The sequence below is a fragment of the Oncorhynchus mykiss genome, chromosome 9 (genome assembly GCF_013265735.2).
Source record: "Oncorhynchus mykiss isolate Arlee chromosome 9, USDA_OmykA_1.1, whole genome shotgun sequence".
Taxonomy (NCBI): domain Eukaryota; kingdom Metazoa; phylum Chordata; class Actinopteri; order Salmoniformes; family Salmonidae; genus Oncorhynchus; species Oncorhynchus mykiss.
Genome location: NC_048573.1, coordinates 15,518,025 through 15,578,972, shown reverse-complemented (window position 1 = coordinate 15,578,972; position 60,948 = coordinate 15,518,025). Strand labels below are relative to the sequence as shown.

Below are 60,948 nucleotides of genomic sequence, written 5' to 3'. Positions count from 1 at the left end.
GAAATGGATTTCGCCCGGCCTGCAGGTTATGCAGATCAGACCAATTAAATATCCTTGTTGTTAGCTTACCAATCAGCCTGACAGTCAGTGTATCCCTCGACTAAGCCAAACAATCTGATCAGGCTGCCCCCCCCCCCCCCCCCCCCACACACACACACACCACCCCCTAAGTGGCTAATGACCTCCGAGGCGCATAATCCGTCTCAAAACAACTACAACGATGCTAATTGCATCTAGCTATAAATACCGGTTGATTCTTGGCGTTCATTCTTTAGCCTACTAGAACGGCCTGAACTCCTGGAAGCGCATGACCCCGCCACGAATCTTCTCACATATAGCATAGCTCGCCAATACCGGGAAAAGAGGAGACACAACTTATATAAGCAACTCGCTACCAATCAGATTTAGTTTGGTGTCTTTTTCCACTGCAAAACTAGGCCTATATTTGACTCAACTGAACTTTCACATCACTCTGTAGGCGCACGGTGACCGTGGTGCGTAAAAGGACACTTCCAGCGCGTTTTGCTTCATCGGTCTACGGTCTCTTTTCTACGGTCTCTTTATTTGAACACGCCCCAGGCAGCTGGAATGATATGACCATTGGCCATGTCCATTTAGCAAATTTAGACTATTTTGTTTGTTGACAAAGTCTGAGAACAACGAAATATGTTTCCTCTGCCTATGTTCACCCCGGAGCAAGTGGCTCGGGTGTGCGAGAACCTCGAGGAGACCGGCGACATCGAGCGCCTTGGGCGGTTCTTATGGTCCCTGCCTGCCGCTGTCCCTGGCTCCGCGGGGGAGGCTCTCAACCGCCACGAGTCAGTGATGCGCGCCAGGGCGCTGGTTGCCTTCCACGGAGGAAACTTCGAGGCGCTTTACCAGATCCTCCAGAGCCACCGCTTTACGCGAGATTCTCACGCCAAGCTCCAAGATCTGTGGCTGGATGCGCACTACCGCGAGGCGGAGCGGCTCCGAGGCCGTGCCCTGGGACCCGTGGAGAAGTACCGCATCCGAAAGAAGTTCCCCCTGCCTCGCACCATTTGGGACGGCGAGCAGAAGACGCACTGCTTTAAGGTGAGACACCAAGCTGTAAGTAATATTCTTTCGCACCAATAGTAGTTAGGCACTTTACCTTCCATAACTATAGTGACGCACCTTTCCATGATCCATTTTACGCACCACCTGGCTATATATTAGAGAATAATATATATATGTAGCTACTTATATTGAACTCATATCTGTAACCATGCATTTCAATACTTGGGTATACTGGGCTGACTCACTGAATGCTAATTTGTAAAAAAACAAAAACATTCTTACAATGAACCATTTGAAATGAATTCAGGAGGTCCCATTATGGCACGTTGGCATATTAAGTCTAAATGACATGGACCAGGGTTATCTATTATTTTTTCCAGCCCTGATCGCTCTTAACGCAAACTATAGGGTCAATGCCACCCTGCAGGGTTAGAAATAGGAAATCACTTAATCTCGGTTAACCCAGAACTAAAATGGGGCGTAATTTGGTCAGCTGTTATCTTTAGGTAGTCTGTTCACGAAAGATTATGCATCACGTAGGCTATTTATAAATAGAAACGAATTTGTTTTATTATGTTTTACGTCTTTACTTAAAATAACAACGGTGTAGTTGATATTTGCATGAAAAACACTTCATTTATCTGTGTTGTGCTGATATAGAATAATTTTGTTTTTGCAAATTATGAATACTCAATAGTGAACATGGCTCTGTTTTTACAGGATTGTGGGTAATTCAAATACTGTGGACTTTTACACAATGTTTTATGCATGTTTAAAGAAAAAAAGTAGATTTCTTTCTAAAACATTATGAAGCAGTTTGTTGTTCTGAGGTGCAATTGATCATGATGAACGGATATCAAAACAGTCAGACAAATTGACGTTCAATAATGACAGATGCCATTTCCACCATCAACAAGTTAATGTGCGCCACTCTTAATGACAGAGGCTAATGCAGCGTCTTGTAATGCTTACAACTCTTCCCGTTTACTGCTAGAGGAATGAGCACTGTGATCGACAATGCCTGCTAAGGCAGGTTAAAATGACAAGTCATCAAATACATGAAACAATATTAAACATTAAGACACAACCACTGGAAATTACTAATCAGAACTACTTACCAATTACACTTGAAAACAATTTGTAAGGAAGGTTAATCATTTAAGTAGAAGGGATCCCACATTGTTATGTTCAGTACAACAAATATTCCATTCAATTAACTACAATCGTTATAGTTCAGAATATAAAATGCAATTTAGTGTCAAAAAGTTCATAAAACAAAAGTATTTACAACTTTAAAAAATAACCATATGGGTGGTGATGTCACTTTATTAATGAAGTTTTGAACACTGCAATACTTTGAGTTGGGTTACTTCAATGGTTCTAGGCAACGGGTTTCAGAAGTAATGACTTTGTACAGTGCAGGGAAGCAAGAGATGACTGTCTATACAATCTCATTGCTCAACCATCTCTGGCTTTGCCACTGATCAAAATGCATCAGCATCTATGTGTGGAATCACAAAACGAATGTGATGAAAGTGAACCTGAATAGGCTACACAAAGATTATATATTTAATTTAAAAGTATTCTCAAACTTAATTTTGATCTAAATCTCAACATGTAAAGGACATAGGCGGGAAGTCATGCCTCTGCTTTTCAACCTCAGCCTGGGTACCAGTCTCTTTGTGCTAACAATCCACTCCTCATATGACACAGAGTAAAAGGAGTTGAATTTTAGCATGTAGCAAGTAGTCTGGATGTCAGGCTACTTCAACCTGCAGGTAGTAATCCAGGGGTTAAAGAGCACCAGGCAAGCCTGTTAAACAGGGACTGTGCTGCCATATGCTAGGGCTGTAGTTCATGGCCTGTGTCTCAAATGGCACCATATTCCCTATAGAGTGCACTGCTTCTTACCCAAACTCTATGGACCCTGGTCAAAAGGGTTCCATTTGGGACAAAGCCGTGGAGAGAGTCAGTCTGCTTAAGCCGTGTGTGTCAGAGACCACCTGCGGCAGTATTTTACTCTGGGGTTTCCATCCCTCACAGCAGTGAGCAATCACCTAGGCTCTGTTCCAAAATGGCACCCTATTCCTTCTATAGTGCACTACTTTTGGTCAGCGGCAATAGGGAACATCCCTGGAAATGATAGGGGAGCAGACACCACTTCAACCAACTAAAACCAATGAAATGCAAATGAAAGCACTTGCTTCAGGGCAGGGAATAGGCATTTCAGAACATACAGCGTAAAGATCCATGACTGATTGAGTAGCCCTAGACTTAACCCTGGACAGATACACACTTTGAGCAGGTCACATTTCCACAGACGGTCCATGGACGTTAAACAATATAATCCCCGTGTGTCAGTCTCTGGCCCAGGTTGTTGTCTACAAGATTGAAGGGATAAAGTCTGTGCCTGAGCATTAGGTGAAAGGGCAAAGGCTGAGCGCTCACTGTTGCTGTAGACAGTATATAGGTCAGGGGGGCTTAGGGGATATCCCCACTCCCCAGGTTACATCAGTACTAAGCTTTTCATCCTGAGCCAATATACAGTGCAACATATTCATGTTGATAATGTGGATTATAATTATTATCCCTTAAATCCAATTATTTCATCCAATTATACGATTATTTGGTTGTAATGTCTTAGGACTAGGAGATCTTCTCTAACTGATATCAATGAAGTAGCCTAGTAAAGACACTACACCAACATACTGTATACATTACCGGTCAAAAGTTTTAGAACACCTACTCTTTCAAGGATTTTTCTTTATTTGTACTATTTTCTACATTGTAGAATAATAGTGAAGACATAAAAATGATGTAGTAATACATATGGAATCATGTTGTAACCATAAAAGGGTTAAACAAATAAAAATACATATTATATTTGAGATTCTTCGAATAGCGACCCTTTTCCTTGATGACAGCTTTGCACACTCTTGGCATTCTCTCAACCAGCTTCACCTGGAATGCTTTTCCAACAGTCTTGAAGGAGTTCCCACATAACCACCTCAATTTGGTTAAGTTCGGGGGATTGTGGAGGCCAGGTCAACTGATGCAGCACTCCATCACTCTCCTTCTTGGTAAAATAGCCCTTACATAGCCTGGAGGTGTGTTGGGTCATTGTCCTGTTGAAAAACAAATGATAGTCCCACTAAGCCCAAACCAGATGGGGTGGCACATCACTGCAGAATGCTGTGGTAGCCATGCTGGTTAAGTGTGCCTTGAATTCTAAATAAATCACAGACAGTGTCACCAGCAAAGCCCCCCCACACCATAACACCTCCTCCTCCATGCTTTAAGGTGGGAAATACTCATGTGGAAATCATCTGTTCACCCACATCGCGTCTCACAAAGATACGGCGGTTGGAAGCAAAAATGTCCAATTTGGACTCCAGACCAAAGGACAAACTTCCAATGGTCTAATGTCCATTGCTCATGTTTCTTGGCCCAAGCAAGTCTCTTCTTCTTATTGGTGTCCTTTAGTAGTGGTTTCCTTGCCGCAATTCGACCATGAAGGCCTGATTCACACAGTCTCCTCTGAACAGTTGATGTTGAGATGTATCCTTTACTTGAACTCTGTGAAGCATTTATTTGGGCTGCAATTTCTTAGGCTGGTAACTAATGAGCTTATCCTCTGCAGCGGAGGTAACTCTGGGTCTTCCATTCCTGTGGAGGTCCTCATGAAAGCCAGCTTCATCATAGCGCTTGATGGTTTTTACGACTGCTCTTGAAGAAACTTCCAAAGTTCTTGAAATTTTCCGTATTGATTGACCTTCATGTCTTAAAGTAATGATGGACTGTCATTTTTCTTTGCTTAATTGAGCTGTTCATGTCATAATATGGACTTGGTGTTTTACCAAATAGGGCTATCTTCTGGGCTATCCCCCCCCCCCCCCCCCCCCACACACACACACACACATACACCTTGTCACAACACAACACAACTGATTGGCTCAAATGCATTAAGGAAAGAGATTCTACAAATTCACTTTTAAGAACGCACACCTGCATTCCAGGTGACTACCTCATTAAGCTGGTTGAGAAAATGCCAAGAGTGTGCAAAGCTGTCATCAAGGCAAAGGGTGGCTACTTTGAAGAATCTCAAATATAAAACACTTTTTGGTTACTACATGATTCCATATGTGTTATTTCATAGTTTTGATGTCTTCACTATTATTCTACAATGTAAAAAATTGTGAAAATAAAGAAAAAACGTTGAATGAGTAGGTGTTCTAAAACTTTGGACTGGTAGTGTATGTCATATCTCATTGTGATATATATAGTTATTAGGAACACTGTTGGTTACATGAAGCAGGGAACTGACCGTTATTGTGTCCTTTACGTATCACAGGAGAGAACTCGCAGCCTGCTCAGAGAGTGGTACCTCCAGGACCCGTACCCAAACCCGTCCAGGAAACGGCACCTGGCCCAGGCCACGGGACTCACACCCACACAGGTCGGCAACTGGTTCAAGAATCGACGCCAGAGAGACAGGGCTGCATCGGCAAAGAACATGTATGTTAAGACAGACAGGAACTCTACTCAGCCAAAACCTTTTGACTTCTTGTGTCTTGTTGAACATTTTAGAAATTAAATTAAATGAAGAAGAAAAAAAAAATATATATAAGTCATTTAAAAAAAATATATATAGGACTGTGGACATCTTAATTTTTGTTTTACATCAAATACATAACCAATGCTGCACCCTGGACTCAGGGGTACACGTAGCATAGTAAACAGATATCCAGGACACTCCAATTAGTATCATACCTTATGTTTCGTATGCTATGTATTAATTTGTGGATGTCAATCATACATTTTGTATGATATGTTACGAATTACAATTCTTAGGACATGTTACGAATTTGCCAAACATGTGATATGTTACAAATTCCAATTTGTTGTGGCTACTGTTAACCGGGTGGTTAAGGGTTAGGAGTTAGGTTAAAGGGTTAAGGTTAGGGTTAGGGGAAGGGTTAGTTACATGGTGAGTAGCTGAAAAGTAGTCGCTAAAAAGAAGTAAGTAGTTGAATAGTTTCTAATTAGCTAAAATGCTAAAGTTATCCGTCATGATATTCAATCACGCAGGTTTTGGGTTGCTAGACGTTTGCGTTATATGCCCGACCAACCACCATACTTTTTTTGTTACCTTAAATAGCCTTCTATCTTATGTAACCATACCAAATGTAACATAACATGTTAATTTTAGTGTCCCGGATTTACAATTACTATGTTACGTCTAGCCTATGAGACCAGGCTGAATGCTCTCGTTGAGAGAGAGTACCAGTTAGGTACCACTTAAACCAACCATGTATCTCTAAAAACTAAAACATACTCCTTTCTCTTTCTTCTCTCTTCTCTCAGACTGCAGCAGGACCCCACCCACCTGCCTTCCGAAAGCTCCCCTGAGGGTTCTGCCCAGGAGCATCACGCCCACCACCCCCGCCTGCTGGCCGCCTCTCCGCGTCACCCGGGCAGCCCAGAGGCCAGCGACTGCAGCACGAGCACCGACCCCCGGGGCACTGGCACCTCCACCCCAGACCACTCCGTTAGCAGCGACAGCGAGTTCGAATCCTGAGGGTCGGGTCACTGACCACAGCAGGAGAGAGGCTCTCATTGGTTAATTAAATCCTGAAGAGAGAGGCTGTCATCAGTTCTCAGCCAGGAAGGACCGACCCCACAGATATATAGAGACAATAGACACTGTAGAACTACTATGTCTGTAGCTTGAGATTGGACACTTGGACAGGAAGTTCTCTATGAGAGACTTGATATGGACACTTGATATGGTTGCTAGTGGACGAATGGGGAGGGGTGGGGGATTGGGAATTAGACCATCTACAAACACATGCACTTAAAATGCACCATCGCACATGACTGTAAGGTAAACTGTTACTAAGTACCGTATGACTGTACTGCTGACTGCTATAAAAACCCACTACAATTCTGTGTTCTGTAGATTTGGACTGGAACGTGGGTCAGCAGCGATAACATATTCTAGGACAGCAATAACTATTCTCAGGCACGTTATTTATAGAAAGAATATAAACATACAAAGTCGTAGAGTAATTACTGAGCTTGAATTATAATATTATATGTTTTGATACTTAATGGTTTCAACTCATCGGGGGTCTATTTTTGAGTAGTCGATCATTGAGCGTTAGCTTTAATCCCATTTCTTAATTAGCCCCTTACAATGACCACTGCCTTCTGTAGGCTGTTGGTTTCCTACATGATCTGTCGTTGGTGGACGCAAAACTGCTTGATTGGATTGGACAGGTCTGCATTTCTCTTCATACACGTCACTGCCTTAAGAAGGAAGTATATTGGCATCAGGGCCCCAATCTTCTAGTTTGGCTAACATTAGGCACCGTTGCAGACCATAACTGTCTCTAAAGCTAACACAGCCTAAAAAAATGGTCTCTAGACAATCTTGTAATGCATGGATAAAGACATTACATGGTGGTTTAAATGTTTTCCTGTATTATGATAATGCGACTACTGTATAACAATGTTGATGTGTATCCAAAACATCCTCATTCTAACATTATCCAGTTCAAACCTGTTATATCCTTTTAGACTGTGGTTTGAGGCATCTTTCAGTGTGGAATCCTCTGTGCAGATTTCACTAGAGATGTCCTTGCAGGAATTGCCTGTCAGAGCAAAACAAAGTAAGTGGGATAAAAATGAAAGCAAGGTTGATAAAGTGAAGCACAACTTGGTCTTAACTCATTGATGTGCCTATAAACGTTTATGGACTGAATGACCTGTTTAACATGATCGTTTCAACTTTATATATTTTTAATTTAACCAGGAAAATCAGCTAAGAACAAATTCTTATTTACAATGACGGCCTACCGGGGAACAGTAGGTTAACTGCCTTGTTCAGGGGCAGAACCACAGATTTTTACCTTGTCAGCTCGGGGATTCGATCCTGCAACCACTCGGTTACTAGTCCAACGCTCTAACCCAGGAGTGGGAAATTCCAGTCTCCGAGGACTTGATTGGTGTCACAGTTTTGCACCAGCCCCAGCTAACACAACTAACTCCAATAATCACTTAATCACGATCTTCATTGATTCATCAGCTGTGTTTACTAGGGATGGAGAAAAAGTGTGACACCAATCAAGCCCTGGAGGACTGGAGTTGCCCACCCCTGGTCTAACCACTAGGCTACCTGCCACCCCATATAGGCCTACCCATATAAATATCACCATACAATACATCGTCATGGGATTCATTCTTAGAAAAATAAGTATTTTGTAAAAATGTGTCTGATGTATGCATTTGGAATAAATGAAAGTATTTTTATCCAAACCTGCTGAAGTCTGTGAACAACGAGTCCACAAGTGTTTCCAGGATTGAACCATATTGTTTGTTTGTTCGGGAGGGGGGCTCATATGCATTGTGTTTTCTGACAAATAATTTGCTGAACTCTAAACCTTATCTAAATCTTAGAATTAATAATGTTACAAATGAGGAGACTAAACTGCATATTGATGCAACGGTTGCCAAGATGGGGAGAGGTCTGTCCCTGACCAAGCACAACTCTGCTTTCTTGACATCACAATCAACCAATCAAGTCCTAGTTTTATCACACCTGGACTACAGCCCAGTTATTTGATCAAGTACTGCAAAGAAGGACATAGAGAAATTACAGTTGGCCCAGAACAGAGCAGCCCAGCTGGCCCTTCAATGTACACAGAGGGCTAATAACAACAACATGCATGTCAATCTCTCCTGACTCAAAGTACTGTAGAGGAGAGGTTGACTGCATCACTACATGTCTTTGTGAGAGGTATTGATGTGTTGTCAGCACTGAGCTGTCTGTCCAAACGACTAGCACACAGCTCATACCCCACAAGACTTCTTCACAGCCCCCAAATCCAGAACACAGGCTAGGAGACGCACAGTACTATATAGAGCCATGACTACATGGAACTCTCTTCTGCATCAAGTAACTCAAGCGACCAGTAAAATGTTACTTAAAAACAGATATAAACAAAATACACCTCATGGAACAGCATGGACTGTGAAGACACACACGCACGCACACACACACACACAGATATACTCTACAATCAGACACACATTGTGATATTGTACATTTTAAATTGTAAATGTGTAATATAGGAGCAATATACATTTGTATAAAGCACAGGGTCTTGAATGATGTATTGTTTTATTATGATGTATTGTTATAACTCTGGTTGGACTCCAGGAAGTGTAGCTGCTGCTGCTAATTGGGATCCTAATAAAATACTAAATATGTGCTGGTTTCTAAAGGCTTACGACAACTACATAATTCTCAGAATTTTTTTTATTGAAGAAAGAAAGTGAAGTGTGAATCAGACAGTGTATAATTGAACTAATAAGAGTTTTTTGACAACACCGATTTAACTAGCCTTCCTGTACGCAAGGTCGGCGTCGCCCCCCTCTCCCTGTTATTTTGACCCCGCCCACATTTCAAATTACTGAAGGAAGAAGAATACAGTTGCTGTAGCTCCTATATGCATTTTGCATTAATATTTTCCGCATGTTTTCAAAGTAATCAAAACGTGTTGCTTAATTGGATTATCCCACCTGAGAGCCCCGGCTGGAGGGAACAGATTGAGATCCTCTCCTCTCCAGCAGCATCAGTGGACCATGGATAGTGAGGGCAGAAAGGTTGTCGTCTGTGACAATGGCACAGGGGTGAGTGAGTGTCGATTTAACGTTATTAAAAAATATCACTACCCCATGGAGTTAAAAAAATGATAATACTGAAAGTTTATTTAGGATTTGGGAATGAATTATGAGAGTAGTAATATGCATTGGAATTTAACAATTTGCAATAAGCAATATACTATATCTTAATCACGTGTATTTGTGTTGATAACAACAGCACAAATTAAGTTGTTTTCTAAGCACCCTGCTACAAAGCTGCAACATTTTATTCGTAAAGGAGATAACAGTGTCTGTCACAGTAAACGGTATGGTGTCGTAGAAGCCTATGAAGCAAGCTGCTCTCTTTGCGCGCTAGGTAAGGGTGTGGGTCTAATATGGGTGCGCGTCTGTCTGGACTTGTCACAGACTCCTTCTCTTATCCACACACACTGCCATACATGGTGTTGATGTCGTGGAGTGAGAGAGCTGTTATTGAACGGGAAGAAGGAACACAAGCAAAGAATTGAAACAATTCTCCATTCCCCATGCTTCTTGAGTTCACTCGCACCATATCAATGGCTATTGGAAGCCCCTTTAAACTTCCTGTCCCGCAAAAGCACACTAGAATCATGAGCTACATGTTAACTGATGACTGTAGGCTAGCTTACCCCACCTCCACTTGTGGCTGGTGCTTGGAATGTATTGTACACCTTCAGGCTATGGAATGTGTCTTGGCTACATAGACAAGTTAGGGCATTTCAATAAATGGTGTTGTAAGCACACAGGTAAACAGACAGAAATGTCCCAATAAAATGTATAATTTACTATTTCAAGATGCATTTTTACAGTGTTGTTGCTGACTTGATACAGTTTGACACATCCACTATTAATGTTGAACTGAAAATATTTTGCAGAAGTTCATCACAAGAGAAGTGACATTATCTGTGGTTCAATTTTGGTTTCCACTCAATGCACAAAAGCAAGGACTTTTTCAGTAGCTCGAACTGTCCCTCACCCCTCATATTGAAAGTGTGTTGAATGTGTATTTAAGGACTACAGAAAGTGTATTGAAATACTATTGAAAGACTGTTGAAAGTATACAATAGCATCATGTTTCTTTCATATTGGTTCCCATGCAGTTTGTCAAGTGTGGCTTCGCTGGCTCCAACTTCCCAGAGCATATCTTCCCTGCCTTGGTGGGTCGGCCCATCATCCGGTCAAACACCAAAGTTGGAAACATCGAGATTAAGGTGAGGTCAACGGAGCAATGACAGTTGATCTCTAGCCTAAACACTGACAGAGCCACAGAGCCCTCTACTCTTTGCTGTGCTGTGTATGATTGTGAAAGCATCAGTTGAATATTAGCCATCTCCAAATACTGTCAATCCCCTCTCTGACAATCATGTTTGAGAGCTAGCCTAATATCTTTAAAATTGCCATGTCTGTACTCTGTATGCATATTTCAGTATGATCAAATGTATCCAAACCAACTCCCTTTTTGACCCCCCAACCCTGGGCCTGACCTCCAACCTCTAACCCCTAACCTATAGGACCTGATGGTGGGTGACGAGGCCAGTGAGTGTCGCTCCATGCTGGAGGTGTCCTACCCCATGGACAACGGCATGGTGCGCTCCTGGGAAGACATGCTTCACCTGTGGGACTACACCTTCGGCCCCGAGCGCCTGGACATCAGCCCCCCAGACTGCAAGGTCACCATTCTTTTATTTGTCCTTTTTCCTTTAATAAACTTTCTAGGCAGGTTACTGGGATTGAGATAAAATCACATTTCTGAAGGAGAGACATGGGTATGAAATCCATTTAGTCTGTTAAACTTCCAGTGTTTTAGTGGACTATTAGGAAAATGGTTCGTTTAGAAAACACTTTTTACAGTCCACCTGTCTTCTGTATGTGTTGTAATGTTACGGATCAATGAAGTTTCATTTGATTCAAGGTGCTTCTGACGGAACCGCCCATGAACCCCACTAAGAACCGTGAGAAGATCGCTGAGGTCATGTTTGAGACCTACCAGTTCCACGGCATCTACGTCGCCATCCAGGCCGTGCTCACTCTCTATGCCCAGGGTAAGGGGAGACTAGACCCACAGACATGGCTCTCCCTGTAATATATAATGATATACTGTAGTATAAATGCCTAGACTGTACCTCAGCGGGCTAACAGAGTCTTGTAAGGAGCTGATTCAAACCCACAGTCACTTTCATACGGTCTGTTATGTGACCCTGTGTGTCCTGCCTTGTCCTGTCTCTAGGTTTGTTGACAGGCGTGGTTGTGGATTCGGGGGACGGGGTGACCCATATATGTCCTGTGTACGAGGGCTACTCTCTACCCCACCTCACACGCAGGCTGGACATCGCTGGACGTGACATCACACGCTACCTCATCAAGGTGTGTTTCTACATATATTACCACCCCGTCACATTATGAACCAAACTATGCCTTTATATCCCTTGTGTCAATCATAATCAATGCAAACTTCTTAAAAATGGACAGTTCGTTTTTAGTTATTTATGGCCCTAGAGAAGCTGTTTCTTCACATATGATCCCTCTCAGTTGCTGTTGCTGCGTGGCTATGCCTTTAACCACTCGGCTGACTTTGAGACGGTCCGCATGCTGAAGGAGAAGCTGTGCTATGTGGGATACAACATCGAGCAGGAGCAGAGACTGTCTACAGAGACCACCGTGCTGGTGGAGTCATATATGGTACTGTAGAAAACGCCTCTCCTCTCATGTCAATCAGAGAGAATGTTCATTATTATTTATGAATGGTCTCTTAGCCTGGGTGGCAGTCTGTTTATAGCAATGTAGCAATGTTGCAAAACTCCCAGGCTAACCTATATGAATCTCCTACCTATAGCTTCTGCACTGTATATCAATCATGACATAAAACGAAACCCATCAGAGAATAGAGGTGTGAATTTGTAAGTAATATAATAATAGATCATTAAGCAGACACTTTATCCAAAGCAACGTACAGTCATGCACATTTTCAATATATTAGTGGTCCTGGGAATTGAACCCAATATACTGACGTTGCAAGCACCATGCTCTACCAACTGAGCTACCCGAGAACCACATTATTTATTTATTTAACTCGCTCTATGCTACAGCTGCCTGACGGTCGTCAGGTGATGGTGGGAGGGGAGCGGTTCGGAGCACCAGAGGCCCTCTTCCAGCCCCACCTCATCAACGTAGAGGGTGCAGGCGTGGCTGAGCTGCTGTTCAACACCATCCAGGCTGCTGACATAGATCTCAGGTCAGATATACACCCTCCTGTTGTTGGTCTCCACATGGTTTAACTGGTACTGTAGCTTCATCCTGTACTGTGTGGTGCTGTAGCCAACTTCTCTATTGTTTGTTTTTAATGCCATACAAGTGGAGGAGGCCAGCCTATAGCGCCAGGTCCTACAGAACATTACATAGTGGGCTGTGCTAGAGTTCGAGATCTGTGCAAGTGTTACATAGTTGTTCTATATATGTGGATATTACCAATAGAGCCCAAGCTATTTTGTTTGGTAGCTGTACTAAATATATGAAGCTATGGTATTATAAACCTATAGTTGACTTATTAAATTACAATTAAAACTGTATGCAAACATACAGTTGAAGTTGGAAGTTTACATACACTTCGGTTGGAGTCATTAAAAATCGTTTTTCAACCACTCCACAAATGTCTTGTTAACAAACTATAATTTTGACAAGTCGGTTAGGACATCTACTTTGTGCATGACAAGTAATTTTTCCAACAATTGTTTACAGACAGATTATTTCACTTATAATTCACTGTATCACAATTCCAGTGGGTCAGAAGTTTACATACACTAAGTTGACTGTGCCTTTAAACAGCTTGGAAAATTCCAGAAAATTATGTCATGGCTTTAGAAGATTCTGATAGGCTAATTGACATAATTTGAGTCAATTGGATGTGTACCTGTGCATGTATTTCAAGGCTTACCTTCAAACTCAGTGCCTCTTTGCTTGACATCATGGGAAAATCAAAAGAAATCAGCTAAGACCTCAGAAAATAAATTGTAGACCTCCAGAAGTTTGGGTCATCCTTGGGAGCAATTTCCAAATGCCTGAAGGTAGCACGTTCATCTGTACAAACAATAGTACACAAGTATAAACACCATGGGACCACGCAGCTGTCATACTGCTCAGGAAGGAGACATGTTCTGTCTCCTAGAGATTAACGTACTTTGGTGCGAAAAGTGCAAATCAATCCCAGAACAACAGCAAAGGACCTTGTGAAGATTCTGGAGGAAACTTACAAAAGTATCGATATCCACAGTAAAACGAGTCCTATATCGACATAACCTGATAGGTCGCTCAGCAAGGAAGAAGCCAATGCTCCAAAACCGACATAAAAAAGACAGACTACGGTTTGCAACTGCACATGGGGACAAAGATCGTGCTTTTTGGAGAAATGTCCTCTGGTCTGATGAAACAAAAATCTAACTATTTGGCCGTAATGACCATCGTTACGTTTGGAGGGAAAAGGGGGAGGCTTGCAAGCCGAAAAACACCATCCCAACCATGAAGAATGGGGGTGGCAGAATCATGTTGTGGGGGTGCTTTGCTGCAGGAGGGACTGGTGCACTTCACAAAATAGATGGCATCATGAGGGAAGAAAAGTATGTGGATATATTGAAGCAACATCTCAAGACATCAGTCATGAAGTTAAAGCTTGGTCGCAAATGGGTCTTCCAAATGGACAATGAGCCCAAGCATATTTCCAAAGTTGTGGCAAAATGGCTTAAGGACAACAAAGTCAAGGAATTGGAGTGGCCATCACAAAGCCCTGACCTCAATCCTATAGAAAATTTGTGAGCAGAACTGAAAAAGCGTGTGCGAGCAAGGAGGCCGACAAACCTGACTCAGTTTCACCAGCTCTGTCAGGAGGAATGAGCCAAAATTCACCCAATTTATTGTGGGAAACTTGTGTTTGACCCAATTTAAACAATTTAAAGGCAATGCTACCAAGTACTAATTGAGTGTATGTAAACTTTTGACCCACTGGGAATGTGATGAAAGAAATAAAAGCTGAAATAATTATTCTTTCTACTATTATTCTGACATTTCACATTCTTAAAATAAGTGGTGATCCTAACTGACCTAAAACAGAATATCTTTACTGGGATTAAATGTCAGGAATTGGGAAAAACGGAGTTTAAATGTATTTGGCTAAGGAGTATGTAATCTTCCGACTTCAACTGTACATACATACTTTTTGTCTTCTACCATATTGTTTCTCTCTCCTTAAGGTCTGACTTGTACAAGCACATTGTTCTGTCAGGAGGCACCACTATGTACCCCGGCCTTCCCTCCAGACTGGAGAGAGAGATCAAACAGCTGTACCTGGAGAAGGTGCTGCAGGGGGACACTGAGAAACTTTCTGTAAGCACACACACACATGCAAGGAAACGCACACATGTATGGACACACACACATACACGCACACACATGTATGGACACACACACATGCAAGGAAACGCACACATGCACGCACATGCACACACACATGTATGGACACGCACACACATACACACACACAGTACACACACACACATGCAAGGAAACGCACACATGCATGCACATGCACACACACATGTATGGACACACACACATATACACACACACATTACACACACACACACCCACAGTACAATACGTAAACCTGTGTAATGATAGAAATTGTGTTATATGTTCCTTTATCTTAGTTTACCGTGTTTTGTTCTACCCTCTCCCCTACCTGTCCCCCCTCCCTTCCTCTCTGCAGAAGTTTAAGATCCGCATTGAGGACCCCCCAAGCCGTAAACATATGGTGTTTATGGGTGGAGCGGTGCTGGCCAACATCATGAAGGACAAGGAGTCCTTCTGGCTGAGCCGGGCTGACTACCTGGAGAAAGGCCTGAGGGTTCTGGACAAACTGGGGTGTGGCGTGAAGTAGAGGTGAAATAGAGGTGGTTAGCTAGGGTCCCACACACACACACACACACACCCACCCACACACACACACACACACACACACACACACACACACACACACACACACACACACACACACACACACACACACACACACACACGGTCTGGGGGTGCTGGACAATCTGGGGTGCAGCAGTAGACAGAAGTCATGGGTTCATTTAGCCATCAGTTGGGTATTTTTACTCTCACGCTGGGTTGACCTAGCAGCTGGGTCTTTTTTAATATAACCCTTAGGTTCTGTTCAGGAGGCGTGACTTATTAGGGGTGTGTCTTTCAGCTAGCTCTTATTGGTCACCCATGAGATTAAATGTCATTACTGTTCATTACAGTTCATTACAGTATGTTAAGTCTGTTGTAAGAGAATATAATTTTCATATTCGTCACTGTCAACTTTCCAAGTTGTTTCATACTGTCAAGTTAACATATTGTATTGCATAAAATACAACAATTATACAGTACAATACACTTGTAAGGTTTCATATTTTTACCATTTGAATTCTCACTGTGTCTAATGGAATCATTTTGAAGTAGCCATTGTTTCAAATGCATATGCAAATAAATATAACTGACGTTAGCCTAAATGCCAAATTGAATAAAGTGAATGTCATTGTTTTTGATGACTGACTAGCAGTGGTGGAAAGTACTTAAATAAAAAGACTTTAAATTACTACTTCTGTAGTTTTTTGGGGTATCTGTACTTTACTATTTATATGTTTGACTACTTTTACTTTTTCTCCTCTACATTCCTAAATAAAATAATGTACTTTTTACTCCATACATTTTCCCTGAAACCCAGAAGTACTCGTTACATTTCGAATACTTAGTAAGAAAATGGTCAAATTCACACACGAGAGAATATCACTGGTCATCCCTTTTACCTCTAATCTGGCAGATTTTCTAAACACAAATCCTTAGTTTGTAAATTATGTCAGAATAAAACAGGAATATTGTGCCGTCTGGTTTGCTTAATTTAAGGAATGTGAAGTGATTTATACTTTTACTTTTGATACTTAAGTATATTTTGGCAATTACATTTCCTTTTGATACTTAAGTACATTTAAAACCAAATACTTTTAGACTTTTACTCAAGTAGTATTTTACTGGATGACTTTCACTTTTACTTGAGTTATTTTCTACTAAGGTATCTTTACTTTTACTCAGGTATGACAATTGGGTACTTTTTCCACCACTAGCGAATAGCCATTTCTATTGGACAATATTTTTGTGTCTTCAAAAAATGTTTTGTATTACGTATTCTCTGTGACAGTTGTGCTTTGATGTACTGGGAAGGGTTTGGGTCATTTCCATTTCAATTCAGGAGATTCCTTGAAATTCCAATTCAAGAATAGCAAAACAACGTACAGAGTATACAAAACATTAAGAACACCTGGCTCTTTCCATAGACTGACCAGGTGAATCCAGGTGAAGGCTGTGGTCCCGTGTGGCTCAGTTGGTAGAGTGTGGCGCTAGCAAAGCCAGGGTTGTGGTTTTGATTTCCATGGACTGTAAGTCACTCTGGATGAGAGCGTCTGCTAAATGACTAAGATGTCGAATTAAGCTATGATCCCTTATTGATGTCACTTGTTAAATCCCCTTCAAATCAGTGTAGATGAAGGGGAGAAGACAGGCTAATGGATTTTTAAGCCTTGAGACAATTGAGACATGGATTGTGTGTGTGTGCCATTCAGAGGGTGAATGTGCAAGACAAAATATTGAAGTACCTTTGAACGGGGTATGGCAGTAGGTACTGGGAGGTAAGGAGGAAGGGGTGGGGTGCAACTCAATATTAGGAAGGTGTTCCTTGTGTTTTGTATACTCAGTGTATAAGTAAAGTAATTTGCTGCCTCCCAGTGGTGACTTGTAATATTCCCTTAGCAATATACTGTAACTTCAACATGATATTAATACAGATTGTAAGCAGCAAACACTGATAAGCAAAGAACACATCATGTAGTAGCACTATGAACAGATAATGCAATTTTATTGCGATTTTGTATTACTGGACAAAATACAGCAATGTGTTATACAGCCAATGAAATAGTGAATGCCATTATGTTGCCTTTTTCAACACAGTCAACACATGCATCACATACGAAACCAGCAAAGTCTTTACATTCAATGAAAAGAGCATGCAATAGTCCTCAATGTGTCCTTGTTCTTCTTTAAAGAACCCCATCTCCAGTAAAAGCTTACATAAAGGTAAATATCTCACTTTGATTTTTAGAAATGTGTGATTCATACTCAATATAACTATTCCAACTTTTTTTTTTTTTTACAATTCATTATTGTAATAATACATTATAAGTGTTAACATTAAGTTGAACAGTCAGTTGGCAAAGATGATCTGCAGCAGGAGTCGTCGCCATGGCCACTTAGGTGACTTTACATTCAGCTAATCGCCATGAGGCAGTTTTATTGGCCATTGTCACGTAGATGGTCTTTTCTCTCAGAAGCTACTTTTGTCATGGAATATTAAAGCAGTTCAATGGAAACAGTAATAGAAAGTGAAACAGAAAAAAAAGTAATTATTTTGACAAATGTGTCCCTTTTTAATCATAAAGAGACATTCAGTTGGCAAAAATCTTAAAACAAGGAAATATTGTGCCTTTCAACAAAATTCCTCAAACCAGTTTTCTATTTGTAAAGTAAAAAAATGGTTTTCCCACAATCCTGTCAACAGTAAGTGACTAGAGGTGGCAGAGCCAACATCAACAGTAAGTGACTAGAGGTGGCAGAGCCAACATCAACAGTAAGTGACTAGAGGTGGCAGAGCCAACATCAACAGTAAGTGACTAGAGGTGGCAGAGCCAACATCAACAGTAAGTGACTAGAGGTGGCAGAGCCAACATCAACAGTACCTCAGACTCACAATCCAAAATGGCTTCATGGCGTTTGCCTGTATTGGCTCTTATTCACTCCTTCTTTATCTGTAACACTGTAAATAAGTCAAAAGAACCTTAAAGCAAAGATTGTCCTCGGAGCTGCACACATTCCTATGTGTATGACTTTACTTTCTTAACTTTGGTATTGAGGTTCCGTCTTACAAAAAATATTTCCGTCGCTCTTACGTTACAGTAGCAAGGACATACCGGTAGCTAGTGTTTTAGGCCCCCCCCCCCAACCCTTAACAACAGGGTTCTGAACATAGAAATATAATTTATAGAATTCATTCTAATTCTATGGTTCCAACCAAGGAGCAGCAGATTGACAGAAGTGATGTGAATAATAGACAACCAATCTGCCCTTCCTCTAAGGCTGAGTCTCAAGTGACACCCTATTTACCAGAGCCCATACAGTGCAGTGCACAACTTTTAAACCTCCACTATGGAATAGGGTGCCAATTGAGACTTGCCCCTTAGTCTTTAGTGAGAGCTGTAGTTATGACAACACGTCCAAGACACAACACAGCTTTTTTAATCAATCAATAAATCGAAAAAACGCTGAGATCCGAGAAGAACTCTTCCACCTCCTCTTCCTCCCTCCATCGCCCTCCTTCCTTCCATCGCCCTCCCTCCTTCACTCCTCACACACGGACTCCCCCAGGTCCACAGCTCCCCCTCTGGTCAGGCGCCGCATCTTGCTGAAGTCGTGGTCCGTGCGAAGGTAGGAGAGAGAGGGGCCTCCCTCACTGTGGCTGGCCAGGTCCTGAGGCTGTGTCTGGGTGGGAAGGGTCCTCATCTCCCCCCCGGACCTCCAGTAGAGGGTGTAGTCCTGGGGCTCGGAGACGCCGAAGGTGGAGGCACAGAGCCGGGCTAGGGCCTCGCTGCTCTCCCCGGCTCTCCACTGCAGCGTCCGCACAGCGCTGCGCTCGCCGTCCTGGAACAGTACCCGAACACACCTCTGTACAGAGAGAAACACATACAAGCAAAGATACGCACACAGGCACACACACACACACACACACACACACACACACACACACACACACACACACACACACACACACACACACACACACACACACACACACACACACACAAACACACACACAAACAAACAGAAACACACACCCAAGTGAGTTACAAAATGTATAATCTTGTTAACTCACATAAACAGCCTTTATAACATAGCCGTCAGAAGACTCACGAATATTAGAGTGCTTCAAAATAATATACTGTCTTCCATTAATTTAAACCAAACTAACTCAATACTGTAAACAGTACATAATACACCAGGACATCACCCGGGATACAAGTCAGCATTCGATGTCTGAGGATGTTGGGAGATGAGGTGGAAACCGGCCACTAGGGGCAACAGTGAGCGCTGTTTCGGTTGTGGACAGGGGTGGCGGATGGGCGTAAGCATCTGCCTCTGATTCCAAAGGTTGCATGTTTGAATCCAGCGATAGAAAGTTCAGAGTTAATGCCTCACCTTAAGAATTCTGAGTTCATGTCTAATTTTAACCCTAACGTTAAACATTTGGAGTTAATGCCGAAACTCAACCTTAAACACTTTGAAATGTGAGGTTTGGAACAACTTTGAAATTTGACATTTGAGAAACACAGATGAAAGTCTAATTCTGACGTGAGACTGTGAGAGCTAGTAGTATACAGAGCCTCAATTGGCTACTGTTCGTTACACAGCATTACATACTGTAGGCGATACACCACAAATGCACATTCCTCAATATAAATCAATACCAATCAGTTTCAAAATATTCTACAATGAATACAGTCCAACAGTCTTCATGCATTGCCTTAATATTCAAACAAATTCAACACTTTTACTTTTCTACTTTAAACACACACTTTAAACACACATACACAGCTCCATTAAACCACACTGTCCCTTCATCCTAACATCCTAACTAAATGAATCCATACACTTACACAGAAATAGTCTACATCAAAGTACAATAATATACATCTATACTACATGTAAATACAGTGTGCCACAACCAGTTGGGTATATACTATATTACATAATAGGAGAACCACCTACAGGACCACCTGCCTCCATATAACACAACCTGCCCATTCCCAAACACCCTTTATTAACACTCTCATAAACAGGACACAGTCAAATCAGCAAGTTCCCCATGAACCACATCATTAAACAACATTAAAAAGCTGCAACTTACAGAGTCACTGAGCTCCTCACTGTCCGTGTGCATATTGTGTTTGCTCTCCTCTCTTCAGTGGGTTGCTGCTGCTCAGTAAATTTCATGCTATCTGACCGCCCACTTCTTCATAACACTTAGCTAGCTCACTGATCTCCCTCAGCGGTGGTACAGCAAATCTGCTGGCGGGCGTGTGGTGTGTACGTGTGTTTTAGCTAGCTGCTATTTGAAGAGAGTGAGTAGCCCACGTGACTGACTAGCTAACTACAGTGTTTGTACCATTTCATCTAGTGAATGGTCATCATTTGGGGACGAATCAAATACTAGGACAAAGGAGGGGGTTTTAGCAAGCTGCTATTTGAAGGGAGTCAGTATTCCTCACGTCACTAACCAGCTATCCACCATACTATGTTAGCTGGTGAATGGCGGTCATGATTCTGGCGAATAACAAGCACAAGGAGGGTGTGTCTGTCTGGAGTTATAGATGGGCGGGGTTTGCTCTTTTGGGACTATTCCTTTGTCATCTCAGTCCTGTGCTGCTGAAGTATTTGAAAGAAAACACATTTAAATCCTGGTCTGGTGTCGAGTGGCGTCTCAGAATAGGGTGAAGCTGCCCCTAGACACTGATCTTGGGTCAGTTTGGCAGTTTCCCCACTAATGCTTATGGTTACCCAGGGGAAAACGTTACCCAGGAGCTAGTGTTTCACCTGGTTCTGTTGTCTCTCACGGTTGCTCTTGGCTTCCAGGCTGCGTCTGCGGCCCCACTCCCTCAGCCCGTCCAGGGCCTCGCGGGTCAGACCTCCTGGGGGGACTTGGTCCCCCTTCGCTTCAGGGCTCTGGATCAGACAGAGGCTGGCATAGACACTGGTCAGGTAGTAGCCACCTGGGAGAGTGGGTGGGGGCACAGCTAAATGTCAATACAACGACTGTGAATGGCATCTAAATATCCATCAAGACCACAGTTATGTTGTCTTCATTATCCGCAATGTTATTTTAGAGGTAGAGTGTATAAAGGAAAAGGGTGTAGTTCATAGTGGTGCCCTCTCCTTTGGGGTGGAGAGGGTAAACCAGCTACCACATAACGTACTGAGAACCATATGTTTATTAGAGCTTGGTGAGTGTAGTTGTCCTATGGTTCTTTTGCATACAACCTTCCCACAGCGTTCTGGGAACGGTGCAGGTTAGTTGCTTGGCTTTGGAACATTCACAGCACATGTAGCCCTTTACACTCATACCCGAATACGGGTTGAAAACGGCAGATTTGAGCACTGATAAGCTCCTAAATTGGAACGTTGTGGGTGTACAATAACATGCTATACATGGGTTTTGACTGACAGATGTTCTGACATTGAGCTCCGCGCGCGACAAGTTGTCCCCATCCCTTCCGCTAATTGGGCTACTTTTACACATTCTTTGTTGTCTGAGGGAGGGAAATGCTGCAAATTGAGAGGACTATGTATTTTGAAAGAGGAGACGTTGAGGATTATAATAAATACCACTGATGTGATCCATGCAAGCCAAACACCTGTGAGTCCAAATGTGCACTTCTAGCTTCCAAATCATAAAACTCATGTCATATGCAGTGTCAATGTTTCTGATGAATACGTTTGATGTAGTTACAAGATGACATGGCGTCCTACCCTGGGTTGTTCTGAACAGAACGAGTCTCTGATTTGTTTATTATGACTCCATTTTGCCGCATGACTCCTTTCTATGCGCACCAACAGTACGATCCGTTTCTCTGAATGGCCTTGTGAAAGCCTTAGGCTGCCATTACACAACATTGTATAACCCCAGCCTAACACTTTCAAATCATATTTTATAGCTTAGGTAGTCATGTTGGCAATAGAACAAGCTTTGAAATGATGCCCAGCTGACCCAGGCCATTTTTGGATTGCGTAAACAACAACAGTAATTGTGTGATGGCAGGGATGTAGGGCTGTGTTCCAAAGAAAACAACGAAAAGTGTGATTGCTCTAGTTCCTCAACAGCACAGCTTGGAGAGCTCAAAATAGCAGCTTGTAGTTGAAGACTCTTCTTTGAGTCATAGAAGTACATTGAAATTGCTTAGGAACCGTGCACACTTTGGGAGAGGTGTGTGGCCACATTGAGACTCCAGTTACTCCTCTCACTCAAACCCATGTCATGTTTTTGTCTCATGTTGCGCTTACCCCACATTTTCCAGGAATAATCTTCTCACTTTACTGAATGTGTCCACAGGATTTTCAGATTTCGTTGTTAACAAATGCAGCAAAAAGTACAGTAAATGTAAAATACACATCAACAGTGTAATGTCTTGTGTCAGGTGAACTGTGTACTCACCTTTGGTCTAATTATTTTCCCATTATCTCCAAACTGTTCCCTTTCAATTGCGACCATTACACTGCATATGCTTTCATATTTCTTCTGTAAGAAACATTTAAATTTAGCCCTATCCACATAGGCCAATTCCCACAAGTGTAAAGGGTTCGGGAGAGGCGAAGGTCGAGTCATGCGTCCTCCGAAACCCGTCAAACCATGCTGCTTCTTAACACCCACCCGCTTAAACTGGAAGCCAGCAGCACCAATGTGTCAGAGGAAACACAGTTCAATTGACAACCGAGGTCATCCTGCAGGCGCCCGGCCCGCCACAAGGAGTCGCTAAAGCGCGATGAGCCAAGTAAAGCCCCCCGGCCAAACCCTCCCTTAACCTGGACAACGCTGGGCCAATTGTGCGCCGCCCTATGGGACTCCCAGTCATGGCTGGTTGTGACACAGCCTGGGAACGAACCCAGGTCTGCAGTGTCGTCTCAAGCACTGCGATGCAGTACCTTAGACCACTGCGCCAATCATTTTAGTTATTTGGCAGACGCTCTAATCCAGGTCAATTTACAGGAGTAATTATGGTTAACAGAACTTTTCCTAAAAGTTAAAACATTGTTACATTTAATTTCCATTTTGGTAATATTCTAGGAATATTCTCCAACTGGTTTGACGTTGGGAATGTTCTCAAATTTTTCCAAGAACGTTAAGAAACAAAGTTCTTCTGTGGAAATTTCAGTGCATCCGCGTAACGCTTCCTACAGGTTTCCTCATGGTTCTATTTAATGTCATGTTCTCAAATTGTTCCGAAAACGTTTAAAAAAAAATCCATAAAAACTAGAAGAAAACTTTAGTAACGTTCAGAGGAACATTCTAAGAATGTTATTTCAAAACATACATTCCTTTCTCAGCATCAACACAACTCTCCCTATCCTCTATCTTATTAAGTGTGTTCAGGTGTGTTGGCTGCGCCCACTAATTGGCCGCACCTGATCCTAAAGATGTTCTCCAGTGATTTAAAAAAAACTTTTATGGTTGAAAGGCAATATCCCAAGTGTAAATACAGTAAAGTACACACTCTAAAAAATATGTTTTGAGTAAAATAGTTGTTTTTTTAGACACAACTACAAACTCCAAGGAGTAAGGCAGTGAAGGAGTTGGTCTGATGTCATCGGCCCCTTGCTTGAGAAACAATAGAGGAGCAAAAGTCCCCCCCCTCCCCCTTGTGCCATGTCATGCCTTTTGTTAAGTAAATTAGCTTTGTATGCGTAAAAAAACATGGCATGCTAGCTCCATCCTGGTAGCGTAGTGGACTAATTCCATGGATCAAGAACAGAATATTATAGATTTAAGTCTCACGGACGCCGTGTCACAATAAAAATAAACGTGTTTTCATGATTAATGCCTAAGGAAATGCATTTCCATGTGTCCTATCTGTGCTTGGAGTTCAAAACAGTTAACCCCAAATAAGCTAGCAGTGTTATTAAAAGTCTTATTGAAATATTCAGTTAAAGTGTTGAGGAAGTTATTCAAAAACCTCCAAATAATCTATCATTTATGTTCAGTGTTATGAAACCTCCCAGGAAACAAAAAGGGCACCAAATTTCGCCATAATACTGTTTCGACTGGGAAGCATGCGGTAAGCTTTAAGGTGGAAGGGATGTAGGCTATAAGGGGTGTAGGCTATAAGGGGTGTAGTTAGGGTGTAGTTTGGGTATAGTGCGTACCCTCCCCAGTGAGCCAGGAGGGCTCTAGTAGTTCCATCATGTACTCCACCTCCAGTAGGATCTGAGGCGTGTTACACATCACTATCACATAGGACAGCGCCGGCAGGAAGTCCTCAGAGCTCACTTCCTGTCCTGGGAGCAGGAAGAGGATGGTACAAGACAGCTTTAACAGATTGATTGATTAATAACAGTTGATTAATTGATTAAGACAGTTGATAACAGCTTCTAGATTATAACAGGTAAATAAATGGTGTTCTTAAAATGTTTCTATTTATAATAGATAATCACTGGCTGTGGTTACTTTATTTGACGTTTAAGATTAGGCAAATTGAAGGCTGACTCACCACCGTCGTGGAGGGCCCCCATGGCCTTCTGGACCGACTTGCAGACCTGCAGCAGAAGCAGCACCTTGTCTATGGGTGAGTGGGTGCGCTGCATGAGGCCCAGCTTCTGCCTCACCCTCTCCACTCCGCGTGTGTCGGGCACGCCCACCAGCACTCCGAGGCGTTCCATCGCCCCCTCTTGGCAGGCCAGGAGACTAGAGGCCAGGTGCTGGGTGGAGCCGTCCTGTCTGTGGAGGGAGAGGAGGGCCTGGTCTAGCAGCACCCTCAGAGGTTTCAGCACACAGCCAAACATGGCCTTCTCCAGGGCTAGGTCTGCATGGGGGAACACATACATAGGTACACACACACGCACACACACACGCATGAGCACACACACACACAAACAAACATGCATAAAACACACACACACACACACACACACACACACACACACACACACACACACACACACACACACACACACACACACACACACACACACACACACACAGTAGTAGTTGAAGATTATAAGGAAACATATTGTATGAAAGATTTACTTTATTTCAGATTACACACATTTATCTAAAATAACAACGTACCAGTTCTATACACTCATATCACACACAACACATACCCATAACACAACACAGACCTATACACACTCATACACACACTCATACATACAGGAAACACCCATAACACACACCCATACACACAACACAACACCCACTTGTTCATTCAGGAAATGATTAATCATTACTGAGGGACAGGGGGAAGTGGAGGGTCACAGGATTCCCTGACTAGGCTGACATTGTCCAACACACATTAAGCTAATGTCAGCTCTACATCAATACCCAGTCCTCGCCCTGCCTCGCTTTCTTCCTCTATTTCTCTCTCTCCCCTTCCATCCCTCTCTCGATATCTCTCTCCCCTTCCATCCCTCTCTCCCTTCCTCTCTCTCCTGCCATCTCTCTCTCCCCCTCCCTCTATCTCTTACCCCCCCCCCTTCCTCCCGCTCTCTCTCTCTCTCCCTCCAGCCTGAGAATCGTGCTGCTCTTCAAGTGCGCGTGGGACAGTGATATCTTTGAATGATAAACGATGAGGGAAAAAAAAAATGAAAATGCCTCCACCGACGCAAATGTGAGTGTGGAGTCCAAATGCCTCAGCACACACACACCAACCATCCCCCGTAGTCCCCCCCCCGAAATAAGAAATTTCAATGAATGAATGTCTTATATCTCCCATCCAGCAACGTACAGAGATATTTGGCAGGCTAAATGTGATAGATGTAGTTCTCTGGCTTGGCTAGCAAAGCTTTATAAATCCTAGAGACAATATGAACTCATGGATGAAAAGCTACCCCCTACGCAGTGATAATACCTTTTCACTAAAAGCCTCTGGACAGTCTGTCTGAGTCTCATCTAAAGCTAGCCTGTTGTTTCCATAGATCTATGTCTCTCTCTATGGGTTTACTGTGTGTTATTATACATCCTGTCAAACCAATAGACAGTGGTGGTAATGCTTTCCCCAATTGACATGCTGATAATATCGAATAATATCTGTGTTATAGTCTTTAGTGAATATTATATGGGCTTGCTTTGCAGTATTTAAAAGTATTTGTAATGTCCTGTGTATCGTATCAATCTGTTTTGTGTGTTTGATGCTGAACACCTGAAGTTACTGAAGATCCTGCCCCTTCCAAATATCCTGCCTCTCCTCAGTATCTCTCCCATTCTTATGATATATTCCTCTCTCTCTTTCTTCCTCTATCCTCTTTTTTTCCTCCTTGCATCCTTAGAGGTGAGAATGGTGGTACCTTTCTCGTTGTCGGGCACCAGGGTCTCTAGGGGGGGCGACAGTTCTCCGCTGTCCAGCAGGAAGCTCTTGGCCTGGGACAAGAAGCACCGCAGCCCCTGGAGCACCGCCAAGGAGGACTTCGGCGAGGAAGACGACGATGAAGAGGCAGCCTGGGTCAAGACCCCTCTCAGCTCCTCTTTCTGCTTCTGGAGGAACTCCTGGACCAAGGAACCAAACGCAGACCTCCAGAGACAGAGAGTTTGGACATTGAGGTTTTCCCACCAAAAACATGATGAATTTACATGACACTACACAATTCCACGGAAGCCATGTTAGCTCCCTATGGGCAATATCAACCAATAGCATTTCATTTAGGAATTTTAAACACTGCCACGTCAATTAATGTGTAGGATTAGAACAAGACCCCCCCCCCCCCCCCCCCCCCCAATCGCCATGAACAGACAAATTGAATGTTCAAATGCACAAACATGGCATCAAGTTTTCCCAAAGTCTCTCTCTATATTTTTAAGTGGTTTTGCTGACCTCCGTTCCCGGGACAGCTCCTCCACCAGCCTGGCGAGCCTCTTCTCTGGAGCAAAGAAACACACAAACGCAGCGCTCATCCTCTGCAGGCCTCCGTGACCCCCCCGCGAGCGCACCAGGGGCGGGCGGTGCTGAGGGTTGGGGTTTGGTTGTTTGAAGAACTGGTCCTCTGCTTCTGCTCCTGGGTCCTCTTCCTCCAGACTGCTGAAAGAGCTGCTGCTGTCCAGTTGGGCCAGAGAGGGGGCTGGGTGGCCCTCCAAGGCCAAGCACGCCTCTTCGATGCTGGGCTCCTCTGGAGCAGATGGGTCCTCCTCTACCTCCCCCACTGGAGGATCTGTTGGAGCCTGGGGAGAGACGGAGTCAAGGTCATATCTTTATACGATGCATCAGCTGGTCAGTGTGTTGACTGGATGTGTGCTTTCAGGAGAGAAAGAAAGGGAGTTAGGAAAAGAGAGAAAATAAGACAGAGGATAGAGACGTACACTACCGTTCAAAAGTTTGGGGTCACTTAGAAATGTCCTTGCTATTGAAAGAAAATGGTCGATTAAAATAACATCAAATTGATCGGAAAAGCAGTGTAGACATTGTTAATGTTGTAAATTACTATTGTAGGCTTTGCGCTGTTCTGTGAAAGGAGTAGTACACAACGTTGAACGAGATCTTCAGTTTCTTGGCAATTTCTCGCATGGAATAGCCTTCATTTCTCAGAACAAGAATAAACTGACGAGTTTCAGAAGAAAGGACTTTGTTTCTGGTGATTTTGAGCCTGTAATCGAACCCATAAATGCTGATGCTCCAGATACTCAACTAGTCTTATCAAGGCCCGTTTTATTGCTTCTTTAACCAGAACAAAAGTTTTCAGCTGTGTTAACATAATTGCAAAAGGTTTTTCTAATGATCAATTAGCCTTTTAAAATGATAAAGTTGGATTAGCTAACACAACGTGCCATTGGAACACAGGAGTGATGGTTGCTGATAATGGACCTATGTAGATATTACATTAAAAAAATCAGCCACAATAGCCATTTACAACATCAACAATGTCTACACTGTATTTCTGATCAATTGTATGTTATTTGAATGGAAATGTGCTTTTCTTTCAAAAACAAGGACATTTCTAAGTGACCGCAAACTTTTGAACGGTGGTGTATGTCATAAAGGGACCCTTACCGCTGGCGGTACAGGCACGAGGTCCTCATCCTCGGCCGACATGGGGGACAGTGCAGGGGTTTTCCTCAGGACGCCAGCCCCAGGATGGACCTTTCTGTGCGGTTTGGGACTGGGCTGGAGGGGTGTGGGCTGGAGCCTCTCCTGGTCCTTGGGGTTCTCCGGTGGGGGCAAGGGGAATGACCCAGCCCCCCCTCCACCACCTCCACAACCAGACAGAGTCATGGAGCTCTCTGTAGAGACACGGACCCTCATGCTGCGTTTGAAGCGGTGGCGTTTGTGGGACGCCCCCGGGTTCGACTGTTGCGGCTGCTGTTGCTGCTGGAGGGAGAAAGGAGGTAGGAGGTAGGTAGTTGTCCCTATACCGACTGATTCAGGGTCAGATAGATATGTTTTCACTCTTCCTAATGGTTATGGTTAGGAATTTTGGTAGGGAAAACTGATCCCAGATGTGGTTAAAAGGTAGACTCTGCAAGGTGACATCTTTAAAAACTGGGATGACTTCCCACTTACAGCCATGTTGATGTGTTTATAAGTCTATACCTCCAGCTGAAGGAAGCCAAGTAAACTGAATCAGGGTAAGACATTATTTTTATTCCCCCAATGGTTATGGTGAGGAATTGTGGTGGGCTAATATGTTCCTAGATCTGTGCTTAAGGGTGACTACCTCAAGCTGGAGAAAGAGAGGGTTAATGAAGCAGAGAGACTCCTGTCTGCCGCGGGACAGCAAGTAACACAGGTCATGGGACAGACCCGCCTTGACCTGCATGGCACTGGTGGGCGGAGTCTTGGTGGTAATGGGTGAAGCCTTGATGGTGGGTGGAGCCTGTAGATCCCCAGGTCCATTCTGGGTGTCAGAGAGTGAACTCCAGAACTCTGTCGGGTTGTGGGGAAAAGAAGGAGAAGAAAGACAATGTTTCCCGGTCCAGATTCTGGTATGTAACATTTTCATACTGTAGTGTTCAGAGGATAAGTAATTGATTCACGCCATAAAGTGAGTGATATTGAAGTGCTTTGAAGACCATATCCTACTGAGCTAAACATTTAGGCCCAGTCCAGAAACAACCCCTATACACATTATGTTCCTTTTCAAATCAAACCAAATTGTATTCGTACAACCTTACCGTGAAATGCTTACTTACAAGCCCTTAAACAACAATGCAGTTCAAGAAATAGAGTTAAGAAAATATTGACAAAATAAACTAAAGTAAAAAATAAAATACCAAAAACGAGGCTATACACAGGGGGTACCAGTACCGAGTCAATGCGAATTGGAGTGGGTCTAGGGTTTCCGGGATGATGGTGTTGATGTGAGCCATGACCAGCTTTTCAAAAGAACTTCATGGCTACTGACATGATTGCTACGGGGCGGTAGTCATTTAGGCAGGTCACCTTCGCTTTCTTGTGTGTAGGTCGCCCCATCCCCCCATCCCACAGTCTAATGTAATGTTGATGTTGGATCTTAATTTGAGCCAGTTTGCTACAGCAGGAAAATAATCCTGAAGCAACAGGAAATGTGAATTATTATGTGGATTTTAATTAATGGACATTTTCTGTAGGGGTTGATATATTTTCCACAGGGAAAATCAATTCTGACATTTTAAAGCCTTTATTAAACCTCAAATACACAACAAGTTTGCATTTCCTGCTGTGCAGGAACATACTCAGCAACAAAACAGTGATCAAATTAAGATCCTATGCTATATGCTATAGATCCGTTGAATGAACCCCTACCTAATCCCATATGGGAGATGGCCTCCAGCTTCCTGTGGGTGGAGGCCTGAGCAATGGCTTCTGGGAGCTCCAGTGGAAAAGGCAGCACATCCCTGGAGACAACACACACGTATTAAGGTTATTTATTATCAAATAACACAGTGTGCCGTAGTGGGCTAGAACAGCATGGAGGTGCCCTGTTCTGTAATGGGAGTGTCATTACAGCGTATTTACAGTCTGTGGAAAATAGACCAAAGCAGTGGCAGTGTTATTGACAGGTAGATGGGGTAAAGGTAGTGGTAATCACCTGCTAATGCAGTAGAAGGCCACCAATCGGCAGAGGTCTGGGAAGCTGAGGGCGGAGCTCTCCAAGGCGAAGGCTGGGGATAGGACAGAGAGCATTTGACACCAATCACAGCTTTGTAACATTTGGCAGTACCCTTCACAGATCCAGGGAAAGGATAAAGTGAATAAGGGGGCAGTTGAAATCGGTGAGGGGGCACAATTTTTGGGAGTTCCTGCATTGGAATTATATTGAATTCTGCTTATATCACGCTATACCATAATAAACATAAAGCTAAAATGCTGAGACTCCTAGACCAGTGAGTGCTTTTGAAGTGACAGGTTGGCGTGAAATCTGTAACCCATCTCCGCTGTGCTGTATCAGCACAATGGACAACGACCTACACACGGAAGAAAGGCCTGTTAGGCAATGGATATAGGCTACAAGATAGATAGGCTGTTTGAAATAGGTGAATTATCCTATGTGAATGCATCCGAATACTAGTTCCTTACCACAGTGCAGTGCATTTGAAATGCTCCTTGCTGGAGGATTCCTAGCGAATCCTTTGGTACCATCAATAGCATTCTTCCAGTTAGAATACCCACCTTGGGAGAAGGCCTTGTCTGCGTTAGCATTGGACCCAACACAGAACTTTTGACATGGAAACCAAAATGCCGCATCTGCAGTAACCGAAGACTCCCGTCACTCTCTTCCTATGAACCAGTTGCTATTAAATAAACGTTTTTGGGCAGAAAACCTGCGGCTAGGGTAGGATTCTAGGCTAACCTGGGCTGGCTCCTCTGTCCCAAGATAGTCAGAAACAGTCGGGGAAGGGGTCGTGGGCTCTTCACGTGAAATAGTTGGTGCCCGGCAGCATCATCCCTGCTGGGTTTGGCGGCGGCCTTGGTGGTTTGATTTCCGATTTCCATCGTGGCGGTGGCAGATTAACTGGTTAGAGCTCTAGGGTAATAACACAAATTCCTTTTACAGCTAGCTAAGAAGCTAACTTAACTCTGTAGTGGTGAGGCAGAGTTGAGTGAAGGAGCTTCAATTGTAAACTTGACCGGGTTCTTCTAAATCCAGATAAAATATTACAGATGGAGGCGTATCTCATTTTCCACATAGCCTACCACAGCTGAAGAGCGTTTCCCCTCCGCTTTTTAAGAAAACCCAAGAGAGACATACCTAACCACCATAGCCCTGATACAGCGCTGATACAGATTTTGCGCCAACCTGTCACTCAATCGTTTATTTAGGGGCATAAAACTACAACTGAGGAGGCACAAGCTTCAATTGAGGGGGCTACGTCCCCTTTTGTCCCCACGTGGAGCCGGGCCTGATCTTTCATTGATTCACAGTGGATGTTGATCACATGCAGTACTGTGTGTGACTGAAACTGTTTTATTGTTAGTTTAGAGCAGTGTTTCGCAACTCCAGTCCTCCAGTACCCCCAACAGAACACATTTTAATTTTAGCCCTGGACAAGCACACCTGATTCAACTTGTCAATTATTTATCAATCCCTCAATGAGTTGAATCGGGTGTGTTTGTCCAGAGCTTCAGGTAACCTAGCGGTTAGAGCGTTGGGCCAGTAACCTAAAGGTTGCTGAATCGAATCCCTGAGCTGACAAGGTAAAAATCTGTCGTTCTGCCCCTGAACAAGGAAGTAAACCCACTGTTCCCCGGTAGAGCGTCATCGTAAATAAGAATTTGTTCATAACCGACTTGCCTAGTTCAAGAAAAATGTGTGCTATTGGGGGAAACTTGAGGACTGGAGTTGAGAAACTGTTTCATTGTTAGTTTAGAATGTTGGTGTAGCCTACATGTATGTGTACTCACTGGAGTCTTCCTCACATATGAGACACTCCTTAATGGAGGATGCTGCTCGGTCTGCGGTCACTCTGACACACAACAACTTCCTCTGGCTGGAGCTGCACTTACGCACCAGGAATGTCTACACACAGGGGCCAGCCAGAAATATTGACAAACATTGTTAAACAAGTACTTATGGAACTGTTCAATAAGAACTGTCAATAACAAGTAAGTAAGAGTATGCTAAGGTTGGGTTTTATTAGCGTTCTTTGTGAACACTTGGGGTGAGGAACTGTACAGTAAGTTCCTGACTGTCTTGTATACTACTCTATTGGAAAGCTATACTTAACAGATACAGTTCACCTGGCAGTCAGGTTTAGTTAATTGATTAATTGATGGAATGATCTGATTGGCTTTCCCCTCCTCACCCCGACAGGTTCTCTGAGCAGGATATAGAGGGCGGAGTCAGCATTGATGGACAGCTGCAGCCAGACGGGGTGTGTGTGGAGGAGTCGGTCCAACACACTGAAACTCCGCTGGGACCCTATATCCCCCTGCATCTAGATAGAACACAGGAAGGGGTCAATGTATAACACACAGACACAGACACACAATCTCTCTTGTCTCTCTTGTTTTTCCCCCTCTCTCTTCCTCTCTCTCAGAACTGCAGGCTGGATGTCACAGTGGTGACATTGTGTGGGCTGCCGGAGAGCGTTGCGAGCATAGCAGCAGATGGTTGCCTTGGTTACAGAGGCCTACACATCCTACCAGGCATTCCCACTCAGTAAGAACACCCCCCCTCTCCCAACACGAGGCGATACACACCACACACACACAAATACACACACCAGGAGTGCAGGGAAACTACTGGCAAGGTGAAGTCTTCTTTTATATTTCTAGAAAGTATCGTGACTTTCTCTCTTGCATACAAAACAAACAAAGTGTATTTATACCGGTACTGGTAATTCCTCTCCACTGGTTAACAACAATACAACACCCTCCTTCCTCGTATAGACAGTCAGGTGAGCTGCAATTCTGAACAGGAACGAGTCTTTTGTTATTGTTTTCTTTGATGACTTGATGATGATAACATTCGTCAGAATAGGAGTCAGCCAAGTAGGAGAAATCACTTAGAAACAAGGAAGATAACACAATGATCAAATGTTCAAATGTTAATGTTGTCTAAACGCCATTCCATAAAATAAGAAATATTCTCTAGTTAGAAACAAGTCTCAAATGACAATAAACACCATGATTAGCCAGAGGTATAATGAGAACTCCAAGTCTCAGTAGTATAATTCATAAAGGTGTCACTTTGCCTCCCGAGGGATGCAGTGGTCTAAGGCACTGCATCGCAGTGCTAGCTGTGTCACTATAGATCCTGGTTTGAGTCCAGCTCTGTCGCAGCCGGCCACGACCGGGAGACTTATGGGGTGGCGCACAATTGGCCCAGCGTCGTCCGGGTTAGGGGAGGGTTTGGCCGGAAGCAATGCATGCTGACACGGTCTCCAGGTGTACGGTGTTTCCTCCGACACATTGGTGCGGCTGGCTTCTGGATTAAGCGGGCGTTGTGTCAAGAAGCAGTGCGGCTTGGCCGGGTTGTGTTTCGGAGGACGCACGGCTCTTGATCTTCGCCTCTCCCGAGTCCGTAAGGGAGTTACAGCGATGAGACATGACTGTAACTACCAATTGGATACCAGGAAAAAGGGGGTAAAAAAAAGTGTTTCACTTTATCATCATAACCTATCTTTATTCATTTCTACCAACCTAATCACCTGTCTGAGGTCACCCCTAGAGCCAGGTGTTTCTCCCAACCACAATACCAGACTAGGAAAAACTCATGAACCTACTCGATTCCCTGGTCTTTATAAACTGATTTAACATGGTAATAGAAAACACACGTGACACACATACACACACATCCTGTGCTCTCTATAACTAACATAAACAACCTCCCACCTCCAGAGAGTGTGCAGGGCAGTGTAGGGGTCACCCATACTTACTTCCAGGTCTCCCTTACATAAAACACCACACAGCCCACACACACACACACACACACTCACACACACACACACACACACTTATGTAATTCCCAGAAAGGGGGAGAGAGACTGAGAGAGCAAGATAGAGAGGGAGAGAAAAAGTCTGATATGCAATATCTCTAGGAAGAGAATTTAATAGATGTTTGTCTTGTTTGTCAGTTATTCTTACATAGACTTGTAAAGGAAAACATGTGTTATGGTCTTAAGGACAGGCAGGAGGCAAAGGATAAAGTGTAAAATGTGCGGTTTCATCCACAAAGTAATGGTTGTGATGGTAGCTGTGATTATGGTAGATAAGAAATTCAGCAAAATAGGCAACAAATAATTACAAAAACAAGCAAAAGATTAGCAAAAACAAATTTCTCCAAAGAAATTAAAATGTTAAATGGACTCAATCCAACAATCCGGATTCACCCTAATGACATAAGAAACAGGCACCAAATGATTTCCCCAACACTTTCCCTGGCTGCCACTGCTCTTGCAAATGTCCTCTGTGTCATCCCAACTGTTGGAGATATTTCAACAAAACGATTTTGTGGTAAGTTGATCAAATTTTTTGACATTTTGAAAAAGTTGTAGATGCATTCCAATGAAGATAGATCTATAATTAAAACACATATATATGCAAGTAGGAAAGCCTTAAGTTTGGAGTAAAGTAGTAATATGTTGGATGAGTTTGTTGGTGGCACCTCCCTCCCCCCCAGGGATAGTTACCCCTTTATGGTTATGAATGTGTTTCTACCTGTCAGTTGGTGCTAGTTTATGCTAACTTGCTAGCTAGCAACTTCACTAGCAATAAATGCTAGCCAGCTAACTAGTTACCATAAACTGCTAGGAGTGCTCGCTAGCAACCTTACTACCAGATTATCTGATGTAAAATACATAAAAAAAGATAACATAACTTAATGTCAGTTGTAAATGTTTCCACTAGTCACTGATAGCTTTAGAGTTAATGTTACTTTATAGCCTTTTAGCTATTTACTCCAGTACTTTAAAAAACGCAACCTTTTCTAAAAACAAGATTTCATACAATACCTACAAAACTGTTAACTGTAGCCATTTTTTTCCCTTTATAGTTTATACGCCTCAGCATAAAATTCATCCACATATACCCACTTTTTTCCCCCAACGTTGCTTTTTTGTGTCAGAAATTAGACATTGTTCCTGGGGTGGATAGTTACCCCCTAGTACCCTATTGTCAGGACAAAATACAGCCTACCCCATAGTTGGCCTATCCACATAGGGACACTCTCCCCATCAAAGCTTACAGAAAAATGGCAAACCCATGTACAAATACCTTGAGATGCCATTGGCAAAACCATTGCCTCAACAAGCATACCACCCTGCATCCCATTGCTGGCTTGCTTCTAAAGCTAAGCAGGGTTGGTCCTGGATGGGAGACCAGATGCTGCTGGAAGTGCTGTTGGAGGGCCAGTAGGAGGCCCCCTTTCCTCTGGTCTACAAAAATATCCCAATGCTCCAGGGCAGTGATTGGGGACATTGCCCTGTGTAGGGTGCTGTCTTTCGGATGGGACGTTAAATGTTGTCTGGCCTCTCTGTGGTCACTAAAGATCCCATGGCACTTATTGTAAGAGTAGGGGTGTTAACCCTGGTGTCCTGGCTAAATTCCCAATCTGGCCCTCATACATCACGGTCACCTAATCATTCCCAGCTTACAATTGTCTCATTCCTCTCCCCTGTAACTATTCCCCAGGTTGTTGCTAAAAATGAGAATGTGTTCTCAGTCAATTTACCTGATAAAACATTACCAAAATGACAGAACCCGCGGGGAAACAGGGTAAGCTCTTCTGAAGCAACTGTGAATATGCGAGCGGAGCTCTGAAAAGCGGCAACACAACAGTCGCATGACAAACACAAGGGGTGTGTTCAGTTCAATTAAATGTTTGCTAAGTTGCGTGACGGTCTGCACTGAACTACACGTTTCCCCCAAATGTTCTTGAACAGACGTTAAGGTACGTTAGAGAGGAAGAGGCAAAGCAAGAGGTTTTACGCCACCCAATATCTGTCCATGAAAATAAGCCCACGAAGTGAGGAATTTTTGTATGAAGGTCAATGAGTGTCAAACTGGGTTTACAATTTTTTTTATTTCTAATTGGCTATGTGAGGCTTATTGGATCTAATATACTGTATGTAATAGAAGTAACGTATTGGTTAGGTTGTTACAAATGCACTGATATAAGTGGACAACTTAATATATGAGTTGTGCCTGTTGTCATAGAGATTGAGGACCACATTATGGATATAACCCTTGGGCTCCTGTGTGGCGCAGCGATCTAAGGCACTGCATCTCAGTGCTAGAGGCATCACTACAAACGCACTGGTTCAAATCCAGGCTGTATTGCAACCCATAGGGTTCAGCCCAGCGTCATCCATGTTTGGCTGGTGTAGGCCGTCACTGTAAATAAGAATTTGTTCTTAACTGACTTGCTTAGTTAAATGAAGGTAAAAAAATTGTTTTTAAGCGTTGACATTGCCAAGGATGGCTTCCACCATTTTAAAGTAGTCAACTGGGTGGGGATTGTTATGAGTTGGGAGCAATCAGCCAATAATGTTTAGGCATTTCCATCGAAAAGGACCCATGGGCACCAACATGTGAAGTTCATAGGAACATATGAAATTGGGTGTCAAATGAAAGCGAAGAGTCTATATTTTATGGAAATTAATTGATACATAAAAAATCCATATGAATTAAGTGAAGACTTTGATTTCTGGATAAACAGATGGAAAAGTGGTCTTAGAAAACATCTACCAGAAAAAGTACCAGAAATACATCAAAACACAATCATGTTGATGTAAAGACCCCTGCCAACTAATATCAACACATATTTAGTTTGGGAGAAATTGTTTACCTTCTCTAAGTTTAAGAAATATTGCCTTGTGCCTTGGGTTTGCAAAGGGAGGGTATATTACAGGAAACGTTCTAAGTTTACCAGTAAACTACCAGAATGTTGCCATCTTTCATGGATTTTGGGTACTTCAGATTATCACAGGTGTCTGCAATTATCTCTGGCCCTCTGTGTGGTCTTATCACATGTAAAATATATCAAATAATTGAATAAGATGATAAAAAATATATACAGCACCTGTCAAATGTTTTGACACACCTACTCATTCTAGGGTTTTTCTTAATGTTTTACTATTTTCTACATTGTAGAATAGTGAAGAAAACAAAACTATGAAATAACACATATGTTATTATGTATTCTGTAGTAGCCAGAAAAGTGTTAAACAAATCAAAATATATGTTATATTTGAGATTCTTCAAAGTAGCCACCCTTTACCTTTATGACAGTTTTGCACACTCTTGGCATTCTCTCAACCAGCTTCATGAGGTAGTCACCTGGAATGCATTTCAATTAACAGGTGTGCCTTGTTAAAAGTTCCTTTGTGGAATTTCTTTCCTTTTAAATGTGTATGAACCAATCAGTTGTGTTGTGACAAGGTAGGGGTGGTATACAGAAGATAGGCATATTTGGTAAAAGACCAAATCCATATTATGGTAAGAACAGCTCAAATAAGCAAAGAGAAACAACAGTACATCATTACTTTAAGACATGAAGGTCAGTCAATCCAGAAAATTTCAACAACTTGGAAAGTTTCTTCAAGTGCAGTTGCAAAAACCATCAAGCGCTATGATGAAACTGGTTCTCATGAGGACCGCCACAGGAAAGGAAGACCCAGAGTTACCTCTGGCTGCAGAGGATAAGTTCATTAGAGTTTACCAGCCTCAGAAATGAACAGGCACATCTCAACATCAACTGTTCAGAGGAGACTGAGTGAATCAGGCCTTCATTGTCGAATTGCTTACAAAGAAACCACTACTATTGGCCACCAATAAGACTTGCTTGGGCCAAGAAACACTAGCAATGGACATTAGACTGGTGGAAATCTGACCATTGGTCTAATGAGTCCAAATTTGAGATGTTTGGTTCCAACCCGCCGTGTCTTTGTGAGAAGCAAAGTAGGTGAACGGACGATCTCCGCAAGTGTGGTTCCCACCGTGAAGCATGGAGAAGGAGGTGTGATGACACTGTCAGTGATTTATTTTTGAATTCAAGGCACACTTAACCAGCAAGGCTACCACAGCATTCTTCAGTGATACGCCATCCCATCTGGATTGCGCTTAGTGGGACTATCATTTGTTTATCAACAGGACAATGACCCAAAAGTCAGGTTTGTAGGCCTCATTGCTTGCACACACTTTTTCAGTTTTGCCCACACATTTCCTATAGGATTGAGGACAGGACAAAGTGATGGCCACTCCAATACCTTGACTTTGTTGTCCTTAAGCCATTTTGCCACAACTTTGGAAGTATGCTTGGGGCCATTGTCCATTTGGAAGACCCATTTGCGACCAAGCTTTAACTTCCTGACTGATGTCTTGAGATGTTGCTTCAATATATCCACATACTTTGCTTTCCTCATGATGCCATCTATTTTGTGAAGTGCAGCAGTCCCTCCTGCAGCAAAGCACCGCCACAACATGATGCTGCCACCCCTGTGCATCATGGTTGGGATGATGTTCTTTGGCTTGCAAGCCTCCCCCTTTTTCCTCCAAACATAACAATGGTCATTACAGCCAAACAGTTCTATTTTTGTTTCATCAGACAAGAGGACATTTCTCCAAAAAGTACGATCTTTGTCCCCATGTGCAGTTGCAAACCGTAGTCTGGCTTTTTTATGGCAGTTTTGGAGCAGTGGCTTCTTCCTTGCTGAGCGGCCTTTCAGGTTATGTCGATATAGGACTTATTTTACTGTGGATATAGATACTTTTGTAACTTTTTCCTCCAGCATCTTCACAAGGTCCTTTGCTGTTGTTCTGGGATTGATTTGCACTTTTCGCACCAAAGTACACTCATCTCTAGGAGACAGAACGCGTCTCCTTCCTGAGCGGTATAAACACCATTGTCCCATGGTGTTTATACTTGCATACTATTGTTTGTACAGATGAACGTGGTACCTTCAGGTGTTTGGAAATTGCTCCCAAGGATGAACCAGACTTGTGGAGGTCTACAATTTATTTTCTGAGGTCTTGGCTGATTTCTTTTGATTTCGCATGATGTCAAGCAAAGAGGCACTGAGTTTGAAGGTAGGTCTTGAAATACATCCACGGGTACACCTCCAATTGACTCAAAGGATGTCAATTAGCCTATCAGAAGCTTCTAAAGCCATGACATCATTTTCTGGAATTTTCCAAGCTGTTTAAAGGCACATCCAACTTAGTGTATGTAAACTTCTGACCCACTGGAATTGTGATACAGTGAATTATAAGTGAAATAATCTGTCTGTAAACAATTGTTGGAAAAATTACTTGTGTCATGCACAAAGTAGATGTCCTAACTGACTTGCCAAAACTATAGTTTGTTAACAAGAAATTTGTGGAGTGGTTGAAAAATGAGTTTTAATGACTCCAACCTATGTGTATGTAAACATCCGACTTCAACTGTATAAACAATGATGATATATGAAAAAATGATATGAATACATTTTTTTAAAAGTAATTCAAGTATAACATTACCAATGCTATGCTAAATTGCCATAGATGTTATGTTAATTACCCAAATGACTGAAGATTACAGTAACCTTGGTAATTCCCACATATCTTTAAGATATTTTCTAATTTCTCTCCCTCATGAGGAGGATAATGAAAGTTCACAGAAGTAACAAGTAATTGTAGTAGTAATTGTAGTAGTAATTGTGTGATTTTACTGATATCAATTTTGTTTATGTATTATAAAGTGATTAAAACCAAATTGGTAATGACATTACCAAAAATTCAGTAACGGAATTACTGCAACTGAATTGGTTACAATGGGAAATTATATATTTTTTACAAACCACAGTCAACTGCTACTGTCCTCCAGTGTTAATTTTGGCTCTTTTTTACATTTAGTCTAGTTTTAGTCATTTTGACTAAAATATCATGAAGTCTTAGTTACATTTTTGTCATTTGAATAATGGTTTAGTCAAGTTATTGTCAAAATGATAAACAGTGGGCCATTTAGGTCAACTAAATGCTCTTTCTTTTTAGTCACATCACATTTGCATTGCCTCATGAACCTACAGTGCACTCAAAGTATTCAGACCCCTGGACTTTTTCCAAATTTTGTTACATTACAGCCTTATCTAAAATTGATTAAATCGTTTTTTGTTTTCCTCATCAATCTACACACAGTACCCCATAATGACAAAGAAAAAACTGGGTTTTTGAAATTTTAGCAAATGTATAAAATAAAAAAAACATCACATTTACATAAATATTAAAACCCTTTACTCAGTACTTTGTTGAAGCACCTTTTGAAAGCTTTGAGTCTTCTAGGGTATGACGACACTGTATTTGGGGAGTTTCTCCCATTCTTCTCTGCAGATCCTCTCAAGTTCTGTCAGGTTGGATGGGGACCGTCGCTGCACAGCTATTTTCAGGTCTCTCCAGATATGTTCCATTGGGCTTTCGCTGGGCCACTCGAGGACATTGAGACTTGTCCCGAAGTCACTCCTGTGTTGTCTTGGCTGTGTGCTGAAGGTCGTTGTCCTGTTGGAAGGTGAACTTTCACCCCAGTCTGAGGTCCTGAGCATTCTGGAGCAGGTTTTCATCAAGGATCTCTCTGCACTTTGCTCCATTCATCTTACCCTCCATCCTGACTAGTCTCCTAGTCCCTGCTACTGAAAAACATCCCCACAGCATGACGCTGCCACCACCATGCTTCACCGTAGGGATGGTGCCAGGTTTCCTCCTGACGTGACGCTTGGCGTACAGGCCAATGAATCTTGTTTATCATGGTCTGAGAGTCCTTAAGTGCCTTTTGGCAAACTCAAAGCGGGTCGTCATGTGACTTTTACTGAGGAGTGGCTTCCATCTGGCCTGATTGGTGGAGTGCTGCAGAGATGGTTGTCCTTCTGGAAGGTTCTCCCATCTCCACAGAGGAACTCTGGAGCTCTGTCAGAGTAACCATTGGATTCTGGTCACCTCTCTGACCAAGGCCCTTTTCCCCGATTGCTCAGTTTGGCCGGGTGGCCAGCTCTAGGAAGAGTCTTGGTGGTTCCAAACTTCTTCCATTTAGGAATGATGGAGGCCACTGTGTTCTTGGGACCTTCAATGCTGCAGAAATGAATGTCCAATCAATTTAATTTACAACAGGTGGACTCCAATCAAATTGTAGAAACATCTCACGGATGATCAATGGAAACAGGATGCACCTGAGCTCAATTTCGAGTCTCATAGCAAAAGGTATGAAGACTTATGTAAATAAGCTATTACAGTTTTTCATACATATGCAAAAATGTCTAAACCTGTTTTAGATTTGTCATTATGGGGTATTGTGTGTCGATCGATGAGGCTTTTTAATTGTATTTAATCTATTTTAGAATAAGGCTGTAACGTAACAAAATGTGGAAAAAGTCAAGGGGTATGAATACTTTCTGAACGCACTGTATAGTAAACATAAATCACTGACTTCCATGTGCACAAACATACATAGCCTTGTCCTACCAACATATTTTTCAACATAATGTCCTATTCTTTTCCCAACAGCAGACATATGCCAAATATAGAATATATAAGAATTATCTGGCCATGTAAATTCAGCCTACATAGATATTGCACTTTACACATAAAACAAACAGGCCCACACAAGCGCAGCGAGGGAGAGAGAGAGAGAGAGAGAGAGAGAGAGAGAGAGAGAAAGAGTACCACAATCACCAGATGGTGTCGCAAAGTAGTATGGGGATGCAGCTCCGTCACTCGATCGCGTCATTGCCTTTGTTAACAACGTTCCACAGACGCCTCAGCCCCATTGGTGTCCAAAAGTAGAACGGGAACTAATGACTGTTTTGCCCAGTGAGTGCTGGAGTCGAGTCACTAAACCTAGATTCCAAATAGAGTCCCAATGGTTGGGTCACAAGTCGAGTCACGAGTCCCTATGGCTGAAATCCAAGTCCCAGTTCTTAAATCTGAGTCACTGGGTCCACATTAACAAATAAAAAAGAGATTGTGGTACCAGTCAGATATAGTGTCCTAAGGGGAATGTAGTCAACAAATGGTTTGCTATCCCTTTTCCTTTCTTTCTGTGGCACCAAATGTTTGCGTATAGACTACTGGTAATGTTACCAGGGCCATGTTCTGTTGCAGAAAAAAAAATATTGAATAGAGCCGACGTTATTCCTTATTCAACATATCAGAGGCATGTTTGTTCTTCATAGCATATTTATATCTGAACGTTCCAAAACGTTACGTCCTGCTGAACGCGCCACAGATTGTTAGCTATAGCTAGCTAATTTTTATTCTACCTTTATTTAACTTGGCAAGTCAGTTAAGAACAAATTCTTATTTTCAATGACGGCCTAGGAACAGTAGGTTAACTGCCTTGTTCAGGGGCAGAACGACAGATTTGTACCTTGTCAGCTCAGGGATTCAATCTTGCCACCTTTCGGTTACTAGTCCAACGCTCTAACCACTAGGCTACCTGCCGCCTAATGAGGTAACATGACTGGTGAACAAGGTGTAGTCTAAACAAATGGTTAACGGTCCTGTCCACAAGTAGCCAAGTTTTAGGGAGAGTAAAACATAGCTACATCGTTGTTTTACTATTAAACTCAATGATGCTATTTTTTATTTCGTAAAGCAACTTGTGTTTATTTACGTGTTGTTCACACGTGTATCTGCCCTCTAATTGGCTAGAATGGTCCTATCTGATCTCGCCTCCTCCCACCTGCCTTCCATCTTTGAGGACATATATCTCCATTGTTAGAGAGGTCACTTGACTATCTTGCAGTAGAGGCTCCTCAGAGGAAGAAGGGGAGGACCAATCTCCTCAGTGAATTTCATAAAAATGTCAATGTTAAAACATTAAGTTATCTTATAAAACTATACTAAATATAACCACGTCACCAAATAATTCATTAAAACACACTATTTTGCAAAGGTCTACAGTAGCCTCAACAGCACTCTGTAGGATACCACCATGGTGTAGCCGGAGGACAGCTAGCTTCCGTCCTCCTCTGAGTACATTGACTTCAATACAAAACCTAGGAGGCTCATGGTTCTCACCCCTTCCATTGACTTACACAGCAACTGTGTTTACGCGTGATCAGGAGTGTATTCATTCTGCCAATTCTGTTGAAAAACGTTTCTTACACAAACAAACAGAACAAAACGGGGATAAACATACCTGCATTTGTTCAATAGAAACTCTCGTTTGCAACTGTTGGACTAATAATTACACCCACTATTAGCTAGATGCAGGCAAGAGTGTGCAAGGCGGTATTGAATGTCACTGTCTGTCCATGTGTCACTGTCTGTCACATCAAATTTGTCTCTTGACCAGTGTGCACCTACGTTGTAAGCTTTCATTCATAGGCTCGGTTGTAGCAACCTCCTGATAGGTATAGGGAAAATGTGAGTATCATGTAGTAGCCTAAACCTATCACTGTTACATTGAACTGGGTGACTGGAACATGAATGACAGTCATCCAATATGCTGTAATAGAAATAAGACACCGACCGCCACTGCTATCTTGTCAACATTATAGACAATCTTTGGGTGTTTGCTCCGTTTGGTGGGTGTGGCATGAAGCAGTGACGTATTTAAAGGGCAGCGGCCATGCTGACAGCGTTCCCCAACCCCTCGCCGTTTTTCAACTGGTTGTTCAGAACGGCACCTTTTCTGTTTAAATGAATGTTGCACACCGTTTTTTTTTAGACTGAACGCAAATAAATGCACAAACTGAAAGAAATAATTAAACTAAAATTACACAGCTAACTGGGGCCACTTGCTAGCAATAATGGGACTACTTAGCAGTTGCAGTACACAACACGTTGAAAACTAGTAGAAAAGTCAGGAAGTCACAATTCACCCAAAAGCAAGAACGCATGCCGCCATTACAAGACTGTGCTGTAGTTTAAGTAAGACTAGAAAATGTAGTCTAGTTCACTGAAGTCTTCCTCATGTCATGTTGCATTAACACAAATGAATCTATCAGGTCAAGACCCGGTTCAAATTCCAAGGGAACATTTTACATGTAAAGGCCAACATAAAGCATTTCAGTTTATTACTTGTCAGCATTGGTCTAAATCAATTGTAATTCACAGAGACCAGTGACAAGGCCATAGAATCCAATTAAAGAGCTTTATCAGGGGGCGACAGGAGACAGACGCCAGCACGATGTACTGTAGTAGTACTAGAGAAGCTTGGTACAGTATGCAGAGAGCTTGCTTGATAACAAAGAAGTGGAGATGAGAGAGTCTGAGGTGGATGAAAGAGAGCGGCAGGCCTGGTAGGACAGACCCCTGGGGAGGCAAGAAGTAGAGCAATAGAGTGAAAAGGAGATGGATGGAGAGACAGAGAAGAGATGTGTGTATGTCTACAGCATCACAGAGAGAGAGAGAACAAGACCTTTAGTTTGAAAGTGGGCAGCAGCCAGCAGTGACAGTGACGGAGGAGAGAACAAGGAAAGAGAGAGCGAGAGAGGGGAGAGAACGAGGAGTCAGAGAAGGAAGAGAATAGAATAAGAATAAGAAAACATTGCAGCAAAAACCTTAAATTAGTGTGTCAGGCAGGAGAAATACAGTTAATAGATAGTAGAGGAGGGCAGGACTAGGGGCGGCAGTGTAGCCTAGTGGTTAGAGCGTTGCACTAGTAACCGAAAGGTTGCAAGATTGAATCCCTGAGCTGATAAGGTACAAAATCTGTCATCTGCCCCTGTTCCTAGGCCATCATTGAAAATAGGAATTTGTTCTTAACTGACTTGCCTAGTTTAATAAAGGTTCAAATAAAAATGTGTTTACAATATAGTGGACCAGTGCACTAGGTAGAAGTGGCTTATTGTTCTGTAACTCTGACATTTGGACTGTTTAAATAGTAGTTTACAATTCGTTGTTCCTTTATGATGACTCAGAATAGATTCGGATTCTGAATAACAACGCAGGCTTTCTAATGTCTGGGGATGATATTGGCGAAGTCATCTATGTAGTACGTAGAGGGCAAAGATTCAAACGGCTCGTCAGAATAGGGACGTACTACATGATATCTGTAGATCATCAGACATCAATGGATGTCATCACTTCCTGTACATAAGAGACAATTATGTCAAAGCTATATATAGAAATAATTGCAAAGTAAGGTTGTGGAGTGAAACCATTCAATGTGACTAATGCAAGTGGATAATTGCTGTGTGAATCTACCTTGTGTGTGTGTGTGGGGGAAGGGGGGCACAGGGGTCCTTCAGACTGGTTTCTGTTTGAGTGGCTGTAAAGAGCTGTTGTTGGGGAGTTTGAGGGTAGAGTGACGGGAGAGAAAGAGAGAGAATAGAGAGTGGGAGGGAAACGGAGAGAGAGATAGGGGTGGGTGCTCCTATTAAAGTATCTTTATTTTAATTTATTTGTCTTGTTTGCCATTTCTTCTAACATGGACTTCGCTGTAATTTAGAGAGAGCGAGAGAGCAATAAGGAGGCAGGCAGCAGCAGAATGAGTCAGACCATCACTTAGGCTGTGGGAGAAGTAGCGAGGAGAGGAGAGCTGTTAGCATAACTGTGAATAGTCATAATTTTAGCCCTGAAATGGCCAATGGACAAGACAGTGATTCAGATCAGCCAGGAACTATGATGATAAGTGCCCAACTCCATCTCAGCTTATCTCATCAGATCAACAGTTAAACCTGCATTGGTGGCTGGCTAACGTCTGTTATACCCATCATGTACGTCAGTGAGTGAGTGTCAATGTTCTTTATCAAGAGAAGCTTATAACAGTTTATGCTGTGTAGACTATACATTTTCATGTGCACTGAAGTAAGATACGATTTTCTTTCTGTCCAACGACTGAGGTAGTTATAAACTGGTCCTGGATCAGTGAAGACAGCTCCCTCTGCAGTCGTTACAGAACCTAGACACTAGGGCTGACCCCAATTAGTTGACTGGTCGATTGTTTGGTCGTTAGGCTGTTGGTTGACCGAGACTGTTTTAGTCGAGCAGTAAAAAAAATATATACATATCTCAGTGAACCGAAAATCTGGTCGGAGTCTCCATATGGAGAGTGTGATGCAATTGCGGAGCCTGCAGAGGCCAAATCGAGCTCTGTACCGCATCGCCATGCGCCACATTTTTTGAAAAATGCAAAGGGCTCTGTATAGCTCCGCATTGACATGATTGGTTGACGGTAGGTGGTACATCCTGTATAAACACACTCACTTCCTTCACAACAGCTCTGCACTGCTCCACGAAGAGCAAGAGGTATGAATGCCCTTACTTCTGCTGAGGCCGTATCACTGTAAATGCTACATGGCAAATGCAGATGTCGGATTGACCATGCACCCAGATGCACAATACACTTCTTTCTCCAGAATGCACTCTCTCCCGCCTATTTGTGCGCATTCATTGTTTCATAACTGTGTTTTGTTTGCGTCTGATTGTTAGTGTGTCAGTGGGACTATCATTTGTTTTTCAACAGGACAATAAACCAAAACCCACCTCCAGGCTCTGTAAGGGCTATTTGACCAAGGAGAGTGATGGAGTGCTGCATCAGATGACCTGGCCTTCACAATCACCCGAACACAATTGAGATGGTTTGGGATGAGTTGGACTGCCGAGTGAAGGAAAAGCAGCCAACAAGTGCTCAGCATATGGGGGAACTCCTTCAAGACTCTTGGAAAAACATTCCTCATTAAGCTGGTTGAGAGAATGCCAAGAATGTGCAAAGCTGTCAAGGCAAAGGGTGGCTACTTTGAAGAATCAAAAATATATTTAGATTTGTTTAACACTTTTTTGGTAACTACATGATTCCATGTGTTTCGTGATTTTGAAGTCTTCACTATTAATCTACAATGCAGAAAAGAGTACAAATAAAGAAAAACCCTAGAATGAGCAGGTGTGTCCAAATTTTTGACTGGTACTGTATATCACCTGTAGTACATTTACCATTCATTCCTATAATTTCTAATCTACAATGTTTGTTACTTTGGTTACGATAATTTGTTTTAATGCATTCAATATTATTATTCCAGTATTTCAGTTGTCATTGTCAGAGTGGACACATTGCTTGCAGAGTGCACAACCTATGCTACACTTGTGAGAAACAAGTTTTGGTTTATCTCATTCCATTTACGAGTTTTCTCAATTTAGTCATTGTCATTTATTTGGAGCTCTCCTGTCAATGTTGAATAAGGACTCGCCTAGAAGTAGGCCTATAGGCTACCTGGCCTGCGTGCAAACGTAGGAATATCAATGTGCCCATTTGGGGATTGTGGTAGCAGAATCAGAATTAGTTCGGTAACATTGATAAATAAGATGTTTTATTTACATAATAATGCTTCTGTGAGATATTTGTCATTAGGATGTCTTCTTTTGGATAATACTGTTGGCAGTTTGCAGTTCTCCCTTCTCTGCTGGGGCTTAATCACTTGGGGCCCAGAGAGGGGAGAGGTCAGGCTTTTCTTCATACGTCAATATATCTGTTAAACCATGTGATGCTATGAAGAATATCAGAAGGGGAGGAGGACAGAATGGAGGCTTGTCTTCTCTATGAGAATGTGTCTGTAACTATTGTATGTCCCCTCTGAGGTTGCCCTTATCTTGATCTAGTATATGACCTAAGAGGCTCACTGTCTCCGTGAGCTTGTCCAGGAGGGGGTGTATTTGAGATGGGAGTATCTAGAATTGACAATCGATATATGCCATTGGATGAGGTAATGTTTTGGTCCTAAGTGGTACCAAGAACGGGATAAGAACTTTGTTTAGGAGACCAAATTGAACGATAATGTATAGATAATGCTATCTGGCTATGGGATACTCCTCTTTCAAGTAAAATGTTCTTTGAGAACTGTTCCTAAGATCTGTGTTTCGTCAAGTGAGTTGAGATGGGTGTGTCTTGGCTATAAATGATACTAAACTGTTTTGTAAGCAGTCTCAGAGAATTCATTTATAGACACGGAATTGATCTGAGAGTCACAGGGCCATGGTGAAGCTCATATATAATTAAAGATGTACTTTATGATATAACTCTGACTTGTGTGTGGTTTGCTCTCTCAATGTTTAGTAATACAGGAAATTACCAAGACAGGATCTGATAGTATTTCTGATTGGCTTAACACACCACCACCTGTGGAGCTTCTCAAAGTCATTTTTTCCCCACCTTAAACAGCAAGTAAACAAAGTCTGTTTTAACCTCCACTGAGAATTACAATAGTTCTTCAATGTATTTGATTAATCTTTCCAGCTCTCTCCCTTTCAATAACCACTCAGTGTGAAAGAGAAAAATGTCATGCTCTGATCACTTCTTATCAGTGCTTGACTTGAGTTGACTGATAAATAGGTTCCGGTACTCATTTTGGGTGCTGGTACGGTTTATATTTAGTTGCAGGAGTTCCACAATGCTTTTGAGCTAACATTCTATAAGAGGATCAAGAGCTCAAGCAGTAGAACATTTGAGATGAGGTACTCAGATCTGGTGAGCACCTGCCCAAGTCAAGCACTGCTTCTTATCCCTTGCGAAAATAGCCTACAGCTGTGTTTGTCCCGAGCTCACTGTCCGGAAACTCTGAGGGCCAAGAATATTTTATACAAAGTTGCAAGTTCACAAGCACAAGCTTCTGGCTGGACCCAAAATAATGTTTCAAGTTTGTTGCAGACAGGCCATGTGTAGCCAATGTGATTTATAGCATATTTATTTTTATCAGGATATTTTCTACCTGCAGGCTGCAATTTTTAGATGCCTGCCAGCAAAGCCACTACACAACACAACACTAAACAATACATTAATTGCACTAGAACAGTGACAAACAGTTCCCACAAACTGTTAGGGCCTAAATAAAGCTGTCCCAACCACAGAGATTGCTTTTCAGCACCATTGAGTGAATACACCTGGCTATTAATGGAGCCTTGTCTGGCAGCAAAACAGTTAATTCAGCTTAATTTACTGCCTTTAAAAAAAACATAGCTGATATGGGTGACTTGCTTAAAGAAATGTGGTTTCTACTGACAATTGAGATGTACTAACTATGGCATAAGGGGACGTTGAGAAATCAGTAATTTCGATTAAGACAATTAGCGAGCTAGAATAGACGTAGTCAATATAACTATTTGTTCAGCACTTTTGGAATGTACAGTGACAGAATATTGTCCGTTCTTACAATGTTCTCCCAGTACACCAACTCAGAACCATAGGATAAATAAAGGGGGCATATAAGCAAACAATGAAAGCTCTTACAATATTTGATGATGACATTTCTCTAAAACAGGCTACAAGTGCACCACCAAGTCAGAACAGTAGGCTAAGTTATGAAGGGGAAAGGGACCAAATTATTAGGGTGAGACACAAGCAGCTTACTACACAACACACAGTATGTATATCAGTATGTTACAGTATGTATATCTCCCTGGCATATTACATAATTTATGCAGCAGTATATAATACATTTTTGGACTCACCTTGTTATGCTGTGCTCACTTGAACAGGAAGGTGGCGCGGCGGTCTTTCGTGGTCAAATTTTGTCATCAAAGTCTGGCATTCTCTGGATTTATGGTGCTTTCAAGACATATGAGAACTCTGAAAAAAACAAGGTTGAATCATGACGCAGTGATCTTCGGGTTGGAGCCCTAGAAAGAGGCCAGAGTTCCCGACTTGGAATTCTGAGTTGGATGACGGTTCAAAAAGTATTTTCCCAGTTGGAGCTCGTTTTTTTTTTTAGTTCCCAGTTGTCTTGAACTCTCTGAAGACTGAGATTTCCCAGTTCCGAGTTTCCAGTTGTTTTGAATCTTTTCTGGCCCATGGCATGTGAATTTCTTCCCTTTTAAGCTTGGAAAAGAGACCCTTAAACCCAGACCACACACACCACTCCACTGAATAGCAGGCTAGTGATTGTTTTGCAACACTTGCAGTAAGCCACTGATTTCTTCCAAACCACTTATTGTTGAATTTGCGATTTCCAACTTGTTGTGTAATGTTAAAGTCCAATGGCCGATGAGCACCGATATGTTTTATCTATAATTTCCCTTCGTAATTTCTCTTCATATGACAAGGACTGAAAAGGATTTGCCAGTAGATTGTCGACTTGATTCATGATGACTGTTACCTTTCTAGCTACAGATGAAGTCGGAAGTGTACATACACCTCAGCTTTTCACAATTCCTGACATTTAATCCTGGTAAAAATTCCCTGTCTTTGGTCAGTTAGGATCACCACTTATTTTAAGAATGTGAAATGTCAGAATAATAGTAGAGAGAATGATTATTTCAGCTTTTATCTCTTTCATCACATTCCCAGTAGGTCAAAAGTTTATATACACTCAATTTGTTTTTGGTAGCATTGTCTTTTAATTGTTTAACATGGGTCAAACGTTTTGGGTAGCCTTCCACAAGCTTCCCACAATAAGTTGGGTGAATTTTGGCCCATTCCTCCTGACAGAGCTGGTGAAACTGAGTCAGGTTTGTAGGCCTCCTTGCTCGCACACACTTTTTCAGTTCTGCCCACAATTTTTCTATGGGATTGAGGTCAGGGCTTTGTGATGACCACTCCAATACCTTGACTTTGTTGTCCTTAAACCATTTTGCCACAACTTTGGAAGTATGCTTGGGCTCATTGTCCATTTGGAAGACCCACGTTATTTCCTTTCCTCATGATGCCATCTATTTTGTGAAGTGCACCAGTCCCTCCTGCAGCAAAGCACCCCCACAACATGATGCTGCCACCATCGTGCTTCACGGTTGGGATGGTGTTGTTCGGCTTGCGAGCCTCCCCCTTTTTCCTCCAAACATAACAATGGTCATTGTGGCCAAACAATTCTATTTTTGTTTCATCAGACCAGAGGACATTTCTCCAAAATGTACGATCTTTGTCCCCATGTGCAGTTGCAAACCGTAGTCTGGCTTTTTTATGGCAGTTTTGGAGCAGTGGCTTCTTCCTTGCTGAGTGGCCTTTCAGGTTATGTCAATATAGGACTCGTTTTACTGTGGATATCGATACTTTTGTACGTTTCCTCCAGCATCTTCACAAGGTCCTTTGCTGTTGTTCTGGGATTGATCTGCATTTTTCGCACCAAAGTACATTCATCTCTAGGAGACAGAACAAGTGTCCTTCCTGAGCAGTATGATGGCTGTGTGGTCCCATAGTGTTTATGCTTGGGTACTATTGTTTGTACAGATTAATGTGGTACCTTCAGGCGTTTGGAAATTGCTCCGAAGGATGAACCAGACTTGTGGAGGTCTACAATTTATTTTCTGAGGTATTGGCTGATTTCTTTTGATTTCCCATGATGTCAAGCAAAGAGGCACTGAGTTTGAAGGTAGGCCTTGAAATACATCCACAGGTACACCTCCAATTTACTCAAATTCTGTCAATTAGCCTATCAGAAGCTTCTAAAGCCATGACAGCATTTTCTGGAATTTCCAAGCTGTTTAAAGGCACATCCAACTTAGTGTATGTAAACTTCTGACCCACTGGAATTGTGATACAGTGAATTATAAGTGAAATAATCTGTCTTTAAACAATTGTTGGAAAAATTACTTGTGTCATGCACAAAGTAGATGTCCTAACCGACTTGCCAAAACTATAGTTTGTTAACAAGAAATTTGTGGAGTGGTTGAAAAAGGAGTTTTAATGACTCCAACCAAAGTGTATGGAAACTTCCGACTTCAACTGTAAGATTTTTAAAGTATGATGTTGACATGATCAGTCCAATCAAAACTATGGTAGATATAACCTGATTTGACGGCATTTTATCTGTGGCCAATGACCTTGAGCCTTCTTGGATTGGCACTTCTAATGTAAATGTGGCAGCACCCAGGGGTCTTGAATTTTTGAGCTCTCCCCATAGATTTTGCAGTTACGTAGTGTCCCCATGAGTGACAATCACGGCGCAGCTAGAGAACATTACCAACCCCTACGCTCTGTATTATCCACTGGCTGCCCCATCACCACAAGAAAGCACTGAGCTAGGCTTGAACACCATGCCTTACTCAAGAAAGAAAAAAAGAGACCATGTTTGTATGAGGCTCGTCAATGAACAGACGATTTTCGGTCGACCAAGATTTTTTTCAGATAGTCAGAATTACCGCTAATTACCGCACCACCGCTAACTAGCTAGCTATTTCACATCCGTTACACTAGCCACCATCCCTCTACATGCTTGCTCTCTGGGGTTTTAGGCTGGGTTTCTGTATAAGCACTTTGTGACAACTGCTGTTGTAAAAATGTCTCTACAAATACATTTGAGCACCTCTCACTGTTAAGCGGTTAGAACAACCAGGCTGCCAGGCGCTTGTGGTAAGAGAGGGAGAAAATAGCCAGCAGGCCTCTTGAGATAAAGTGATGGGTGGAAATGTTCTCAAACCCCCAGTTAATGGATGTTCTATCTTATGACTAAGTCAATGAATAATACTGTGATGGACAGGGTTGGGCTTTAGAGCACTCGTTGAACAAAGTGGTTTTTTAGGGACTACTAAATAATATCCGATGATTTTGACTAGAGTGAGAGGGAATATCATATTGGTTTCCCAGTGGTTTTCCAGGGACTATGAAGAAGGTATCAACCCTCACAGAAACAGTTGTGATTCCGTTACTTGGTAAATAAATGTACAGAGGAATTGAGATGGAAAAGCCCTAGACAGTGTCAATGTACAAACTTTTTGTAACCTCCACCTTGTTGAATGAGGAATGCATTTTTAATCGAGCTGCCCTTTTTGGCCAAGTCTCCCTTGGAAGTGGGACTTTCTGGTTAAATAAGGTTAGATTTTTAAAAATCCGACAACAATCTAACCTAACATAGCAGGCGTAAAAGAAAGGCCTGAAACTAGATCCCCCTACATACTGGTCTTAAGGAGAAGCAAATAAACTGTCAGGGGAGGTTCTCTTCTGCACTGTTCAACCAATCCAGTAAATGTGGAGGAGGAGTTAAGACAGTGTTTTGCCGTGTTAACGTCCAAAAGCGAAAGTCACATCACAGGCTCTCTTTCCATTTCTCCTAAAAACCGGAACATCCGGTTGTTGGGGACTTGGCAGAGGCTGCTAACAATCTTACAATAGCAATTGGCTCTCCATCTACAGTGGTGGGTGTGACACCATGATGACATCATCAGTAGGTGACAGTGGGGTTGCCATACTGTGTGTGAGGCACCACTTGTATAAAAACAACAGACTGCTCATTACCACATTACTGTCTGTGTGTGTGTGTGTGTGTGATCAACGTCATGCCTTTTCACTCTGCTACCACACTCACACTCCACTCCCACAAAACAGGCTGGGATGAAACCCCATCCTCCACCATTACACACACACACACACACACACACACACACACACACACACACACACATACACACACACACACACACACAGGGGATGACATGCCTCCCCCTAAATTAACATAATAACAAGAACATTCACTCTCCATATGACATACACCATGTGACAAATGCCCAATATGGCTCACTTATAGTACATTAACTATGGATTTCAAAATGACTTTTTGCCAGCATAGTGATGTTTCACACCATGATGCAGAGTAAAACCTTTTCAACCACATCAAATGTCCATGGATTTGTATAGCAACGATAGAGCAGTGGAAGAAGGCCCTCCTACGCAGACAGGCAGGATGGAGGAGACGAGGATGGCAGGCACTCTGCTAAACTTATGTAACAATCCAATCATGTGAGATTACACTCTGATGTACCCCGTGAACAGAGCTAATAGGCAGTCTGAAATGGCACCCTATTCCCTACATAGTGCACTACTTTTGACCAGGACCCACCCATAGGGCTCTGGTCGAAAGTAGTCCACTAATAGAGGGAATATGGTGCCATTTGGGACGGCAATGTAGTGCACTTTAGGATGCCAATAAGAAGGCAGACAATAGCCATACTAACTGACTGTCACTGAGCGTCCAAACTGATTGCTTGTATTCAATGAAATAAAGTTTGTAACCCTGGGAGTGATTTGCACCAATCTTTTTGTTTTCTATCTGTCTTGTTTTATTTGGTAAACAACAGATTGCTTTAATTTGGTCATTTATTTACAGCTACTTAGTTGTTGTTTAATATAACTCCTACCTTCTGAAATATTCTTATACCTAATCTATAAGAAGCATTCAGGGGACACCGGTCTGGATCTACATACCTGTGTGCTGTCAGGCAGTTATTTCCGGAATGTTCTCAAATGATGACAATAGCAACAAAAAAAAACAACCAACATCAATTATTTGATATGACTCACAGATTATTATGGTGGCCTGTAGCTAAAGTTAGATAGCAGAAAGGAGGCTATGTGACCGGAAACGCTGTTTACACCAAAACAATTACCGCCAACACAACTTGAACTCTCGGGGGATGAAGATAGGGAAAAGAACGGATCTTGACCACAAAGAAGAAAAAGAGAGAGCATTATCATTACACCCCCGAATGATTCGCGTGGCAGTTCCGACTGATTTAGTTCGAGTGGCCAAATTACCAATTCCCCGCAATTTATCTTTCTAAATTACAGATCGAACACTTCAGGTGATTTCCAACGAGCTGTTCAAAGGCGCCCCCACATATTTAAATTAGTCTACTTACCTTTTTCTATTTCCTCTTTTCCTCTTCTTTAAGATGCTAACTTGATATGCGTCCTTTCTTGTTCAGTTAAAAATCCACGGGATTTGGGGATGCAGACAACTGTGACATGCCCTTCGGGAGAACGTCGCTCTTTCAGTGACATTCTGTGAATTCCCTTTTCAGGAATGCGCCGTGGTATGACAGCGCAAAGACTTCTGCAAAAGCATCCTGGAGTGATTCAGTATTCCCCCCACGGACGGACTGTTCCCCCAAAGGTCCGCTCAAACAATTTTGTCTCCCCCTCATTCTCTCTCTTTAGTAGTATACTAGTAAAATATCTGCCATGTCCTATACTTATGATTATGCCTGTACTTTTAACTGTAGATGGTTGGCTATTGAGGCTATATATATCATCATTATTTCAGTAAAGATAGAAATGATTACTATTTTCCTCTTAGAATTTTAACTATATGTAGACTACCCTGGGCTGTTGCAGAGAATGGAGAGAGAACAATTATTACAGTATCATGTCGTTCAGGACCTCGTTTGTCTCGTAGAACAAATTGGAGCAATATGGACATGTTTAGGTTGTTATGTTGTTGATTTTGAGAAATTAGGTAACACAACACAAGTAATTGCGGACATACACATTTAAATAATGCATGCGTTTGGATTAATTTATGGACGCATACATTACTTTAGAAATGTGTCCACTCATCTGAAGTTGATTATGCATAATAGTACTGCAGGGAGAAAGGAAAAGTCGCGTCGAACTCTGAGGCCTTTTCTCAATTGAAAGCTCGACTCATTCGTCCTCTCTTAACCGTCTTCTCTCGCCTTCTTTTGAAAAAGGGCAAAGGTAATCGAGGATAGGCCACGAGAAGAGGGAAAGTGAACGAAAATGCGCTTTAATTAATGAAAGGAGACTCCTCCTCGACTCGCGCATCATCAGGCAAATTGCGATTACAGGGGTGGATCCCAAAATAAAGGTGTAAAGTGACAAAAAAAACAAACAAATTAAGTTAGTTGTGCAAGACATTTTACAGATCATTTATATTTTACGTGTGAATGCTTTTCTCCTCCCCCCAAAACAGAAGCTGATTCAAAGGGGATGTCGGAGATTAAAATGTATTTCATGGAAGAACTCAGGTAGGATACACATAACTAACTATCCTCAATGAAAGGTGGCTATCGAGGGGAGGACGCGCTTCCGTTCGCCTACTAACGAATTGATATCCCCTCGACCACTTAACGGTTTCCGGGTCAGAGAGGAAAGCAAACGGAGGAAAGAAGGTGGAGGACGGTATTTTACCAATGAGAAAAGACCAGAAGTAGGTATGAAGCAGATACTGTACCAAGACTAGAGCACTGGGCACATTGCGCTTTTGGATACGTGCGTAATGGGTAGATTACACCTTGTCATTCCTCATTCATCCGCTGGAGGTCACCATAGGCCACATTTAAGACACATGGTATTGGAATTGGAATGGCTAGACTCTACAGCCCTCAAACTCAACTCTGGACCTCGAAGCCAGTTCCATTGCATTTTTTTCCCATTTTTACCCTCTAATCAGGGACTAATTTAAACCTAGAACACCAGGTGTGTGCAATTAATTATCAGGTAGAACAGAAAACCAGCATGCCTTTTGCACACAATGTATATAGACTATTTTTTCTACTGTGTTATTGACTTGTTTATTGTTTACTCCATGTGTAACTCTGTGTTGTCTGTTCACACTGCTATGCTTTATCTTGGCCAGGTCGCAGTTGCAAATGAGAACTTGTTCTCAACTAGCCTACCTGGTTAAATAAAGGTGAAATAAAAATAAATAAAATAAAAGGCTCCGGACCTAGTAGGGTAGGAGTTAAATACCCCTGCTCTACAGTATATAAAGCATTATGTGAATTCAACAGCTTTATGACATTCTTACCTTTACCTGTGGATGAGTATTGAATAAGTTTCTATAAACCAATAAGGGTGCCATGTACACATGTAACAACATATGGATAAGATAGGAAGTTGTACTGTTTCATTTTAATCTTCGTAAAACAAAACAAATGAACCTCCAGTTAGACCCAGATGTTAGTAATAATGTTGTGTGTCCAACAGTAGACTCTCCCTGGGTTTGTGCCATGATAGGACAGACCCAGGCCCTGGGGTCGCATCTCAATACTATCTCTCATTCCTCCTGAAGTGTACTCTCAATCACTACTTCCCACAAATCTAGAAGCATTGGATTGGTGGAGGCATGGGCTGTTAAAAGTTCACACCATCATTTTTATATCAGTCTTAAGTCAGTGTAGGGAAGTGAACAAGTGCACACTTCAGGAGAAAGGAGAGATTATTGGGACGCGCTCCCTTTCTCTCCTCCCCTTCACTGCCATGAGATCACTCTGGGCTTTATATCCACTGAATGGAAAAAGAACCAGCTTGATGTTTGACACCCACGGATACTCACACACACACACAACGGCTGGGGAACCAAACACAGCAACCCTGTTATTAACCCTGGAGTTGACAGATAGCAAGAAGATCTCATAGTTCCCTTGAAATTCGATGTACTATGGATTAACGTTTATTTTTGAGGCATTAAATCCATGGTTTTTATAGGGCTAATTCCATGTGTTTATAGGGTTCATTCCATGTGGTTACAGGGTTATTTCCATGTGGTTACAGGGTTAATTCCATGTGTTTACAGGGTTAATTCCATGTGGTTACAGGGTTAATTCCATGTGTTTTCAGGGTTAATTCCATGTGGTTACAGGGTTAATTCCATGTGGTTACAGGGTTAATTCCATGTGGTTACAGGGTTAATTCCATGTGGTTACAGGGTTAATTCCATGTGGTTACAGGGTTAATTCCATGTGGTTACAGGGTTAATTCCATGTGGTTACAGGGTTAATTCCATGTGGTTACAGGGTTAATTCCATGTGGTTACAGGGTTAATTCCATGTGGTTACAGGGTTATTTCCATGTGGTTACAGGGTTAATTCCATGTGTTTACAGGGTTAATTCCATGTGGTTACAGGGTTAATTCCATGTGGTTACAGGGTTAATTCCACCCGTTTCTCACATTGTGCTTTTTTTGTCAGAAATGATTGCTTATGGGTAACTTTATGTGTGTGTAAAATATTACTGTTCTCAGATTTTAAAATCATAGATTTTAGATTCCTATGCTTTTAGGTGAATGAAAATGTGTTTTTTTGCTAAATGCCATGTATCCATTGTTTAGGAATGGAATGTTTGTATCCTGCATATTTATCTGACTGTGATATGTGGTTGTCTCACCTAGCTGTTGTAAGATGAATGCATTTACTGTAAATCGCTCTGGATAAGATCATCTGCTAAATTATAAAAATGTCAAAGGTAGATGTTTTACATCCAGATCTCATATTATTGTATTGAACTATTTATTTGGTACGTTTTTAAATATTGATTTCACAAATGTCTCATTTGTACATTTCTTTATTACAATAAAAATGTAGTTATTAGTTACATTTGACTGTGTCAAACCTAGCAGTCCTGCTTATTTCTCTGAGAATGAGATGGACATATAGCATTTAGCAACCAAAAAAAATCTGGATTATTTGTCTCTCTGAAATGAAACCATCAGGTGTTAGCTTTTAAACAAATACATGGTAAACTGTTGAGCGTGAGAAATCCTGCGGCGTAAACCGGTGCGCCTGGCACCTACTACCATAACATAAATCCTTCTTTAACCCGTCTCCTCCCCTCCATCTACACTGATTGAAGTGGATTTAACAGGTGACATCAATAAGGAATTATAGCTTTCACCTGGGTTCACCTGGTCAGTCTATGTCATGTTGTTAATGTTTTGCATACCCAGTGTATATATATATACACACACACACACACACACACACACACACACACACATATATATATATATATATATATATATATATATATATATATATATATATATATATATATATATATATATACACACTTCAAAGTATACACACTTCCCCTTCTACCCTTCAGGTCCTTGGCTGTGTCCGAAATAGGGTGCAATTTTGGTAACAGACCCTCAGTGTTCCAGTGAATACTTAAAGAAGTATTGTGAATTCCAATGAATTCCCCCCCCACTTATTTCTGTATTTGGGTACATGTGCGTGGGCCCTGGCATGCAGTCTCCCTCAGGGCAAGCAGAAAGCGGAGACAGGACACACACACATATATGCGCATACACACACATATTCAAGCACACACACACACATGCGTGTCCACACTGTGTGTTTGTGTGAGTGGGTGTGTCAGCAGCAGGGGAGTGACTCAGTGACACTTGTAGTCCAGTGTAGCTGACACCTTGTCACTTCTACAGTGTGTGTCCTGTCTACATCTCCTCTCACTGAGTCACTGCTGCAGCTCCATAGCATGATAGCCACTGGCTGTCCGGATAGACAAGCATCCCTGTCAGTGTGTGTTTGTGTGTTTCTCCAGAATAATGTTTGACATAGATATGTCAGTTAACCCTCAGTTAACCCTCTCTCTACCCCCCCCCCCCTCCCCAGTATCAAATGGACAGTGTTGACCTCTACTGATGCTCTCTCTCTCTCTCTCTCTGTGTGTGTGAGAGAGAGACAGAGACAGAGAGAGAGAGAGACAGAGAGAGAGAGAGAGAGACAGAGAGAGAGAGACAGAGGGAGAGAGAGAGAGAGAGAGAGAGAGACAGAGAGAGAGATAAATAAAGCGAACAATTTTTCACCGTCAGGCAAGAGTGTGGGGGTGTGCGCGTGTGTGTGCCATTGAGTCAGTCAGGCAAGCGACTGATGGGAAATCTAACCAATTTAACATGATTGTGACATGTTGGGGTAATCCCTGTGCCACTACAGCCAGCCAGCCATCACCAAATTAATCTGACAGAGTATGCCTAGATAAAACACAGCCTGAACTACAGTAATGCAAAATGATTAAAAAAGAAATTGCATATTTGCATGACAGTTACAGCTGTATAATCTCTCCCACATTAATTTCACCCTACTCAGAGAGCGAGAGAGAGATTTTCAATTAAAATGTAAAAAATTCCGGTGAGGAATCTTCTTGTGTAGGTATTTAGAGCAATACTGGCACAATGTGCTTCTTTACTGAATCCTTTAGTGTCCCATATAGCACCCTATTCCCTATATAGTGCACTACTGTCGACCAGAGCCCTGTGAATACTTGATGAATACAGGCCCTGCTGTAGAAAATAGGACCACTTTCAGATTCGGTCTACAGAGCAAAACAAGGCCTTCTTCTCATCTGCTGATCTCGGATCAGGTTCCACCTGTCCATGTAACGCTATTCATTATGATCTAAAGGGCTAAACTAAATCAGCACTCATACTCTGCTTGATGAATACAGGCCCTGCAGTAGAGAATAGGGTTCCTTGACTGTGATCACAACACACACAGTGCCTGTGTGGTCATATTTCCTTTAAGAGGGCTGTTCAGGCCAAGACAATGGACGACAACATGCAAATATTTACCCTTTTAATGAGGGCATGGCTGCCTGGAAGAGTGGCACACACACACATACACACGCACACACGCACGCACACACGCACGCACACACACACACACACACACACACACACAGAGAGAGGGGGGGGTTAGGGGGTGTCTGAACAAAAACCCATTGGAGGGGAACAAACCCCATTCAGCTGCCGTAAGGAGGGGGGGATGGAGAGAGGCTCAGAAACAGAGAGAGAGAGAGAGAGTTCTTTAATGTCAATAGGGAATCAAATTACACATCGACACACAAAAAAACTTGACCCCCCTAACCCCCAAACTCAGCGCCCCCATCCTACAGATCCCCTTCATTTTCAAAATCCCACCAACCCTAAATTCGTCCATGGCGGACAGCTACAAAAACTCCCCTGATCCTCTGTACTCCCCATTTGATAACACAGTGCTTTTATCAGGGTCTAGAATGACATACTTTCACTGGAACCTTATACAG

General features: G+C 42.3%; 3 protein-coding genes across 6 annotated transcripts; 2 read left to right on the top strand and 1 right to left on the bottom strand.

Moving 5' to 3' along the window:
* The first annotated feature begins 258 nt into the window (after positions 1-258).
* LOC110531593 (homeobox protein SIX6) lies at positions 259-9,338 on the top strand. Of its 2 annotated transcripts, none has more exons than XM_021614869.2 (3): positions 259-1,074; positions 5,390-5,553; positions 6,403-9,338. In XM_021614869.2, exons 1-3 carry the CDS (start codon positions 667-669, stop codon positions 6,614-6,616), a joined length of 786 nt encoding a protein of 261 aa, XP_021470544.1. In that variant the 5' UTR covers positions 259-666; the 3' UTR covers positions 6,617-9,338. The 2 variants fall into 2 exon arrangements, with proteins under 2 accessions (XP_021470544.1, XP_021470543.1); XM_021614868.2 differs by having other exon boundaries at positions 259-1,089.
* Positions 9,339-9,480: 142 nt separating this feature from the next.
* LOC110531592 (actin-related protein 2) lies at positions 9,481-25,499 on the top strand. 2 transcript variants are annotated; one of them, XR_005053190.1, is made up of 10 exons: positions 9,481-9,732; positions 10,824-10,934; positions 11,235-11,393; positions 11,636-11,765; positions 11,951-12,087; positions 12,253-12,402; positions 12,810-12,955; positions 14,964-15,096; positions 15,479-15,789; positions 25,486-25,499. XR_005053190.1 is itself a non-coding variant. In XM_021614867.2 (9 exons), exons 1-9 carry the CDS (start codon positions 9,685-9,687, stop codon positions 15,647-15,649), a joined length of 1,185 nt encoding a protein of 394 aa, XP_021470542.1. In that variant the 5' UTR covers positions 9,481-9,684; the 3' UTR covers positions 15,650-16,357. The 2 variants fall into 2 exon arrangements, 1 of the variants encoding a protein (XP_021470542.1); XM_021614867.2 differs by lacking the exon at positions 25,486-25,499 and having other exon boundaries at positions 15,479-16,357.
* On the bottom strand, positions 17,637-55,417 carry si:ch211-168d1.3 (ras and Rab interactor 2). 2 transcript variants are annotated; one of them, XM_036987417.1, is made up of 13 exons: positions 55,005-55,417; positions 32,840-32,971; positions 32,439-32,553; positions 30,625-30,697; positions 30,339-30,430; positions 29,272-29,480; positions 28,608-28,925; positions 27,438-27,781; positions 26,914-27,137; positions 25,119-25,430; positions 24,775-24,906; positions 21,454-21,629; positions 17,637-19,527 (listed from the first exon to the last, which is right to left on the bottom strand). In XM_036987417.1, exons 2-13 carry the CDS (start codon positions 32,969-32,971, stop codon positions 19,204-19,206), a joined length of 2,451 nt encoding a protein of 816 aa, XP_036843312.1. In that variant the 5' UTR covers positions 55,005-55,417; the 3' UTR covers positions 17,637-19,203. The 2 variants fall into 2 exon arrangements, with proteins under 2 accessions (XP_036843312.1, XP_036843313.1); XM_036987418.1 differs by lacking the exon at positions 55,005-55,417 and adding an exon at positions 49,890-49,943.
* Positions 55,418-60,948: the final 5,531 nt, after the last annotated feature.

Coding starts and splice junctions, on each gene's coding strand:
- LOC110531593 (XM_021614868.2), top strand. CDS start 667: ATGTTTCCTCTGCCTATGTTCACCCCGGAGCAAGTGGCTCGGGTGTGC. Junction 1,090..5,389: donor TTAAGGTGAGACACCAAGCT/GTAAGTAATATT, acceptor TACGTATCACAG/GAGAGAACTCGCAGCCTGCT. Junction 5,554..6,402: donor GCTGCATCGGCAAAGAACAT/GTATGTTAAGAC, acceptor CTCTTCTCTCAG/ACTGCAGCAGGACCCCACCC.
- LOC110531592 (XM_021614867.2), top strand. CDS start 9,685: ATGGATAGTGAGGGCAGAAAGGTTGTCGTCTGTGACAATGGCACAGGG. Junction 12,403..12,809: donor TGCTGGTGGAGTCATATATG/GTACTGTAGAAA, acceptor TCTATGCTACAG/CTGCCTGACGGTCGTCAGGT. Junction 12,956..14,963: donor GCTGCTGACATAGATCTCAG/GTCAGATATACA, acceptor TCTCTCCTTAAG/GTCTGACTTGTACAAGCACA.
- si:ch211-168d1.3 (XM_036987417.1), bottom strand. CDS start 32,971: ATGCAGGGGGATATAGGGTCCCAGCGGAGTTTCAGTGTGTTGGACCGA. Junction 32,554..32,839: donor TGCTCAGAGAACCTGTCGGG/GTGAGGAGGGGA, acceptor CCCTGTGTGTAG/ACATTCCTGGTGCGTAAGTG. Junction 29,481..30,338: donor CATCTCCCATATGGGATTAG/GTAGGGGTTCAT, acceptor ACAACCCGACAG/AGTTCTGGAGTTCACTCTCT.